This window comes from Indicator indicator, chromosome 30 (assembly GCF_027791375.1).
Source record: "Indicator indicator isolate 239-I01 chromosome 30, UM_Iind_1.1, whole genome shotgun sequence".
Taxonomy (NCBI): Eukaryota; Metazoa; Chordata; class Aves; order Piciformes; family Indicatoridae; genus Indicator; species Indicator indicator.
Window position 1 is genome coordinate 2,065,915 of NC_072039.1, and position 70,711 is coordinate 2,136,625.

The window sequence follows — 70,711 nt, forward strand, 5'->3', positions numbered from 1 at the left end:
AAGGAAAGTACCAAGGAAAAGATTGTTCTCCTGCAATTTATTCTAGAAAATCTCTTCCCTCAGCCCACTTCACATCTCTGAGAGTTTCTGGCAGATTTCACAAGCAACCACATGAACAGAGTGTCTCCTAAGAGGGGAACAGGGCAAAGAGTGGAAAGAAACAGCAAACAAATTTTGCCACTAACACAACAGAAACCTGATCCACCACTACCAAAAGGAGGCCACCACCCTGCAGGGTAGCTGGGGTGTCATCCCTGAGATGGCTTCCAAAGAGCCAAGACAGCTCCAGGTACTTGAAACATCTCATGGACAGTCCTAAGCCATGATGGACATCCTTCAGGACCTGCCTTGATGCTCACATCCAAAAGGGACAAAGCCATCTGAAATCAGCCTTATCTCTGGGCCCAGCAGTGGGCATCCCTGGCTCCAGCACCACACTGAGCTTGGTGCTCAGCTGGGGGCCTGTCTCAGAGCTGTGTCCCCTGCACTGTTAGCCATTCCTCCTGCAGCTGTGGTGTGTTTCTGGCTGACAGGACAGCAGTGGGGAAATAAAAAGTGACAGTGCACATCAAGGGTCGTTAAGACACTGCCTGCTCAATTTTTAGCAGATGGAGTTGGCACTAATTGAATGCAGCTCTTCAGGTGCACTTTAGCATGATTCAGATGGGTTTAGCATGATTGGTGGAGCTGACCTCTGAGCCCAAGATGTAGGCTGTTTAAAACACAGGAGAGGACCCAACGTATCCTACCAGAGCTGCTGCCAGTCTGGGCACTGCTGGGAAGGGCTGTGCCCCTGCACTCAGAAGCCTTCTCACATCACAGAATCACAGAATCACAGATTGTTAGGGGTTGGAAGGGACCTCCAGAGATCATTGAGTCCAACCCCCATGCCAAAGTAGGATCACCTGGAGCAGGTCACACAGGAACACATCTAGACAGGTCTTGAAAGTCTCTAGAGAAGCATAGCACTGACACTGGAACTGCTGCCACTTGTACAGGCTGGCAAGGTGCATGGTCCTGTACACAGGGCATGACCTTGGGCTCCACCAGCCTCTTCAGACCAGCAGTCAGCCAGTGCGGAACCTGCATGAAGAGCCTGCCCCATCCCCACCCCTGCGTGGGCTCAGTCCTGATGTTTGCAAGAGGGAGCAAGACAGAGCTGCCTGGGTGTCCCACACACTGCAAATGCATGGCTACACCTTCACACCAAGCACTGCAGCAGCCTGCAGGCCATCAGGATGCTCACAGCCTGCTTTGGCTCTCCTTGGGTCTGGCCAAGACAATGAGACACTTTGCTGCCAGCAGCACAGGCAGGTACCTCACTGCTGCCTCCTTCTGCTGGTAAGGTGGCTTCTCATCTGCTGCCCTGTGACATCCTGTTCCAAAGGCTGGGCTGAAATTCAAACCAGCAGCATTTGATGCTTTCAGAGGTAGGAAGAGAGCCATTTGGAGAGCCAAGGAACATTACAGCTTGTGGAACCATCATTAAACCCTGCAAAACCTGCCTTGCATGAGCACACCAAGCAGACCTCCTCACTGCTCTGATGTTGTAAGTTTCCATTTCATCACACCACTGAGCTCTGATTATTTTGCAGAGCCACTTCTCCAGCCCCAGTAATTTCATGGGTGTGAGAATTTGCACCCTTGTGGGTACAATTTTGAAGGTTCCTAATTGCTAATCAAGGGACCAGGATTGAGTGATCATCTTCTGCTATTTATTACCAGCGTTGTAAATGCAATTATGTGGAAGATGTTCTGATATTGATGGTGTATAAAAACTTAAGACTGGATGGCAATTAATTACTGACAACATTTCTGTTCTGTGTCTTTGGGAATAGCTGCAATGTGAGTGACATACGGTGGCTGCTCTGCTCCCACCAAGATCAAAGCACTTGCAGCCCCCATCAGTGAGGTGCTACACGGGCAGGAACAGGAGGATTAAAGCCAAGCCCACTGATCCTGCTCATGGAGGTTCACCTGTCAGCTGCCCACCTTGGGCAGCGAGGCAGTGGCTTGCACAGAGGTGCCCACTAACGACGAAGAGGAGCAGATGGCAGCAGTTCAGTTCGCGTCCCAGAGGAGCAACCAGCAAACCCCGGCGAGAGCTGAGAACAGACCCTGAACCCTCCCATGGCACCAGTCCCACCTCCCACCAACTCATCCTCCCTCAGGAGGGACGATGCATAACCCTTAGGAGAGGAAAACTCGCTGAGGAGCAGAGGCAGGACAAGCACAGAGGCTGTGGGAAGCTCTTTGCAGTTTCCTTCCGCTCGGGCTGGAATTCAGAAACGAGAGCGGCTGGAGCCTAAGGAGAGGAGGCTGAAAGAGCTTCGCTCCCCGGCACGGGACACTGCTCGGCTTTGTGGCACCAGATGCGAGGACAGAGAGCGACGAAGAAAAGCAAGGCTGGGGCTGAAAGAGCCTTTTTTTTTTTTTTCTTTCCCCCAAAAGAAAGAACAAAATGAAAACGATCCTGAAAGAACAACTGTGCCTTGTTAGTTTGGGAAGCTGGCTGCAAAAAGGGACATTTTTGAAACGTGGCTGCAGTTACCAAGCAATAGCTGAGCCCCTGCTCTGCTCCCAGCAGCACCTCCAGTTCGGGGAGGGGGCAAACCCCGCAGCCCTCCCCCAGCACTGGGAGGGCCCCGGGCAGAGCAGGCTCAGGCTGTGGGATGCGGAGCCGAGGATGCTGCGCGGGAAGCAGCCACTTCTCAGCCCCTGCTCCAGACACAACCCTGAGGGATGAGGATGGCAAAACGAAGGATGCACTTCACCGAGAGGGTCTGGTGAGGAACAGGGAGAGAGGAAAAGCTGCAATAAACCAAATGAGTGCAGTAGAAGAGCTCCACTTTTATGTGGGTGTAACCTTGAGCATTCTTTAATGTCTGTTACTAAAACTAAGGGAAGCCAAACTCTAAAGTGAACAGTTTGCACACACACTGAAGTGTTTTGTAGGATTTTGTACAGCTCAGGGATCTAACAATGGAAGAAGAAAATAAATCCTCCCAGGACCTAGCATTGCAAGGCTGGTTCTAAGAGCAGCTCAAAGCCCACAGTTCTGGCTGGGTTGAGAGCTCCTCAGCATTTTATCCTGGTAGCTCCAGACAAGGATATCATTGCACTTACCTAATCCACAAGCTGTTTTGTTACCTCCATTACTGTTCTAAATGAGAATTAGGCACAACATGTGCTTAATTTAGGCTACGAGTTGAGCTGGCAGGAATCTAAGCTCATATCCAAGCTGTACAAAGGAGCTGAGGGGTTTTATTTCCACTCATTTGGTGAAAGAGAACTGGCCCTAAACCTTCACAGCCTTGCACTGCTCCAGACACTCTCCCTTGTTGTGTCCCCCAAACACCCTGAGCTGTCTGGAGCTGAGCTCTGGGTTCAAACATCTCAGCTTGAAACATTAGCAAAAGAGAGAGATTAAATGTTGTACAAGACAGCTGAGGGTGCCAAGACCAAAAATGGTCACCTCCATCTGCTCATCACGTAGGAAATCAGGACTGGGGACATAAACCAGTTGTCCACACAGCTCAGCATCCTGTCACTGATGCCCACCACTCACACACAGCAAAGTGATTTGTGGGTAGGAGAACAGAAAGGTTTGGCTGTGCTCCTCCATCTCATGCTGTTGACTGTCACTAATGGGACTGTTATTATTTCTCACACAAATATATCTCAGCCTCTTTGCATGCCACCAGCAACTGTGCAAACAGCTTTTAGAGTCTTGAAACTCACTTCTGAGCATCGCTGAGCAGCTGCTTGTTCAGATGCTGCATGAGAAATGAACTGAGCACCTCCAGCTCTCTATTTCTCTCTCACTCATCCCCCTGCATTGCTCTGGGATCTTGCCCTTGTCCCTCATTCCTCATCCCTGGCCCTAGATTTACTTCTGAGGTTTGCCATGACTGTTGTTTGTGATGCACTTGGGAGGGGGCAGCTTTTGCCATGGAAAACTGTACTGGCCAACTTGCCAGGACTCAACTATTTCTCCTTTGAAAGCTGGGAAAGGTGGTGAGTGAGTGCTAACTGCCAGGCCAGTGAGCAAAGAGCTCTGCAAGGGATCCTGGCTTGTCTGAACTTCATCAGGTTGTGCTGCTTGTCCAGAGCTCACTGATTGTTGCCCTTAGCTCCTGGTAAGGGCTGGTTGAGCCAGCATGGAACACAACCCTCCCAAACTAATGCTCTGACAAAGTCACTTTCCTCCAAGGAATCTGCAAGGGAGGCTGCAGAGATCTGAGAGATGCTGCTGCTATTTTATGAAACAGGCAGACAGTGAAGACCTTCAATGTTTATGGCTTGGGTGAATTTCCATCCCCTCAGGTTTATTATGGTCCACTAAAACTAAAGGACTCATCAAAAGGCCAAGCCTTTGAGCAGCAAACAAAAGCAGATTTACCTCGTTGAAGACTTCAGCTGGTGTTGCTTTGGCATTAATGCACTGCAAGGTTTTGCCATCCACATTACTTTTTTTCACACAGTCTGCCTGAGCAGCTCCAATATAACACCCCTTGAAATCCAGCTCTGGGGCTGAATATGGGGGGAGGCAACATCTGAGGAGCTTGGTGTGGTACATGACCCACAGCAGATCAAACTAAGACAGCAGTGACTATGATAGCAAGATGCTGGTGACGCTGCAGGTGCATTGCTCGCTCTTCCACTCAGCAAACAGCTGCATTTAAAAGATAATACCAGTCAAGAACATCAAAAGGCAGCACTCAGAAAAATACCAGCACTCTAAGCTAAATGTGTTTGCTGAGGCTGAACACCACTCAAACAGGAAGGACAAAGCTATGAAGCTGATTTGGCCAGGGCCTGTCCATCTCCCTGGAGCTCAGCACAAAGGGATGCCACAGCCAGACACACAAAGGCAGGAAGGAACAGGCAGCTGAGGTGCATCTGAAGGCACCCGAGTGGCAGGAAGCGCTGGCGCCACACGGTGTGGCTCCAGCCACGCAGCTTCCCCCTGCTCCTGTGCCCTCACACACCTCTGGGTGTGCCCACTCATGGCCAGGATGCCCAAGGAGCCCAGCCCCACACTCTGCCATCGCTACCTGGCTCCATTCCCCCCAGGCCAGGGCAGGGACCACACTGAGCACAAGGACATGGCATGGCCAGCACCCAGGGGCAGTGGTGGGTCCTGCCAGGCTCAGGTATGGCTCTGATGGAGACACCCCACAGAGCAAAGGGGCAGTGCATCCCCCCCGACACATGCCCACCCCAGGAGCTTAAACTTCTACTAGGGCAAAGGAAGGTGGACACCATGGACCAACAGAAACATGGGCAGAGCAGAGAGATTTTGAGGCCCAGAAGAATGCAGCCCATTTATTGCAGCTCCCTGCAGAGCATAGACCACTGAACACCCAGTGACATGCAGCATAGCTGTGTCCTGTGGCTGTGCTGCTCCAGGCACCAGTTCCTCTGGCTGAGGCCATTGCTCCTCAAATCACAAACAAGTCACCTCAGAGACTGCAGGCACCCCACCTGCTTCTGCACACACACTGCACTAAGCTCAACACATCCCCACCCAGAACTGCTGCTCTTCATTTGGGGCTGAATTTCTGAGTGGGGCTTTCAGAAGATTTCCCTTTTGCAGCCATTTAGAAACAATTCCTTTGCATCACCATTGATTCATAACAGTCAGGCCAAATGCTAGCCTCAGTTTTGTGACTTTTGCATGAAGTTGCAAGCACAAAGAACAGCAGAGATCAGCAAAATATTTTTACTGCAAAACTAACAATAAATTCTCCCCCAGAACTTCTGCTCCTGTGCCTGTTCTGCTCAGTGCCTGCAGCCAGTTCCCTTCAATCCTCTCCTACCTGCCTTCTTCCTCATCAACAGCCCAGAAAAGCTATCTCTTCATCTGATTTTTGTCCCACCAGTTGCATTTCTTTTTCCCAGGGCTGCTAACCACACCGCCAGTACCTTCCCGTGGAGCAGAATGTGCAGTTGCCATCTGTGCAGTTGGCACTTCTTCAAAAAATATTGAGATATCTGTGGAACTCCTGAAAGTGTAAACGAAACATGACAAAAACCATACCACAACAGAATGTATGCCTGAAGTAAGGCAACATCAACCAGGTCACTGGGTTTGAAAGGGGTGAGGGGTGGGGAGAGGGGAAAGGCCCTGCACAAGTGCTGAAAGGATGCTTCTCACCCACTGCTTTGCCAGAATTCCCTTCATGCCCCCTTCAGAGCCAGCTCTGTGCACACAGGAGCTGCTTTCCACAACCCTTTTCCATGTGGAGTGGAATCCAACCAGCGCCACGTTTCTGTGCTAGTGCCAGGTGATGGTTAGTGAAGCAGCAAGGAACTGCAGAGCCCAATTACAGGCAGTGCAAAGAACAACCCCCACCCCACTTTGTATTACCTGGAAGCTTCCTCTCACCACTTTCCCTGATGCCATGTTAAAGAAAGAAACAAAATCTTAACAAAAGCTGACCTTTAGGCTAGCAAAACTCATCATATTTTCCTGCTCCTTTACCACAGCTTACTTCAGCCTTTAATAACTGGGAGTGGAGAGTAGGAGCAGCTGTGGTCACAGCAATCCTCACTGATGCACCTTTCAAATCCCTCCTGAATTTGGAAATTAACTTGGCTTTCCTTTATTACATCTCTTATACTGCTGAATGTGATTTCACCTCTGCTTGGACTCTAGGAATGTGTTCAAGCCTCTCATCTATGCTGCCCTTTTTGCTCACCCATCTTTTAAGTGGCTGCTTTTTCAAACCCTTATTACTGGCAACAGCACCTGGCCTTTCAGACCCCAAAAAGTGCCAAGGGGTATCAGCTGCTTCCAAAACTACAATCTACTTTAGCAGCAGTGATGGTGGGAAAAATTAGGAAAAATTTATTCACAGAAAGAGTGGTCAGGCACCGGAATGTGCTGCCCAGGGAGGTGGTTGAGTCACCTACCCTGGATGTGTTTAAAGGTCATTTGGATGTGGTGCTTGGGGGTATGGTTTAGGGGTGAGCCTTGTAGAGTAGGGTCAGTGGTTGGACTTGGTGTTTCTGAGGGTCTTTTCCAACTTGAATGTTTCTGTGATTCCGCGACTCTGTGAAAGGAGATGCAGGTTCCAGACCCAGATGGGCTGATTTGTGCTGCACCTTCATAGAATGGTTAGGGTCAGAAGGGACCTCCAAAGGTCATCCAGTCCAATCCCCCTGCAGGGAGCAGGGACATCCTTCATTAGACCAGGTTGCTCAGAGCCCTGTTGAGCCTGGCCTTGAGTATCTCCAGGGATGGGGCCTCGACCACCTCCCTGGGCAACCTCTGCTTACCACTGTGACCAACACTCCATCAGTGTCTGAATCAGATGGAGCAGCCTAACCCCCATGCTATGGCAGGCAGAGCACTGCAGATTAGCACCACTTTAGCATCTGTCTTCTATTTTCACAGCTAAAGCAAATTCTGAGAGCTGCCTTAGGAATCTGAGATTCCTCACTGACCTGCAGCCTTCCCCACAGGCTCTGTGCATGGTGTTTGACGTGTTGGGTGCTCTGAAATCATCTGGACTCTTGCCAATGGTTGTATTAGAGCTGAGAGTTCCCCACACGTTAGGGATGTAATCAAACCAGGCGTTGTGAGGGAAGAATGTTGTCAGGCACTGCACTCAACAGCTGCTTGGCTCTGTCATTTCAGGAAAGGACTGCAAAATGGGAGGTAACATTGCATGGGATGACTAATCCCTGAGGATTTAGGATAAATAAAAATGGGGAAGGAAACTATTTGCTGTATTGCAATCACTGATGAAGCCAGCCAGTCTGTCAGGTGTTTGCTAGCGTAAGCTGTCGCTTTCCTGAGCTGCCCTTCCTTTTCCAACTGAGCCTATTTTCTGAAGTGACTGAAAGTTTGAGTCATTTAGCACAAGAACTGCTCCCACAACAGGATTCTAAAAGTAATGGCACTCATTTCACCATCTCTGGGCAGCAACCAAGGAGAACCATCAAGCAGAGAAAGAAAGTGCTGAGGATTTTTCTTAGATGCAGAATGCCTCCAGCTGCCACTCACTCCATCAGGCACTGCTTTAGCACAACCACGATGCCTACCTGCTTTGTTTTCCTAGTTTCACCTCTGTTCTCTTAGTGCTATTAGATATCACTTTGCCATGTTTGCATCTTGCTCAGCTTTGTACCTATTTTCCCTGCTCATTCCTACACTACTTTTGCCAGCTCATCCTTTGAATCCACAATCTGAACCATCTCCCTCTTATTTCAACAGGCATTGACAGGAGGCTTGTCAAGGGACAACTCTGTAGGCAACAGGATGGCCCAGATGAGAAAATAGTGTGGGTAAAACAAGAGTAATGTCCTTTAGGTCTGTGTCTGAAAACATGAGAAATGCTCTCACGCATCATCCTTCACAATCCACACCACTCCTGTCTCTCCCCATGCAGCACATCGTATTTTCTCCTCCTCCCCCAGCAGCCCTGTCCAAGGGGGTGGCACAGGGACTAATGCAGATGGATGCTGAAGGCTCATTACTCACAACCACCTCCCAGCCTTCCAGAGCTCACCTCCCAGAGCGAGGGCTTGGCTTTGCCATACTTAAGCCTGTGCTAGCACTTCAAAGACTGAGCAGATATTTCTCTTATAGGACTTTAAACTGCAACTGGGAACAAAGTAGGAAGGCAAACATCCCCTCCAGTCAGGCTGGACTGAACAGAGGTCATCACCTCAGAGGCAGAGTGCATGCCACAAGCTCAGCCTCTGCTCCTTGTGAGGGACAGAAACATTCCCCAGGGAGTGGGAGAAAAATCAAATTATTAACCAGATGGGAAATTAGGGAGTGGAGAGATTGTGGCCACCACAGCCCATCACTCCCTGGGTCACATCACTCATGGCAGCAGGGGTCTTGCCTGTGGCTACAGTGAGCCCTGCAAGTTCCCATGTGGAACTTATCCACAACACTCCGGACACAGCTGGCACCGAAGGGAGCTCAGCACAGCAGGGTAAAACCTGGCAGCCTGGGCTCTGCCTGAGCACAGAAACCAAGGCAGAGCTCCTCTAAGCCCCTGCAGGGCAGTGGCTGCTTTCAGGTCAAACCCATGAAAGCAGATCATGCATCAAGGTGCCAGCACCTCCCTGGGTGCACTCTCTGTGCCATGCAGGTCTGCCAGTGCCTTCAGAAGCTGCCCAGCAGCTGCAGAGCTGAGCTTGTGGGCACCCTCCCAGCCCAGCTGCCCTATGGCACTGCCCCAGCTCCCAGTGGAGCTCAGCCACCCCCCAGGCCACTCTTGGAGCCATGGAAGGGTCCATTGCTGCCACAACACTGGGCAGGGAGCTTTGTCTTCACAGTTTCTTGCTGAGCCATCAGCATCCTGGGCACACACTGCAGAGCAAACCCCAAGTTTGGGGCTTTTTGGGGCTTTTTGGGGCATTTTGGTAGATTCTCAGCATTTCTTTCCCCCGATCATGCTGCTCATTTCTGCCACTGCTTCACCTGGGCCCATCACTGTAATTCTATCGACTTAGGCCCCAACCCAGCATCACATTTAAAGATGTCATTACATTAAACATTTGATTAATTTCATTTCAGTCAGATTAAATGAATTTCTGAGTTTTGCAGCCTTAAAGCTGTGTGCACTCGTAAGGGTTGGGTGGGCTGCAATCTAAAGGGGACACAACCTCTCAGGATGCAAACACAACCCTGAGATCAGTGTTTTACAGTTTGAATGTCACATTGCTAAGGCTGAAGGTTCTCTCGTCACCAAAATTCATGGAATTGCTGTGTAATTGCAGCCTTGCCAATACATTAAGTCCCAGGAAAAAAAATTTGTTAAGAGCAAAAAGATTTTAGCTGCTCATTTTCACCTCTTACTAAGGATCTTCAGGATTATGTCAGTGCTGCAACTCTTTAAGTTTCTTTCCTGGATCCTATTAGGAAAACTATTTGCAGCCACTGCAAAACTGTTGATAGAAGGATCTTCTGCCAGGAACTGCAATTTCCTTTCTGCTAGACAAAGACAGGCATATCTCGTGGATGAATGGATTTGCAGTTGTCATTATGGTGGCAAAAGCCATCCCTTAATGTTGGCACCAGGTAAAGTTTGAACATTTCCAGCACTGCTGTGCTATTGTTTTGCCAGGTGGTGACAAGTCAGATGGCTTTGGCATCTGTCCTGGTGGTCTCCAGCTCGTCTCCATCTCTAACACAGGTCTGCTTCGTGACTAGGGGACTGTGAAATTCACCAGCACGTCTGTAGAGGTCTGAAATGAACCAACAGGTCTTCTTTTACACGAGGTGGAGATGGGAAGGCCACGTGTAACTCAAGCCCTGGTTAGCACTGCCTGGTGGTTTCTCTGTATGGAGAGCCCCACTGTGCAGCAGAGGAGGGAAACACGGTCAGTCCCCACCTGGCATCCGAATTCCTTCTTTCCTCTCAGACCCAAGCGAAAACCTAGTGCTGCTTCCTGAGAGCCAGGCAGGGGCTGGCTCTGACGCTGCTGACCTCCCCCTCCTCAGCGCAGGAGGCAAACCAGGGTCCCCACAACTGCATGCGATTTTGTCTCCAAGAGACCAACTGCCTCAGGCATCAGAGAGGGAAAGGCAATGGGGTGCCTCAAAACCACGCGGAGCTCCCAGTGGGCAGCCTACTGCCATTTAAATGCAGATGGTAAAGCATAATAAAGAATCATTACAAACAGGTCAATCTCCGCATGAAGCAGCAGCAGAGAGGAGTCCGTGGCTGCAGCGAAGCAGCAAAGCAGAGCAGAGAGCAGAGTGGAGCAGCACAGAGAGAGCAGCGCAGCACAGGCTGAGGACACCGAGCAAACCGCCTTTCAGCTCTGGCATTTATAAATAATTTACTTCTCTCCACCTGTGCCCGGAATAACAATTTGCTGCCCGAAATCTCCGAGCTGGTGGCGGGAGGCTGCGGGAGCCTCTCTCTCCCGGGCCCCCCTGGCCCTTGGGAAGGGTTCGCGCATTCCGAGGCGCGGCTCCCGAGAGCTCTGCCCCCACTGGGAAGCGACTCGGCGATAGCGCCCCGGGAGCAGCCTCTCTGCTAATCGCACCGGGGCCTCCCGCCGCCGCTCCGCCCCCAGCCGGGGCCGCGCCGTGCGCCAGGGCGAGCGTAGCGCTCGGGAAGCGGCGGCGGAGCCCTCCCGCCCGGCAGTCGGTAACGGACCAGCTCCGCTGCACCAACCGGAGCCTCACGCAAGGCGAGTGTGCGCCCGGGCCGGGCACTCGGCAGCGCCGGGGCAGCTGGCGGCCATGGAGCGAGGCCCCCCCGGCAGCCCCCGCACGGCGCAGGACCCCCGCGCCCCGCCGCGCTGAGCCGCGGGCACCGGGGAGCCGGGAGCGTGTGCGGGGCCGGGCAGGTCTGTAGACATCGGCGGCAGGGACGATCCCGGCGGGACTGGGGCTGTGCGCTGGAGCCGGGAGGCAGCAGGAGGATCAGCGGGAAGGGCAGGGAGCGGATTTACCGGCGCCGGAGATGCGCTGCAGCCGCTGCCGCGCCGCGCTGGACTGTCTGGGGCTGTGCCTGGCTGCAGCGGGAGCTCCTCGGCCGTGACGGAACGGTGAGTTTGCTTCTCTTTCCTCCTCTTTCCTCGCACGATCCGCCGCTGCAGGCTGTTTGTCAGCCGGCTCTGACAGCATCGCCAGACAACTTTTAGTCAGCGGCTGGTACTGGGCATCGCCTCCCGCCGCAGCCCGAGCGGGGCCGGATCCATTGCGCGCACCCTCGGCAGCTCGGCCGCGCTGCTTCCCCCGGCTGGGGTCTGCTCGGGAGGTGCCCCCTCGGCGAGACCCCCAACCCCAAGCACCGCATTCGGAGAGTCGCAGCGACGAGGCGGGAGTGTGTGGCACAAGCTGGGCAGGCAGGGTGCCCGCTGCCCTGCGCTGCCCCCGAGGTGCATCCTGCTGGATAAACACAGCTGGGTGCTGCAGGAATAGGGGTGCTGAAGGGTTTGTGAGAGAGGTGTTTAAAATACCTGTGATTTAGGTGCAGATCTGTGTGGCATTTTAATCCCAGTGGGTTTCCTGGCACGCAGGAAGGGATCCCTGGCTACCATGGGCTGAGGCAGAAACCAATCCCTGGTACATTTTTTACAACAGTCTCTTGCAAAAGTTCAGCCTCTGGCCACAGAACCATGCTGGGCTTTTGAGGAATCTCAGATAAGGCATCATTTGCTGGGTGGTTCAGTTCTTAATATCAAAGGGATCTACATTATGCACAAATGGTTTATTATTGATCAAAACACTTTCTAAGATCAAGGATGCAGTTTGCTGATAGGGCTCAGCGTGTCAGGGGATGGTGACAGCAGATTGCAGGTTACCTTTAGAGCACCCATCCCTGTCTGTACAGAATGCGTCTACACATATAGAAAATGCAGGTATGTGCAGGTCTCCATCCAGAGTGGCTTAGTCAGTCCTCCTGATCATTACTTTGTCACTGAGCTAGGTATAAAGGGTGGAGTTAATGGGAGAGATGCCCTGTCACCATGGTGTGCTTCATTACACACCACTGAACACTTTCCAAGTCAGCACTCAGTCTCACAAAACCTTCCTGGGCCAGCTGCCTCCTGCAGACTCCTCTGCATCCCTCACCATAGGCTTCTGCATTCTCCAACTGAATTGTTGCCTAGTTCTACACCTACCTGTGCTGCAAAATTGGCCTCCAAGAAAAAAAAATATAATGCAAAGCACTGCTGTGACCAAATTGGCACAAGTTGGCACTGACTCTCCAGCCTCAGGCTGCAGCTCTGTTCTCTGCCAATCCCTTTCACTTCCAAAGCTGAGTTACCTGTCAGCTGTCAACCCCCTCAGACTCCACACAGTGGCTATCACCTATACTTCTAACTTGGGTATTTGCAACTTGATCTGACTAGTTCATGGACTACAGAGTTCTTCTCCATCTTTCTGCTATCCATGAAGACCTTTTTTTTCCTGCTATATTTATCACAGTTCACCATTATTTAACAGCTTTAACCCAGTATCAGCATCAAAGATAACCCTGCAGCCTGATTACATCTCATAGCAAGCACCTTTGTACCAAGCAATGGTAAACTTGCTGGAAAGATCTCAAGCTGCAGTATGTGGAGGAACTGTGGTGCTTCTGCCTCAGCTCTGGTGTGTTGGCAGAGCTTGTGTTGTGCTTGCAGTGACACTCAGAGCAACACTGTGTCAGGAAGGAATTGCTCGTGAGGGGGTCGGTGCAGAGAGTTGGCACAGACCTATCCTCTAGCAAGGAAAACTTTTCACGTTGGAAGAAGTGCTTCTGAAAGCCCAGACAGTAAAAATCACAGAATTGTCAGGGTTGGAAAGGACTTCAAGGATCATCCAGTCCCAATCCCCTGCCATGGGCACGGACACCTCACACTAGATCAGGTTGCTCAGAGCCACATCCAGCCTGGCCTTAAAAACCTCCAGGGATGAGGCTTCCACCACCTCCCTGGGCAACCTGTGCCAGTGTCTCACCACCCTCATGGGGAAGAATTTCTTCCTGACATCTAATCTAAATCTCCCCTCCTCTAGCTTGGATCCATCCCCCCCAGTCCTATCACTCCCTGACACCCTAAAAAGTCCCTGCCCAGCTTTCTTGTAAGTCCCCTTCAGATACTGGAAGGCCACAATAAGGTCTCCTCAGAGCCTTCTCTTCTCCAGACTGAACAACCCCAACTCTCTCAGTCTCAGTAAAGCCAGATCTTGCTCTTGGCCATCCCAGGACAGACCTTTGCAGATACTCTGGGTTACTCAGGATGCTTTTAGCCATCCCAGTGAGGGGAACTGCACATATTTGACAAGGTCCCAACACAAAATGTGCAGCTTCTCAAGAATTTTACTATGTTCATTCATGCAGCATGATGCTGGCTTGGACTTCCCAAACAGCCTGAAGAAAATGGCAGCTTGTATCCAAAAGGAAGGCTGCAAGCCAAGTCCTTCAGCTAGGTCCTAACTGATGTTTGTCCTCAAAGAGAGCTGACAAAAGAGAAGAGAAACATGGAAGAAGGATGAGTTTTTTCTAAAAATAGTGTTTGTGAGTCCAGTTCCCTTCAGTTTACAATAGAAAACAGTCCTGCTCCTGTGCCAAGAACTCTGAATTTGCAAAATCCTGCAGATAAGATTAGCTCTTGATGAGCTGCAGCCATCCCTGCGGTGCTGCCCTAAGGTTTTGCACTGAGCAGCCTATGAAAGGACAGCCCTCAACTGAACAACTCTCCACCTGCAAGTCAGGGGCTGATCTTTGCTGTCTTTAGCCTTTCCCAGCTTTCAGAGCATCACTGAAAGTATTCAGTCTTCCCTTGAAACTCTGTAGCTGCTCCTTAGCTAGAAGAGTTAATTGCCAAGAACTTTACAATTGTCCTTCTGTTTCTCTTTACACCTCTCTTGATGCAGCTGCCTGGTCTGACCTCTGTCCCACTTTGTGAGACCCTTTTGGGAGCAAGGTACTCGTTTGCTCTTCCTTATAACAACTTCTCAATGAATCCTGAATCCTGACAGACCAAGTGAACAAAAACTCCCTGCAGCAGTGCTCGGGAGGATGCCCCAGCACTGGGACACTGGTCTGGAAACTTGGCTACAGCCAGCAAAGCCCCTGGTGATCAAGGCATGCCAGAGTCAGAGGGATCTTTCTTCTAAGATGTTGGCTTTGCAGAGACAGTGAGAATCATAGAATCATAGAATGGTCCAGGCCAGAAGGGACCTCCAAAGGTCATCCAGTCCAACCTCCCCTGCACTCACCAGGGACATCCACAACTAGACCAGGTTGCACAGGGCCTCATCAAGTCTTACCTTGAATATCTCCAGGGAAGGGGCCTCAACCACCTCCCTGGGCAACCCACCACCTCCCTGGGCAACCTGAAGAAGTGAAGAAGTGAAGCTCCCCAGTGCCAATGATTCTCTTTTTCTTTGGTTGCAGTGCTAACCTTTTCCTTGTTCTCTTCACCTGGAGGCCTTCTGTGCTGTTGAACAGCCCTCATTGCCCACCTCAAACTCCTTTCAATGATCATTTTATCACTTCACTAACTCAACTCTTAATTAATACAGACCTAAAAAGCCTTTGGCTGTGAGAACTGATAAACAGGAACAGAAGACTGACTTCCCTTTCCTTTCCATTTCACTGCATTCATTTCAAGTGAAACGTGTGAAAAGGACCAATGCTACATTTTCCATCCCCAGATATTAGTTTGTATCCTCCTTACTCTTTTCTTTTGAACATCAGCACCAGAAGTGATGCACTTTGATTCTTTTAGGCATACTTTGATGATGCTGCAATAAGCAGTTTATGGGGGGGAAAAAAATTAATTTTTTTTTTAATGGCAGCAGCACTCTGCTATTTCTCCCCTACTAAAAAGCAACATTTAATTCTTGAGTTGCAGATTTGCAGCAGTTGCTGTGGGTGGAGAGGCTGCTTATTTATTTGGTTGGTTCTTACTACAATGTACTGTCATGGCAACTGCACTGAGGGTGAATGCATCTGGAGGTAATTTATATCTGTCATATTGACTGCAGTAAAACTGCCTTGCTCAAACTTTTCCAGCCACTGGCCGAAGGCAAAGTTACCCTTTAGAGACCCAGAGGCAGCTTCTCCCTGGTAAACAGCTAAGACAGACACTGGGCAGATCTCAAATGGTTCTTGGTGTTTGGATGCCAAGCCTGCTGCATACTTAAATGGGGTCAGGTATCTTGGGCAGTTCCCCTGTGCACAGCAGGGGTTTCATCCTGTCAACACAGGAGGCAGCACCTTGCACCCTGCACAGGCATTGTATGGGCAGGCAGTGGCTAGACCTGGCCCTCCTGGCACCAGGAGGTATCACCACACCCTGCCCAGGCAAGCAGCAGACCCCTTGATGGAGGAGATGCAGCTTGAAGCTGCTGCACTTCACATCGCTGCAATCACAGAGAAACCAACTGAGATCTGCTTGAGCACACAGTGGCACTGGGAGGGTCCCTGCTGTAGTTTCAGGCATAACACCCAAGCTCAGCTACACATGGATGGCCTTCTCCAGCCAAGCTGTGGCTCTGAACATTGCTGGGGAGCGACACTGGAAGGGTCCTGCTGCTGCAGCACTGTGGCTTTTCCCAGGCAAGTGATCTGGACACACTGGAGAGCTCTGGCTCAAAGTGCCTCTTAATGTTGTGACTTGATCACTTTGTGAGCACACCCAAAGAGCTGTGAAACCCTGAGTTACAGCTGGGCAAAGATGACTGCAAGTCTGATCAAGTTACCTAGCCTCATCTTGCTGGTAGGGGGGAAAAATGATAGGATCACAGGATGTTAGGGGTTGGAAGGGACCTCCGAAGATCATTGAGTCCAACCCCCCTGCCAGAGCAGAACCATGGAATCCAGCACAGGTCACACAGGAACACATCCAGATGGGGCTGGAAAGGCTCCAGAGAAGGAGACTCCACAACCTCTCTGGGCAGCCTGTTCCAGTGCTCTGTGACCCTCACAGTGCAGAAGTTCCTCCTCATGTTGAGCTGGAACCTCCTGTGCTGGAGTTTATATCCATTACCCCTTGTCCTGTCACAGGGTGCAGTGGAGAAAAGCCTTAAACTTTGAGCGTCTGTGTGACTGCAATCATCACCTCAGCAACCAGGCACTGCAGCAGCATTTTAGAGGGAGCATCCCTCTGCATCACAGGGGACAACTCCAGCAGCATCCTTGGGCATGAGCCACGGAGGCATGTGGCTGCCTCCTTGCTTGCCAAGCCTCACCTCGGTCACTGTCTGGTCAGCACCTGGAATGGCTGCACTCTCCCCCCCCATCTTTCTTCTAGGCTGGACTCCTTTGGGAGTAGCTCAGATTGCCAGCAGCCCATGGTGGGACCAGCTGGTGAGGCAGACAGTACCTGTGTGACAGACAGAACTTCTCCAGATAAATCAGCACAGTAACAACCTGCACTATCTAATTATGACTAATTCACTGTTCATCTGCCGAGCTACTTCTGACCCTTTTGCTGTAATTCCTGATCTCTCACAACATTGATCAGAGATTTTTCAATAATTTAACTTTTCAGGGTCAGCTCTCCAGCTGGTGTAAATCAATGCATTTCCTTTGGCTTTGGAGCTGAGCAGAAGGGAGCTGTGTTGTCTTCTGCAGCAGGGGAAGTCTCCTTCATTTCCTGCAGCGTGCCAAAGCCTCGTACCCTTGGCACCTGCTTGCTCCCCCAAGTTCTTGGAGAATGTAGAGATGGGCACACAGAATAGCTTTGGATATTCCTCAGTCCTGTACAATTGGAAGCAGCATACATGAGCTTTAGCAAAAGAATATTTTAAAAGCACCTAAATCAGGTCCTCAAGACCACCCAGCCTTGTGCCAGCCCCGTTGGGCAACCGAAGCTGTAAGGAATTTGAGCTCAGCTGACCAAGACCCGGCTGAACTTTAATACATTTTTAGCCTAGAAGTTTTTGAGCTTTGGTTTGGATTGTTGCTTAAGGTAGAAAGAAGCTGCACAACTACAGGACAAGGGGACTTAATTGGTAGCATCTATTTAAGAGGGAGGCATTGGTGAATATCCACAAAACTACATCAGATACTTCAGCCAGAGATGCAGGGCACAGATGTCTCTTTGCCAGGACTGGGGATTTCAAGAGTGTGCCCCAACTGCAAAGCTAAGCAAGAGCCATAATATTTTCTTTTCTGGAAAGCTCTGCATCTTTTCTCCACGCTTGTCTGGCTCCACAGAGAAGTGATTGACTGGGAAAACAGGAACTTATGGGGAGATGCCAGCTTTTATTTGCTGCAGGAGGTTAAAGGTTCCCTAGAGCACAAAGGAGCTTTTCTTGTCCGGACAATCCCATCATGGCATACATCAGCACAACTGAGCTCTGCAAAGCTCAGAAGCAGTCAAGAGATGGCTGAGGAAACTTGAAATTAACTTCTGTCACACATTTGCTGGCTTTTGTCCCTGCACATCCTCACCTCAATGTTTGGCAACAGAAATCTACTAAACCAAACAGCAAGGGTCTGTGGTTTCCTTTAAAGCAACAGGGACAGCACCTCTGTCAGTTCAGGATCCCCAGATACCCTCCCAGCACAAAGCCTGACTTGATTGTGCTGCAAAGCGATTAACAATTATTAGCTATTGTGAGCTGATGCAGTTCCTTTCTTCCCCACACACTCACTCTGCTGTTTCCTTCTGATCTGCATTGGTAGCTTAGCTACTGTTCAGCTGAAAGGAAGGAATTTGCTAATACTTTCCCCAAAAGATGCCTGCAGTGTGGCTGCCTGTTCCAGCCACTAGCAAAGGATGGAGATGTTGACTATTGACAGATGAAACAACTTTTTCTCCTGAGCATCCCAAGAGAAATAACCTCATCATCAAGGTATTTCTTGTGTGTTCCAAGTTAAAAGAAAGGAAAAACAGAAAAAAAAAAGGTGGGGGGAGGGGGAAGTAAGGCTGAAGATCTGAAACTGGCTTCTGCTTCATCAATCATTCCCATTGGATTAGAGTTTCTAAAGGGCATCACTGGAAACAACAGATGGAGAACTGCTCAGCTGCAGAAGCTGGGGGATGGGTGTGGGAAGGTCGTCCTGCTGAGGGCTATGTTCTCTTTGGGTGTGAGCCAACCTCCCCCCTTGGCATTGCAGGTGTCAGCATCGCTGCTGGGCAGAGCACGAGGATGGCATCGCCATGGGAGCGCCTGGAGCCCTGCGGCCAGCCGGGCGCCTGAGGCCAGCGCCAGCGCCACGCCAGCTCCTCTCTCTGCCACCACCAGCCGGGAAGAAGGCACCAAAGGGATGGGCTGAACTTATGGGAGGAGATCCAGGGGCCTGTCGGGAGGCGTGAAGGGCCTGGGTTCAGCAAGGGCATGGCCAAAGCTTTCTTCAGGCTCCAGAAGTTTCTCCGTCGGACCCAGTTCCTGCTCTTCTTCCTCACAGCAGCTTACCTGATGGCTGGCAGCCTGCTGCTGCTGCAGCGGACCCGCCTGGTGATCCAGCAAGGTTCACGTGGGACCTCTGCGAGTCAGGCCCTGCCGGTGCTGGACGGGACGGCCGGGGTTGGCATGCTAGAGCCCAGGACACTGCAGAACCCCCGGCACGGGGCCAGGCTGCTGGTGGGCATGGACACGCTGCAGGAGCCAGCCCTGGAGCAGTGGCACAGCCCGCGGTGGCTCGTGTCCCGCAACGTGGAGCTCAGGCAGCTGAGGAGGAGGTGGTTTCACAGGTTCATCAGCGACCAGGAGCCCATGCAGACAGTGGGCTTTAAAGCAATGAAGCACACTGCTGAGCACAAAGGTAAGGGACGGACCCCTGCCCCGTTTCAAACCTCTTCCTATGTGTCTGCACAGCCCAAAGCCCACTCCTGACTTCCCTGAGCTGTAACTTCCTCCACAGAAGTGTTGGTATTGATTTAGTGGAAGCCCAGACAGTGAAATACGTCTCCCTAATTTGAATTATTTTCTCTTCAAGCAGGCAGAGATGAACAGTGATTAATTGATTTTCTTTCTCAGAGCAGGGAACACTTTCAAAGTGGGGTTTATTAAATGAACCATCCAAAACCACAGCATATCTGAGATCCCAAAGTGCCTCTTTGCTGCTAAAGCTTTCCGTACTAAATTCTGCTATTGCAAACACATTTGCTGTCCCTGCCCTGCCCTCTGTGACCACTGTCCTTAGGGAGACAAGGTGTGGGCCATGCAATCCTCTTGGATCAAAGAGAAGCCCCCTTGAGGAGCCCAACACAGCATCAGGATTCAAGCTAGGTGACTGACTCTGCTCTCAGGGCTGCAGCATCAAACCATAGCTTGCAATCTTTGATCCCTTGCCTCTTAGAAGAATTGTTCTTTGAGAAGTTCCACTGAGAGTGAGAAAGGAATGGGATCTGGATGACTAGACACCACATGGCTAAGCTGCTCTTTAGTTTGTTGAATAAATTTACCCAAACAAAGGGGCACCTTCTGCAAAAATCCCACAAAATGGGTGCCAGCTCTTGCCTCCTACTGAGGGAATTATCAGAAATGGGAACAAGAGGGTGAGAGATGGTGTGTGGAAGATGAGTCATATAGCATGAATCAGGCAAACCCTAACTGCTGGAGCTACCCGAAGCACCAAGCTGGAACTTCTCAAGAGTGCTCCACTGGCACTTCATAACATCCCATCAATAGCAGGTTCTGGTGGCAGAGGAGACAGGCTGCAAAGTGCAGATGTCCCCCAGAGAACCCCACTGCATTTCATGGCATGCCTCTAGCACATAGCCTGGGTGCTCAGAGCTGAAGAACAGCCCCTGGACAAGCATGAAACATGTGACTCAGTCTGGTGTAGGGAAGCAGAAAGCCCTGGGGAAGGGTTCTGTCACTATTCCTATCCCTGGCCCCACTGGGAAGGGCTGGACACAGACACTGCCAGCTCTCACCAGGCGCTGCTGCTTCACTCAGCAGACACCCTGGTCTCAGCTGCCCACTGGGGGATGTTGACAAGGAGGGTCTGGGGAGATGCAAGGGGGTTATGAGGGAGAGCAATGTGATCATAGAATAGAATCACAGAATCATGCAGTGGGGTTGGAAGGGACCTCTGAGGATCATCCAGTCCAAGCCCTCCTGCTAAAGCAGGGCACCCACAGCAGCTTGCCCAGGATCACAATGGCCTGGGGGGGCTGGAATCTCTCCAGAGAAGGAGACTTGTGGGCAGCCTGCTCCAGGGCTCCAGCACCCTGACAGCAAAGAATTTTCTCTTCCTGCTCACAGAGAACCTCCCAGGTTCTTGTTTGTCCCTCTTGTCCCTTGTCCTGTCACTGGGCATCACTGAACAGAGTCTGGCCTCATCCTCATGACCTCCACCCTACAGATCATTGTATGCATTTATAAGATCCCCTCTCAGGCTGCTCTTCTCCAGGTGGTAAAGCAGGGCACACGATGGGATGTGCTGAGAGTCACATCTCCACCCTGCAGAGGCTCCAGCAGCACTGGCAGTTTGGGACAGTCCTCACAGGAGGACGCCTATGAGATGCTGCAGGGCTGGCAGCAGCGTGGGAGGGATGCTGGGAGCAGGGTGACGCTGGTGTGCCAGCTGGGCTGCCCCTGCCTCCCAGCTCAGACCCTCTGGCCCCACACATTGAGTTTGCTGCTGCTACTGGTTTGAATCAAAGCATCCACATGGGAAGCCTCCAGTAGGATCTGCAGGTGTGGGACTCCCATCTCCTTAGCAGTGTGCTGTGGGTGTGCATTCACAGCTTGGGAATCTTCTAATTGCATGTTTGCACATTACCAGTGAGCAGGTCTTGAGATCTGCTGTTGTGTTTGTACCACTTAAATGTTTGATTTATTAGCCTGCCTCCAAAAATCTCTCCCCAAATGGCTTGAAGTTTCTTTTTTTCCCTGTGGATTATTTTCCTGTTAATACAATGCTTTAGATTTTCATTTTTCATTATGCTCTCTTCCTGTCCACAGCTCGTTATTTCATTTCCTTGTGTTATCATCTCAGTACTGCTACTCTCTAAAATCAAATTTCCTTTCTTCCTTCATATTTTAATGATAAAATGTACTCATATACACTCAACTGCTGTATAGCAGTGGGGACTCCACATCATCCTTCCAAACATATTAAAAAAAATGGGCTGGGGTTTTTTCTTTAGAGTATTTTGTTCATGACAACAAAAACAAGACAAAACAAAAAAAAAAAAGGGAGGCCTAACACAGGATGCAGTCTAAGGGAAATATTTATCTTTCATATGCTAAGTAAAGCACAACATATTTTAAGAGAGTCATTTGCACTGGAGAGAGAGAGGGAGAGATCAATGTGATAGCTGCAGAGTGCTGCCTACTTAAGACTGAAGTTATCTTTCCATTATAGCTTTAATAGAACTCCTCATACCCACAGAAAATTGATTGTGTAAAATATTTCTCTTGCATCAGCTCATTATCAACCAGAGATTTTCAGGAAAACTTGGGAGAAATCCAAGCAGATTTCTCCAAGTTTATTCTGTGTGGAAGGCTCCCTCCTCCTTTACCTGTGGAAGGCTCTCTCCTCCTTCACCTCAGAAATCCTCCACCAAAAAGATGGAGCTGAAATGGGGGCTCCAGGGTAGCTGCAGGCTCTGCAAAGGCAGGAGTGCCTCCAATAACCCAGGCAAAGAGCTGAGTCTGATTTTCTTTCTGCTCACTTCCAGTGGATCTTTGAGCTTGCCCCTTCAACAGCACCTACAGAGGTGTGGTCCCACAGACAGGTCTGCAGGGCAGCAGGACCCTGGGATCCTGGCAGGTTCTGGCAGACCTAGTAGAGCTTTGCTTGAGACATAGGGCACTGGATGGCTGCTGGGTGGTTTCCCCTCTCCCCATCTCTGTTGCCTAACCCTGGTCTGGCATGCACACAGGCACCTATGTGGGATGCTTCAGCGATGACTCGAGGGAGAGGACGCTGAAGGGAGCTGTGTTCTACGACTTAAGGAAGATGACAGTGTCCCACTGCCAGGAAGCTTGTGCTGAGAGGTGAGTGGTATTTCTTCTACTGCATGTTTTCTCATCTCTGACAACAAGTGCAATGGAATTAGGACTGGCAAAAGCATGCACAGGTTAAACACAGAGCATCTGCAAAAGCAGTGATTATCTGATACCTTCAGGCATGGCATAGCTCTGCTGCCTGGCTCAAAGTCACTGTTTCACTGCTGCTCTGATACACAACAGGTTGCACTAAGCAAAAATGACTATTTTGTTAGATATTTGTCAGCTGTTGCCCTCTAGCCCAAGTCTTTGGTCGCAGGAGGCACTGGCAGCCTGTGGTGCCTGCTCCTGGAGCTGGCATGGAGGCAGGGAGGCAGCGGTGGGTGGGGGGAGAGTGCCCTGTGCCTGCTGTTCCAGCAGTGGCTCTGCCTTGGCTGGAGCATTTGGCAATGGCCTGTCTGGATCCAAAATGCCCAATTAACAGAACGTCTGGGAGGGGATTTTCTTCTCTGTTACTCTAAACCAGTCTAGCTAGTTTCCAGACCCAAAGGGGTGGCTCTGGCTGTCACCTCCATCGACAGTGGCTGTGGCACTGGGTGGGCGAAGACAGGAAGGGCACAAGCCTGCCCCGGAGGAGGCCACGCTGGTCCCCAGGGCTGGCCGTGTCTGGAGCCACACACCGGGACAGGCTCCTGCCTTTGCTGGGTGTAAACTGGGGGACAGAGAGGGCAGCCATGCCAACGGTGTCTGGCTTTGCTCCCGCAGGGCGTACGCCTTGGCGGGGCTGGCGTACGGAGCCGAATGCTACTGCGGGAACCAGCTGCCGGCCAGCGCGGCCAAGCCGGAGGAGTGCAACAGCGAATGCAAGGGCGAGAAGGGCTCCGTCTGCGGAGGGGTCAACCGGCTCTCGGTCTACAGGGTGGAGGAGCTGCGGGCAGCGGCCAGGAGACGTAAGTGGGCGGGCGGGCGGAGGGAGGCTGCCGGAGGGAGGCTGCCGCTGTCCCCCGGGGAGCAGTGCCGTGTCCCCGCGGGGAGGTGCCGTGGCGGTGCGGGCTAGCCCAGCGCCTCATCCCGCGCCCTTTGTCACCGGAGTTGGGAAGAGCAAAGGACGAAGGTGCCCGTGGGGCACAGTGTCCGTTTGCTGCTGGTCTGCTCCCTGGCTCCCTCCCTGAAATAGCAGCGCTGCCTTGGGGCTGCAACGTGTCACCGCGCAGGAAACAAAACACAGTGCAGTGCCTGCAACAGCAGCAGAATTTCAGCTGCAAGTCTGCCGCCTTTTGCTTCCACTGCAGAGGGACAAACCTGCCTGCGTTCAAGAAACAACCCTGAGAGTGGGTGCCTTGTGGTGGGAGGGCAGAGAGGACCTTGTATCGATGCCACCCTGGGCTTGGGGATGACCCTAGGCAAAGCCAGTTCTGTGTGACTGCAGCAGGAGAGCCGGGAGAGGCCAAAGGGAGAGGCCAAAGAGAGAGGCACACCAAACTCAGTCCTAAGTGAGAGAAGTTGCACTACAGAGTTCTGCTCTTCCAAGGACTCCTAGTGACAGCTGGGATTTTTCTTTCATCTGTAGATGACAACACTTCTTCTGCTTGTCCTTCAATTAGCTACCATGGGAGATAAAGCTTTGGGCCAACACAAAGCACATAAAATATCTAAGCAGCTGAGCAGCCTTTACTTTTGGCAGGCTCACCAGACTTTACAGATGTTATTTGCTGAGAAGCAGCACCAAGACCTTAGGCTGTGCCAGTATTGATGGTACTTCATTTCTTCTTAAAGACAAGTCAAGGTTTGTACAAAAATCCACCTACCTACATATAAATTATATATCAAAGGTACACAGACCTAAATTGCTAGTGTCAGGCTGACAGGCACGTTGGCAGGTTTCCCAGGACATGCATCACTGTTTAAGTCTTCAGCATAAAATCTATATCCATGTTGCACAGGAAAAGGCTGCACTTTTTTTTTTTCCTCAAGTATTAATGAATTAGTCATCAAATTAATCTAGCCTGGAGCTAGATTAGTATTTTGTTTGCTTTTTGTAACACCTGATTTTCGACTGTTTGAAGAATCCCACTGACACAAGCTGGCTGAGGGACCAACAGAAGCATTAATCATGATGAACAAGAGTGTTGGAAAGTAACTCTGGACCTGCAGCAGCATCTCTGACTTAACTCTGTGCAGTACAGAGAGCAGAGCTCACTAAGGCTTCTGCTTGTGCAGAGCAGATCCAGTGGCACCTCCACTTGAACCTTCCCAGAGCAGATCCTGTGGCACCTCCACTTGAACCTTCCCAGAGCAGATCCTGTGGTATCTCCACTTGAACTTTCCCAGAGCAGATCCAGTGGCATCTCCACCTGAACTTTCCCAGAGCAGATCCTGTGGCATCTCCATTTAAACCTTCCCAGCCATGGGTTTGCCAGTTCCTCTCTCCATCCTTCACCTCTCCCTTCCCAGCCTGGCTCCCTGGGCACCACAAGCTGTTCCTCCTTAGATTGGTGCTGGCTCCCAATGGAGAATCTGGGCCCTTCTGCCAAGAAATTTATGCAGAACCAAATTTTTCTTTCCAAGCTGCCCTGCTTCTCCCCTGTCATCTGTCAACTACTGTTTCCCACAGCAGTTCTGGTGAGTGGTTTAAGGTAGCCAGTGGCTGTGGACCAGGACTCAGAAGACCCAACTTCATCCCCCACTCCACCTTTCTCCCTGCTGGTCATGCTAAGCAAATCCTAGCAGCAGAGAGCTAGTACAGAGGCATGAAGTGAAGGCATTTTCCACTTTCCTAGAGCCCACAAAGTCCTCAGAAGTGTCCTGCAACACACAGGCTTTGTCCTTTCCTAATCAGCCACACCAGATTGTTCTCCTCATTACCATTATTAGTTCATCATACCTGATGCCAATGCACAGCCCCACCTGGGGCAGTGAGTTCCATGGTGGCTCTGGGGCTCGATTGGCTCTGGCAGGGGACATTTCTCCTTTAAGCAGGAAGGAAAATTGTGTTGCTGCTTGGAACGAGTATTTGGGCCAAATCCTGGCTTCAGTCACAGTGATGCACAAAACAGAGCAATTCTGGCAAGCTCAGTGGTGTTTATACAGGAGCAGGTGAGATCAGAGGCTGCTGCCAAGGACTTGAAGGAAGCTCTTCTCCCTGAGCAGCTTACAAAAGCCTGATTTAGATTTTGAAGGCAGCAGCAAAGTCCCTTGGCCTGAAAAGAAAGCGAGGGGAAGAGGAGAGGGGCAGCCTAGCAAGCCAGCAGCTGGGCAGGAGGACAAGTCCCTGGGGTGGCTTTTGGGACTCCTTTGAATTCCTTTTCTTTTCTGGCACAGATCATGGGAAGCTTTGTCGATTTTTATCAGGGCTTTGGAAGTCTTTCAGAGGGAAGCATGTCTTCAAAAGAAAGCTGGGACTTGCAGACAATAGCAATGCCCTCCACTGGTGGAATTTAATTGAAAGTCTTTTGCTGCAGCCCTGCTTTCAGTGGTCACACAAAGCTAAAGGCCTGTGCTCCTTTCAATACCACAGGCTTTCCACCACATCTTTCTAGTGGATCTCATGGCTTCTGTGATTCTGTTTCTCTTATTTCTACAGCATTTGGGATATAAAACTTATTTCATTCTTTTTTTTTTTCCCCTTTAGCTTCTGAACCTAATATTGTTCTTTGTGAAAGAGGCAGGATACTATGGGCATTGTTTTTTCTCAAGAGAAACCTATTTCCTATCCCTGCAGGGAGGAATGTTATCTATCGAGGATGTTTTAGAGCTCCAGAAAATTTAACAGACACCTTCCCAGCCTCTTTGATGCAGCCCAATTTGACGGTGGAGATGTGCTCTGAATTTTGCTCCAAGAAAGTAAGAACAGTTCTCCTTCCACATATTTTCTTCTTCTTCTTCTATTTTTTTTTCTCCTTCCTTATTTTAAATTTTAATCTGCTGAGGGAACAGCAGAGAGTAGTGCCTTACAGCTCTGAATTTGTAAATGAGTTTCTAAAGGACAAAACTCAGAGTAAATGCCCAGAGATGCATCAGTTCCAGCCAAGAGCACCAGAGCCACCAGCACCAGGCACAAGCAGGGGTTCCTTAGGGCTCCTCACAAAACTTCCAGGCTTCCAGAAAAGCCATGTGCCTGAAGGTGCCACTTGGCATGAGGCACCAGGTACATTTTTATTCTAGGCTATGTTTGAGGGCCAGGATGCTGATTAATTTCTCAAACAGAGAAAGGCTGCTTCATTGTAAAGGAAAAAAATTCTGTTTGCAGGCTGGAACAGAACTACTCTGCCCTTGGATCAAATCTGTAAATAGTTTCTGACAATGTCATCTCTCATTCACTAAGCAAATGTTGGCTGTTTGGGCACAGATGGCACATGTGTTGGATTTGACTCCTTATCAGAGGAGGAACACTGGGGAAGAGTGAGAGATAAGCTGCTCAGCAGTCCTGTCAGGTGCTCCCAGACTCCGAAAGACTTTTAAAAGGCAAAAAGTGTTGATATGGAATAGGTGGAAGTAGATGTTCTGTGCTGAAAGAGCCCCAAGTGTCCCTCAGCTGTTCTGTGGCCATGCTGGTCACAGAATCATAGAATGGGCTGGGCTGGAAGGGACCTACAAAGCTCATCCAGTCCAACCCCCTCTGCACTCAGCAGGGACATCCTCCACTAGATCAGGTTGAATATCTTGCACCACCTCCCTGGGCAACCTGTTGCAGTGTTCCACCACCCTCATGGTGCAGAACTTGTTCCTAACATCCAACCTAAATCTGCTCTTCTCTAGTTTGAAGCCATTGCCCCTTGTCCTATCACTGCAGGCCCTGCACACCAGTGCCACTGGGAGAGCCAGGGGACTGGGAACCCAAGGAACAGCCACCTTGTAGCCCAGCATTGGGTACTGCTGTCCTGTTGCCTCAGGGGCAGCTCTCTGGCTGCCCTCATCCCTCAGGATGGGTGTGCCAGAAGGACCTGGCATCGCATTTTCCTAAAGAGTTTTTCCAGAAGTGTGCAGAGCAGCTCTCAGGCCCTCTATCAGCCCCACTCCACATATTCATGCTTTGCAGACCTTGGAGAAGTCAGGCTAGCAGACACCCTTCTGCCATGGCTTGGCTTCTTTCTATTTTTAAACATGCTTGCAGCAGTTGCTGGGTCTGAATTTCCTTCTTGGCTTAAATTCTTCACGTTTAAGGGCAAGTTTCCCTCACACAACCTCTGTTAAAACCAACTGCATAAGGCAAACAGCTGCCCCCTCAGTCTGGGGGAAGAGAAGTGGAAGTTTAACAGATGCTCCAATTCAAAAGGCTCATTTTGGGGGGTAAATAAGGACAGGTTTTTCCAGGTGGAATTATGAGCTAAGCACTGCAGGACTATTATAAAATTATGAGTAATGAAAAAACCCAGAATGTTGGGAATTCTCCAGCTTTCCAAGGCCTGTGTCTGAAGCCCAGCTGTTAAGAGCCTGCTGTGTGCAGAGGCAGCAGCAGCAGAAGCAGGAGCTGAGGCTCAGCTTTGATCTTGCCAGTGGCTGGGCACAGATCGATTTCTGTCTGCACAGCAGCACCCCTGGGCTGCGGCTGCTGCTGCTGCTGCTGTGCCATCCATGCACTGATTTATTTTCTCTCCTCCATAGGAGTTTCCCTTGGCAGTCATCCCGGGGCAGGAGTGCTACTGTGGGTACCCCACCGGGCGCTTCCCGCTGCGCCACGGTGCCGACGGGCAGCTCTGCAGCGCCGGCCGGGCTGGGTACTGCCAAGTCTATCAGACACCAGTGCAAGGTATGGCCCCAGCCTCGCTCATGGGTGGGCACCTTCCCCTTCTCTCATTGAGCAGCACAACCCCCTTGCCTCAGAAATGCAGTGACTGTGCAGGTGGGACAGGGCAGAGCCTGGGCAGGCTCACCCTGAGCTATGGAGCACCCTGAGGACCCCACACTCTGGTTCCAGTTCTGCTCCTTGCACACACCTGGTCCCTGTGGCACACAGCCACCAAGGCAGCTCTGCAGACTCTCATTTTGCTCTGCCCATCTTCCTCTAAAACAGTCATCTATGTGCATCTTTCAAAGCCAGAAAATAAAGCAGAGAGTAAGGCTCCAATCCAGCAAACCACTTAGGTGGCACCAGCAACTTGATCCACGCAGTGATGTGCACTGAGTTGAGTGAAACTTCTCACAGGCTTAAAATTAAACTAATTTGGTGCTTTTCTGAATTGCTGCTTGAACTCAACACCCTTTTTTCCTCCCCCTCCATCTCCCAGTTCAGAGGTAGACTGCCCACAATAGCACATGAAAAGATCATGCAAGAAGAACACCTGCTTTCATGAACTTGCTACTACTTCCCACATCTGTGTAGATCAGTAGTAGCAGAAGACAACCTCCCTTGGACCATGCTGGAACTTTCTAGCCATGGTTTCATTCAGAGGCTGCTTTGAAGAATGAGGAGAGTAATTCCTAATTTATTTCCTGGCTTCTTGTTGAGTCATCACAGAGTATCAGCACTGGTTCTCATCCTATCCTTGTTTTTATTGGCACACTAAGAAAGAAGGGTAGGATTTAGGGATGGGAAGCAGATGTCTCACCCCTCTGGGAGAGGAATGCAGTGTGGGCTGCTGGCTGCCCAGCCCCTGGGAGAGGAGCAGCAGCACAGGGGTGTAGCTGAAGCCCAGCTCCTCTCAGAACTCACCATTTCCAGGTGTAATGGCATGGTCAGGGTTTCACTGAGGAGTCAACCTGCCAGGGACATAACTCTTAGCAAAGGGGCAGCCAGGGGCTTGCATCACAACTTGCTGGTGAGTGCAGGGGTTTGCCACACACAAAACCAGCAGAAAACTCTTCTGAGGGTAAGCTCTTTGGGCTCTTCTGGCTGCATTAATTTTGGGACATAGCTGACAAGAGAACTGGACTTGAATTGATATCCTGTATTTGTAAGAGAGAAAAAAGCAGCAATAAACCCTCCACAGAGCTGTCAGTGGAATTAGTAAATGTCACAGTGCTAACAGTGAGAGACCCAGAGGAGGACCACAAAGATGATCCAAGGGCTGGAGCACCTCTGCTCTGAGGACAGGCTGAGGGAGCTGGGCATGTTCAGCCTGGAGAAGACTGGGAGGACCTTAGAGCTGTCTTCCAATACCTGAAGGAATCCTACAGGAAGGCTGCAGGGGGACTTTTCATGAGAGTGTCTAGGGACAGGACAAGGGGGAATGGTTTGAAGCTGAGGGAGAGCAGGGTTAGACTGGAGCTGAGGAAGACGTTCTTCAGTACCAGAGTGGTGAGACTCTGGAACAGGCTGCCCAGGGAGGCTGTGGCTGCCTCCCTGAGGGCGTTCAAGGCCAGGCTGGATGAGGCCTTGAGCAGCTGAGTCTAGCTGAGAGGTGTCCCAGCCCATGGTGGGGAAGGTTGGAGGAGATGATCTCTGAGGTCCCTTCCAAGCTGAACCATTTTGTGATTCTATGATTCTGTACCCTCTGTGCTCACAGACACTCGCTGCACGGACAGGAGGTTCTTGGCCACCAAGTCCAAAGGCTTTGTAGCCCTGTCCAGCTTCCCTGGGGCTGGGAACACCTGGGCTCGGCACCTGATCGAGCACGCCACAGGCTACTACACCGGCAGCTACTACTTCGATGGAGCCCTCTACAACAAGGGTAGGCTCTCCAGAGGGCTGGGGTGCAGAGTCCACCTGAGGCTCAAAGCTTTGCTCACTCATTCACTCACTCTGGTGTCTGCTTGGAGCCAGCACAGCCTGGGTGTGTTTAGCAGCATCTGAACATGGTCACACCTGGCACAGATAGGGCAGGGCCAGCTCCAGCACCATGCTGTGCCTGGCAGCTGCTTTCACAGCCTATAGCCAGGCTTCCACCTGCACCTTGTGCTCATCACCTGCACTGGTGCTGCTGGGCATGTGCACAGCTCCCAGCCAAGAAGCTGGTCCTGGAGACCAGCTGATTAAAAGTAGTGAACTAAACTCTGAGGGTGAGATCCTTCAGTCACACCAGGGCTGTACTTTGGAGTGTTCCTGATCGCTCTGAGAGGTCAGTGCCCTGGGGAGCCACACTACTCACAACCCCCAAGCACTGGCCCTATGAGAAGCAGCCCTTTTGCAGTGAGGTGCTGAGCAAGCCATCCCCAGGGGAGGAAAGCCAGGCTCCCAGTGCGTGCCCCATGCCCTGGCACCACCACGGGGTCGAGTGAGACTTTCACAGCAGCCTTGCAGCCCTGTAGGGAATGATTCAGAGCGTGGCAGGCGAAATCCAACAGCCCTGCCTTGTAAACCAGGTTTTAAAGGGGAAAAAGACCACTGGAGAAGCAGGAGGACCATCTGTGTGAAGACGCACGAGAGCGGCAGGACGGAGATCGAGATGTTTGACTCTGCCATCCTGCTGATCAGGAACCCCTACAAGTCGCTGGTGGCCGAGTTCAACCGCAAGTACGCCGGGCACCTGGGCTACGCCGCCGAGCGCGCCTGGCACAGCAAAGGTGAGCCTGCCCCCAGGCTGCCCCTGCAGGCTTCACACCCTGCCCTCACAGCGTGCCAGCAACAGGCCTGAGCGTGGCCCTGCAGCCACAGGAGTCCCACTGCGGCAGAGGTCGGTGCCAAAAGCGCTCAGGGCTGCAGTGTAGGAGTGGATGTGGCCCTGCACTACATCCACCACCAGGGAAAGGAGGGTAGCACAGCAGGGGTGCTGCAGCCACAGGTGCTGGTGGCAGAGCAAACACCTCCAGGTACAACACCCATTCACCAGCCTGTGTGGGGTGCAGAAAATCTGCCCCTGCAGCAGGCACAAGAAATCCAGTGTAAGGTGTGGAGCACTCAGTGGAGCACAGCCTGCCCTGAAGGGAATTTTACAGCACTGCACAGGTGCTGCTGCACTGCAGATAAATAAAGGTAATGGCAGTAAGGGGACTTGAGATTCAGTGTTCCTTGAACTCATGCAGAGACTTCAGAAGGTGCCTGCCCCACACTGTGCTGTCCCTGGCCAGCAGGATGGGGCAGCTGTGACCTCCTCACTGCAGCTGAGCAGAGGCTCCTGCATTTCTCCTGCACATCGTAGGAGTTAGAGCTGTGCTTTGGCAAACCACACAGCATGGGGCTGGGGGGAAGCCTCCTCTGTCACAGCATATTTCTTTCCTAAGTGTTATCTTTCATCAGCACAACTGGACAGCTATTCATCAAAACCCAGACAAAATAGCCCTTAGAAAAGAGAGAAATTCTGGAGGGAATGGCTTTCCTCTGCTGCAGAGTACAAAATGTTACATTGAAGCCACAAATTCTCTTTATCCAGCCCAAAAGCTTCAGCTAGAACTGTCCTGATCCTCAGGAAATTAAATTATCACAGACAGCAAATAGGGATTGAGGTGTCATTGGTGCCCAAGGCAAAGGTGGGAAAATAATTCAGTCAGTTTTGTCCCCATGGTCCTGGCGGATGACCTCACATCCCTCCCATCTGCCAGGAACAGAACAATCTTCCCTGCTAATCCTATTTCCTTCTCCAGCCTCCTGGCAAGGGTCCTGAAGCCTGCCTGGTCCAGGTGACTGGGGGCAGCAGGGTTGAGCCTTTCCTGTCCCCATGCCTGGAGCTGCCAAGCCAGGCTGCTGCCCCCCCAGCAGCCAGCCATGCCACGCTTCAGCATGTACCCCTGCAGCTGCAGCAGCTCAGCAGGACCAGTCTTGGTGCACAAGATGATGTCTGGGAAGCTGCTGGAAGGCAGCCTGGCTCCCAGGTTGTCATTGTGGTGTTTTCTGTCCCCAGAGTGGCCTGATTTTGTCAACAGCTACGCCTCGTGGTGGGCCTCCCACGTCCTGGACTGGCTGAAGTATGGGAAGCGCCTGCTGGTCGTCCACTACGAGGACCTGAAGCAGAGCCTCATCCCCAAGCTGAAGGAGATGGTGGAGTTCCTGAACATGACAGTGACAGAGGACAGGCTGCTCTGCGTGGAGAACAACAGGGATGGGAATTTCAAACGGTCTGGTGCTAAGCAAAAGGATTTTGAGCCATTCACCCAGGAAATGAAAGATCTTATCAACAGATACATCCTGACAGTGGATGAAGCCCTGAGGGAAAGAAACTTCACAGGGCTGCCCAGAGAGTATGTGCCAAGATGATAGCCTGGCAGCACTCTGCTGTTTAAAAATAAAATCTTCTTTTTCTAAAGAAAAAAAAAAAGACAACCAAAAAACCACCAAAAAAAAAAAAAGAAAGGAAAAAAAGAGACCAGAGCTTTATAGCTATTAAAGCCAAGATGCTTGTGGAGGCTGCTGAGCAGTGCAAATTCCCTCCACTCCTGGGTGTTCTTCAGGGCACTAAGTGCTCCAGGAGGCAAGCAATGAAGGATGGAAATTGGGTTATAAACCAAGGCAAAAAGCTGTTGGGGTCTACTCGCCCGTGCCCTGCCCTGCTAGGAGTCTCACAGGGAGCAGCCCTGCCCCTGCAGCAGGCACCCATCCTGCCTTCTGCCCCTGCTGCCACCACAGGGCTGCTGGGGCTCTGTTGAAATGGATGTACCCCAAGGGAGGGGCAGAAGTCTTGGCACTGAAGTGTTTTCATCAGAGCAGTTAAGAAATTCAGTTGCTTGCTGCTCCATGCAGCCCACAGCTTCCTTCTGCTGGGTTTGCTGCTTGGGTCACCTGCCACAGCAGTGCCAGAGGGGCAGGGAAAGAAAAGCACTCGGGATGCTGGGCAGAAAAGTGCTCCAGGCCCAACCCCAGGCATCCCTGCAGGAGCAGCATGGCCAGGGCCACACGAGCTCTGCAGGGAGGTGGGGGCACAGCATCCCCCCACAGCGAGGTGCATGGCTGGGGACCAGCAGAGAGAAAACAAATCCCTGTGTGTCACCAGTCCCAGACTGACCCAAGATCTGGCCCCAGAGGGGTGGGAGAAGAGGGAATGCCATCCATGCTGTGCTGAGCATGGGTTTCTATGACTCCATCTCTGCACCAGGAGAGCCATGGTGGGGCACACTGGGGCCAAATGTCACCATGCTTGGTGCACTTGGTGCTAGAAGCAGCTGTGGCCAGGCAGCAGTGACATGAACCTGGACAGAGGGCAAAGGGGATGAGCCCCAGCCCTGCCAGCCCCAGCACAGGCAGGATGCCACCTACCACCCATGGAGGAAGACTGGCAGCCCAGCCTGAAAAACGTTAAGCTGCTTACAGTTGCTGTCCAGAGCCACCCCCAGCAGCAGTGTGGTTTGTTCCATCCCATGCTGGGCTCTGAGTGTGGTGGGAGCACAGTGTGGGATGGCCTTGTGGCTCTGCCTGTGGGCAGGAGCTGCCAGAGCAGGTCTGAGGTGGTTAAACCACAGAGCCAAAGGGGCTTCCCTGCTGCAAGATGCTTTTGTGGTGTGAAATAAAGGATTCCTCAAAGACTTGATTGAAACCCCTAGTTTGAATAAAACCAGAAGTTTCTGTAAAGGGAGCAGGACTCCCTCTGTTTGTGTATCATTGGTGCTTTACAAAATACAGGACACAGAGCACACTTTGGCCTGAGTCTCTCCCTCTTTGTGCTCCACGTGTGGCTTCTCCTTGTGCTCAGGACCCTGGGGCTGGCACAAGCCTCGATGGGAGCTCTCATTCCCCATCCCAATCCTCAGCAGCGCAGGGAAGTGGCACAGGATTGGGGCTGACTGAGCTGGCTTGCAGGGGAAGCTGAGATGCACAGCTCGAAGAGCAGCAACTGAGTCAGGATGCTGCAGGACCAGAGAAAGGCAGGTGGGGAGAAGATCACAGAAATGCTGGCTTTAAATAGCACAAGTGGCCACATCTCTAACCCTACACACACCCTTCCAACCACCAAGCTGTGGTGGGGAGTGTCCCACAGCAGCAGCTTACTGCTGAATGTTAGATTTTATCATTTCTGCCCTGTTTCAATGGAACATGGAGGGGGAGATGAAGAAACTAAAAAAAAAAAAAAAAAAAAAAAGAAAGAAAAACCCCCAAGCAATTTCCCTGCAAGGCAGGTTTTCCTGCACTCAATGAGCTCTGTGCTTAGCACATTGAGCTTTAATTAACCAGGATGTTTAGTAAAAAAAAAAGGGCCAAAAAAAAGCAGCTCTCATGCCATTAAAAGCCACGTTGATGTGCACTCCACGTACATCTCCCTTGGTTTGTATTCAATAGCAGCATATTAGGAGCAGAACCATGCCTGCAATTCCCTCAAGCTTCCCATTTGCTATAGGAAGTTAAGGCTGTGATGAGTCATAAGCAGGCAGCCAGAACAAAGCAGAGATGCTATGCTTGAGAAAGGAGGGGAGATGAACACTTGAGTTCTTCCAAGTGAACAACTGTCACAAGAAACAAGTTGGAATCAAGATTCTCTGTTAAATTGCAATCACAGTTTGTCCTGCTGCTCTCTGCAACCCAGGCAAGCTCCATCCTGTCACTGAGTAGTAGCTTGGTTACTTTAGGCTTCTTTGGAAGTTGAGGCTGCTTCCTTCCTGAGGGTGTTCAAGGCCAGGCTTGATGAGGCTGTGAGCAGCTGAGTCTAGCTGAGAGGTGTCCCAGCCCATGGCAGGGAGGTTGGAGTTGATGATCTCTGAGGCCCCTTCTATGATTTTTATGTCTGTGACTTATACACTGAGCAGCATTCCCCAGGCACCCCAATAGCAACAAGCCTGGTGGCTCCAGGTAACCCCACCACAGTGATGACAGTGGACATGCTCCCTGCAGACCAGGCCTGCTTTGAAGGTGCCATACACACATTTTACAGACACTCTGTAATGGCACAAACCCAAACCCAGGTTTGGCCAGGCCTGGCTTGAAGACAGAAATAGCAAGTCCCTCTCTCCTGTCAAAGGCAAGGTCCAGAACACAGACACAGGGTTGGTATCTCAGTTACAGATCCACCTGCTCCTCACATGCACTCTTCTAGAGAGGACAGGAGAAAAACAAAAAAGAAAGCTGAAAAGGTTAAGCTGCCTAGGAGCAGAGGCCAGTATAAGAGAGGAAATAGGTTTGCTTCCTGGAAGCCCAGTGCAGAGCAAAGCCTTCAAAGCTCTGCTGGAAAAGCATAAACATCATCACCAGCCTCTGTCTGCACCTCAGCCATTCTGCACCACTTTCTTCATTTTTCATTAAACTCATTTCTACTAAAACCTATTATTCACTGCTAAGACCAAGCTACTACTCTACTACAGCAACATTAACCTCCATAAAATAATTAAAGGATGGATTATCAGCATGGGACCTTAGGTGTCACCTCCCTGGAACCTAATGTGCCTTTCAAAGGCCTCAGCTATAATGAGCTGTTCAGATCTGGACAGTTGAGTTACCACTTTTCTCACTTGTGACATTTATTCAGCCAGAAGGATCCAACTTCTCCACTACATTACTAATCATTTACTTGTGACCCTGGGGAGCTGCAAGCAATCTTTAAGGGAAGCTATCCCTTTGAATCTCCCTTTTATATTAGCATTTAATTACTCCAAGAACTTTCCAGATGTACAAATTATAATGGAGTGTAAAGCAGCTCTTCCCCTTTGAACCACAATGTCTCCCAGGAAGGCATTTTTTAGCCTTCTTCATACTCAGAGCAGCAAACACATCTCTCTCTCAGCATTTGGTCTTGTTCCTTACAGCTTCCATTTGTCTTCAATTAATGGATCTTGGCTCAGGAGCCTTTCTTATTGCAGTACTCAGCCTACCAGCCAAACACCACAGTCCAGGTCCAATCTGCAGGCCTCTCAAGTGTCACCAGAACATTGTTTTCCATACAAACACCCAAGGAAACGCAGGACACACATCAGGAAGTCTATCATTCCTACGCTCAGGGCATGGCCATTGCTGTGGCTGTGGATTTTTGACCAAGCTGTGTGTAGAGAAGAATGGCTGCTCGTGGTCATGTGAAATGGCATCAAGCACTCCAATAATTGAGATCCAACTAAAGTGCAGTATTAAAACAAAATGTTTCATGCAATGGTTGAGATGGTGTGCCAGGCACAAAGGTTTTTAATTAAACCAGTTCTAATTAATGCTAGCTCATGTCATCAAGCAGTCTGCCCCCTGCCCTTTACCACAGAGCTGCCTCTCTCCCTGATTTTGGAGCCTGCTCACCCCCTCCCTGCCCAGGGGAGAATAATCTGCAGTCGCCAGCTTGGCTCCAGCCCACTCTGACAGCAGCAGGCAGGATCTTTTCTGATGTTCAAGGCCCACCAAAGCCTTGGTGAGAGCTGCTACAGGTCCTGTCCCAGCAGAGTGAATAACATCTGCCTGCCTACCGCTGTCTTCAGCAGTGCCTAATGGGAAGCACTGAGGTTTGCAGGCAGGAGGTGCTGGGCGACTGCAAGCTCTTGCAGTTGTGGAAAAGGAGAATGATTTTCTGGCGTGGACCATAGTGGAGAGATCTTTCAAGGTCAGTGCTGCCTCAGTGGGGTGGGTCAGCTGCGCTGCTGCATGGCTGGAGCAGCTCCTGCAGATCTGCAGCGGGTGGATCACAGCAATTACCGTAAAGCCGCTGCAGAGGCAGAACAAACGACCACAGCCTTCGGTGCTTTAAGATCTGTCAAAGGTCCGCATTAACCTGGAATGCCTCTGAAATAAAGCACTTAGCAGTGCCTCAGGAAAATTATCCAGCTCGTTTGGTAGGAGAAAATTCATGTCACAATGGATAAAAGATACAGATAGGGAGGGAAACACCTTGTTAATGACAAGAACATTGCTTTGACGAGTAGGGTTATAAAGGAGCCATCGAGAAGTGAAACTGCATCCTTCATGAAGCATCAAATATGCTGGAAAATAAACCAAATCTTCCATGCTGCCTTACCCTATTAAAATGATGTCCTGGAAAATTGTCCAATGTATGCAAGCACTGCACAGCTGACTGCAGGGGCAGCTGGCCCCATGGCCCTCACCAGGGGACCTTCAGTCCTCCACACCTACCGAGCAGCCCTGGGGGTGCACAGTGCCAAGACTCCCATCCATACTCCCAGCAGCACCACACTGAGCAGCCACCAGCAGGGAGGGTAAGTTCTGGCTGCGTTTCAGCCACCGGGCACCGACGGAGGATTTTTTTTCATTAAGACCATGCAGAACATTTGTTTCCTCCCAAACTGCATTGCTTTTGCAGTCACTCATTTAAATGAATTCCACTGTGCCTGGTTTTTGCCTCTCCTCATTCCAGCAGAGACTAAATTAAGCTTTGAAGTTTAGTGAGAAAGCCCCAACGGCATCAGACTTCAATGCTATTTCCTGAATGCTGGGGAATTAAAGAAAGGGGAAGGGCGAAGAGAAAAGAAATCTCTCTCCTCTTTTATTGTTTTCTACAGCTTGATCCTGAAATGACTGACTTTGAATAGAACCTCAGCGCCTAACTCCATGCATTATTCATGTGTGCTAAACCATGTAAATACAGCTTTCAAAGGTTAAAATAAAACTCCTTCCCCTATCCAGGTTACAATTATTTAATATTGTGACACAGCGACTCACATCATTAATATTAAACAGCAGATGGGGGCGGGGGAGGGAGGAAGAAAAGTGACCTAAAACGAACGGGTACTTTTCTCCTCAGTGTGGAACATCTACACGCTGCTCAGAGAGCTGGCAGGCTACAAATGTGCATGAGGTTCTCAAAAAAAAAAAAAGGAGGGAGGAATTGAAGCATTTTAACGTTGCATTAAAAGGTGGAGCTGCCAGTTTGCCACTGACTAAGTGTGCAGTCTGTCAAAATGTCCATCTGCTGGGGCTCTCCTGGCACAGTCAGAGTCTTAGGGGAGCAAGTGGTGCTATTATTGCTGCTTTCAGGAACAATAATGGCAGTTGAGTCCGAATTAGGAGATAAATTAAGAGTTTGGAGTGATTACCACAACATAAATTAGGATGCACCTGGAGTACACCTAGCACACATGAGCCTGGGCTGGTTTAAACCTGTGTTCTACACTGCACAACTTGTGCACAGGGAAACCTGGAGAGGCTCTGAAGTTTAGACAAATATCAGTCTCAAGGAGTAGAGAAGCTGATGGAGGTTTGGCTTTGTTTGGTTGGGTTTTTTCTTGCTTATTGGTGTTTTTTATTATTATTATTGAATGGAGAAAAAGTCGTCAAGATTTCATGGAAACTGAAATAAATTGCATGGAAACTAAAATAAATTGCACCTCAGATGTAACAAACCAAAAAATGAAAAATTTATCAGGGGAAATCAGTCCCTTCACATCTTGAGATACCAACACAAAGCTATTTCTAAAGCCAAAACACCTCTGCAAATTCCCTGCTCAGTCTCAAAGATGTCTTTTCACTCACCCCTGTCATGATCAAATTTCCTGACTGAAGGCTGCAGCAGGCCAGGGTTTGGTGTGTGCATTCATTGCTTCTAACATTCATTCAGAGTAGAGAGACAAGAGAATTTCTGCCTTTGACAACTCTCTTCCTGCTGTGATCAGGATTAATCCTAATTGCCAGGGACAGAAATCCTGTTAGGCTCCCCAGCCCAGCAATTTGAGAGCACAGGATATTCCCTGGGGCTCCAGCTTATTATCTAGTGCTCTGTTTAGTCTGGCTTCAGTTTTGTGTTGGTGCCCATAACTGGTACCTAAGCACCTCTCAGTTAATTACATGGCTAAGAAAGATCAATGAATTTCACTGACTCCCCAGTTCTCCCACTCAGGTGGCTCAAGCACACAGGGGAGTGGCAAGCTACCAGCTATAAGATGCTGACAGAAGCATCCTGCATCCTCTTCCTGCTCTCTCCAAAACCACTTATGGGAAAAGGCCACTTTCAAGTGTCCCCAGTTAAGAAAATAGACTTGGGGAGAGGGAATAGTTAAAAAAATGATGCAGCTGACACAGCAGCATTCACTGGAAAAGATTCCAGTTCAGACACATCAGCTTCACAGTTTGCAGTTTGTGCTCCAACAGCACACAGATAGATGCTAAGTGTAAATACAGCCAGGCTGGGAATTGCTGAACATTAGCAGATATGCAAAACAACTTTAAACAGACCCGTGCAGAGCAGAGCTTCCCAAACCACTTGTTTCCACAGCATTCATTGGAAGCCCACATCACTGCTTGCACTTAACCAGCTCCCAGAAAGAAAACAGGCCTGCATCAAGTGTTGAGAGACAGAAGATCACTAGCAGCAGTCAGCTCCTGCAGCCCAGAAGGCAAATTGTGTCCGGGGCTGCAGCCAGAGAAGTGTGGGCAGCAGGGCAAGAGAGGGGATTCTGCCCCTTGACTCTGCTCTGCTGCGACCCTACCTCCAATACTGTGTCCAGTTCTGGTGTCCCCAGCATAAGAAGGACACAGAGCTGATAGAGAGAGTCCAGAGGAGGTCACAAAGATGATCCAAGGGCTGGAGCAGCTCTGCTATGAGGACAGGCTGAAGGAGCTGGGGGTGTTCAGCCTGGAGAAGAGAAGACTCCAGGGGCACCTTAGAGCTGCCTTCCAGTACCTGAAGGGATCCTACAGGAAGGCTGCAGAGGGACTTTTGCTGAGGGTGTCTGAGACAGGACGAGGGGAATGGTTTGAAGCCGAGGGAGAGACTAGAGCTGAGGAAGAAGTTCTTCAGGACAAGGGTGATAAGACTCTGGCACAGGCTGCCCAGGGAGGCTGTGGCTGCCTCCTGCCTGGGGGTGTTCAAGGCCAGGCTGGATGAGACCTTGAACAGCTGAGTCTAGTTGAGAGGTGTCCCTGCCCATGGTGGGGAGGTTGGAGCAGATGACCTCTGAGGTCCTTTCCAACCTGAGCCATTCTAGGATTCTATGATTCTATAAAATCCAGGTCATTCCTTGCAATTTTGCCTGTACTAGAAGCACACCAAAACTTTTCAAAGAGAACAGGATGAAAGATGAGAATGGCTTTTATTTAATCTAAGAATTAATTAAAATAAAGATTTCCTGTCAGCCGTGAGCATCACACAACCAAACACAACATTATTCTAATAATGCCTTATTATATTTTTTTTTTCTGCTAGAATGCAATATTGATTGGGAATCCTTGGGATGGAACAAATTGAATATTTGAGGAAATTTATCAACTGTTTGCTTACAAATGCAGACACTTATTGTTTAATCTGAAGCCAGCCTGTAAGCAAGTTCTGGGTGCTGGCAAAGAGGGCCCAGGGCACTGCAGGTCTAAGTGGGCAGACCTGGGATTAGTTAACCCCAGGCATCTTTTCTCTGTCCAGAAGTGGGACCTGGTTCAGCCTTTCCCCAAACAGGCCACAGCATCACAGAACCATCCAGAAGCAGATGAATCCAGAGATTCATTACCCTCCATTTGTGAGTGTTGAATCCACCTTGGACATCATGTGTAGATTCCATGGCTACAACTTAATCAGTGCCCCAATCCCAGGGCTATAAACTTTTGGTTATTCCAATCCAATAATTTTCAACCAGCACTGAAAACAAACAATAAAAAAAAAATTAAAAAGAAAAGAACAAAAAAAAAACCCCAAACAAACCAAAAACCCAACAGCAACAAAACAACAACAAACCCCACAAAAAACAGCACACAGGAAGAGGAAAAAAATTAATGGTTGGACTGGATGATCTCAAAGGTCTTTTCCAACCATGGTGATGCTGCAGCTCAGTGAAAGGGCTCTGGGCAACCTGATCTGGTTGAGGATGTCCCTGCTGACTGCAGAGGGGGTTGAACTGGATGACTTTCAGAGATCCCTTCCAGCCCAGCCCATTCTATGATTCTGTGAAATTCCCCTTGCCTCTCAGTGTGTGACATGAAACATTTCAGTGCTGACCCTGGAGAGCTGTCCCTTGCCTCAGCAGCAGGGTTTGGGCTACATGTCTGCTTTGATCAGGATGACTAACAGGCAGCAGCTTCAGCAGGGCTGCCTCAGGCCTGGCAGCAGTCTCTGCACATATTTAAATTACAAACAGCAGCACAAGCACTCCAGAAATCATTTGCAACATGTCAGCAACGTGCAGAAAGCTCAGGAGGCAGCGAAAGCCTCTGACGGCGTTTGAGCCATTCCTGCTTTCTCAGGTGGTTCATTTCTCCATTTTTTATGCTGATTTAAACCCCACTAATATTACCAAGCCTGATTGCAGACTTTTAAATTAAACAACTACCTGCAAGCTAGAACGGGGATGGAAATTAACAGAACAATACCACAAAAGACCAAATTGGCTTATTCTACACAAGCTACATGTAAAATGCTTTTGTTTCAAGCACACCACAAAGACCTACAGATTGGCTTCTTTTTAACCCAAAGTGCACCAAAAAGACAGCTTTCTGGTGATCTCAATGTGTTAAATGTGGTCACTGGCTTCTTCTTGATCCACAGTCCACCAAACCCCCAAATTTCTCCTGATATAAACCTGTTAAATCTGGGTACTGGCTTCTTTTTGATCCAAAGTCCACCAAAAAACCAACTTTCTGCTGACCTCAACCTGGTAAAGCTGGACACTGGCTTCCTTTTGACCCAAAGTCCACCAAAAAAAGAACTTTCTGCTGATCTCAACCTGTTAAATGCGGACACTGCCCTCTTTTTGACCCAAAGTGCACAACCCCCCCCCAAACTTTCTCCTGATCTCAGCCTGTTAAATCTGGACACCCCAGCAGCACTGGAGCCCAGCTCTCAAGCAGAGGAACTCTGAGACAAGGCGTTGAGAAGAGGCAGTGGAAAGCTGCCGCGGCAGCCAGTTTGAAGTCAGGGAAGAAAACATTAAGGGGATCACAAGGCTTAAATTCCCTTTGTACCTGCCACAGCCGGGTTTGCAAGCAGCAGGTCAGGTGTGTTGCTGGGGATCTGGGCTTACAGGGAGCCAAGAAACAAGAGCAAGCAGGTTTTTAGTAGCAGTTTGCCGCAGCGCGGGCTTTAAGCCCTCAATTTATCTCTGTCGTTGCCAACATTTAGCTTAATCTGTTGCTCTGTCGTTCTTACTGCTAAGAATCCCAGAAGGATAAAGAACTGATATACGTAGAGAACTGAATTTCAATTAATGCAGGCTCTTGCTAATTTTTCCAGCACTTTAACTCACGATTTTCTCATTGCTGAGCCTCCAGAGAAAATCCTTCTACGTATTTATTTGTTCTGCAGGATGGTATTTATCACCCGCTGTGGCAATGCCAGGAAGGTTTGCAAGCAATGCCTCTATCTTCCACCTTCCCAGAAGTAAATATGTCAATTAAGAAGGGAAGCAACTTAAATATTAGCATGAGGTTTCCAAACCGATTTAAATAATGCCCCAGCTGCATGGTGCCTTCTTGTTTGGCTCATCCTGTTTTCAACACATCGTTACCAGGACTGACACCAAAACACACAGGAACAGCACAGATTTTTCTCTGCAAGCACTCTCTGTGGCCTGTTCAAGCAGAGCCATTGCTTGTGATCTTATATCAGCAGAGCACAGGCCCAAAAAACCAAAAGCAGCTCAAGGAAAGGGGCTGCAGAAGGGACCCAGCTCTGAGGGACCCAGCTCTGAGGGACTCTCTGCTTCCCCAAAGCCAGTGGCACCAAGCTTGCCAAGGACCAGTGTCCTACAATCCCATTGGCTCCAGTCAGCAGCTCAGAAATCAACTTCTAAGCACTGATACTTTTCTGGCCATGTCACTGCAAGCTTTGTTGCCCTGCCCCAGTGAACCTGAGCCCCCAGTGACCCTGAGCTGAGCACCAAAGAAATGCAGAGAGGTTGATGCTGGAAGCAAGCAGAGAGCCAGCAGAGCCATGAGTGCCAGCATTCCTGCAGGACTTCAGTGGGGACCCCACTCCTCTTCTTCTCACCCTCAAAAGCATCTGTGCTGCATGAAGAGGGGAGAAGCCTTTCCAAAGTGAGTCTGAAGGGGTTGATCCTGATGGGGAAGCCTGATGACTGAGGGAAGGCAGGAGTGGGAACTCTCTGCCATGGTGTTACTGATGACTCCTGACTTCCTTGAAGGATCTAACACCAAGCTGGGTGCTGCTCCTGAGGACTCCTGAACAAAGCACAGTGACCTAGCCCTTGAGCACTCCAGAAGTCCATCCCATTAACATCAGTGTGGGGCCATTCCACAGTCTCTCGTGGTGATCACAGCTCAAGCACTTTTTACCATTCCAGCCCCTCCAGGGCTGTGATTTATCCTGCCAGGGGACAAGGAGAGAAGCTCTGGGACATGTGCTGATACCCAAGGGAGAGGACACATGCAGGGTGCTGGCAGGGAAAGCGGCTGGAGCTGCAGGGCTCTGCCAGGGGCAGAGAGGGAGGAAGGCTCCCTGCTGGTGCAGAACCTCATGGGCAGTGAAAATCAGAACCGAGCTGACCTGCAGACTGGACCCAAACCACAATGCTCACTTTCAGCCTGTTTTCAACAGCAATGCAACCCAAATACAGCCCCAGCCTCAGGGAAGGGGGAAAAAAAAAAACAAACCCAAACAAACAAACCAACCCCACAAGATATTGACTCAGTTAATCAGGCCAAGCAGAGCTTCCTCATATTGCTTCATTTTCTCCCAAATTCAAAGCAGCCTTTTGAATTGTTTTTGTCACTGAGCAATGTTTCCTTTCTAAGAAGTCAGCCTAGAAATAACTGCTGCTATCTGACAAGCCTAAAGATAAGGGACAGTTCAGTCTCTTTGCAGCATGGGTACATGCCTCCCACTTCCCCTTTGTGCTGCTAACTCATTAATCCCCTCTCTATCTGCCTCCATTCAGATTTCTTCCCTGCTTCTCTCTGCACAAGCTCTGCTTTGTGTCTGCTGAGTGTCTGTTTATTGAGTGAAAGAAAGTAAACAAAACTCTACAGGAAAGGCCACACTTGTCCTCTTCAGCTTCAAAACCCATCATGTTTCATTCTAGCTTGAAGCCACAACTCACCACATAGTGGAGAAAGCTTCTTGAAAGAAATTCTGGCTTTCCTTTGTGAAATCTTTCTTTTTCTACCTCTTAACTTTCATGTCAGCATGGAAAGGGCTATGAATTAGTCCCTGCACCGGGTGGCAATTTTAGGACAATTTGATGTTTTCTTTTGGTAAGAATTGGGACCCAAAGCTGTGCAGCCACTGGCTGCAGGAGGACTGGCACCCCTCTCAAGCTGTGGCTGCCAGCAGCTCGTGCTGCACCTGGCAGAGGAAGGTTACTCCTGACAAAAATCAGGAGCTTTGTAGCTCCTTCACTTTCCCACTATCAACACAGAAAGCCATCATCTCCTCTGTGTGAGATCCATGCACCTGGAAAGCTTTGCAGGATACTTTTCATTACCCCAGTGCCTGTTATTCCCTCTCTGTACAGACCTCAGCCTTGGGTAATGCTGCCAGGAGCCATCCTGTCAATGCCTGCATTAAATAACTTTTAACAAAAGCCATAAATGGTTTTTAAAAGTCATGAGCATGTCTCCAGCAATCGATAAGACAAGCTGCCTGTAACCATGGAAAGGCTCCAGACTCAGGAGGTGATCAGGCTGGATGCCCTGCATGTGCACTTTGAGCATCCTCTGGTCTGCAAATAGGCTTTGGGATGAAGCCAGAAAGCCTGCAAAGGGAGGACTCCATCAGCCCAAAGGGGCCAAGTACTCCTGGGTCACCAGGGAAAGGGTGCAGCCAACAACTGCTAGAGGCTGAAAGGGGCATCTGAGGAACACTCCTTAGAGAAAAGTCTCTGGCTTGAGAGCTGCACCAAGACCTTAATGGAGCTCAACTAACCTAACAGCCATTAAGAGCCAGCATCAAAGAAGCAAGGACACAACCTGACCTTCCTGGGACTTAAAAGGATCTCTTTGGTTTCCTCTGAATTTGATTTCAAACTAAAAGCTCATTGTTAGCTGCCCCCTCAAGCTTCTCCAGGCTTTTTCTTCTTCAGATTCCACATCTGGCAACATTAGACCTTGCCTGGTTTTCCCCTTACCTCCCAGTGCAGCTTCCACAATGAATCCTAACAGCAGCTTCTGCAAAGGAACTGTTTGATTCTGGAGTTGAAAGGCTGCAAAGCCTGGGCTGGAGTCTTGCCCTGCAAGTCTGTGGGCAAAAGGGACAAAAACCTTCCTCAGGATGCCACACTTCTGAAGGATACCACACAGGTTGGGGTCACTGGGGTCACTGGCTGCAGCACCCCCCTGGCTTCTGAACATCTGCAGCAAGGTGCTGCAGGACAAGACCAGGAGCATCCAGGGGTGCTGGGGTTCTGCAGAGCAGGACAGAGGTGCCAGACAGCCTGGCACAGCACTGCTGGGGCTGGCCAGGTTGGCAGGGGGTCACAGCAGTGGCCCCTTAGCAGCGCAGTGAGGGACAGGCACTGCACCCACAAACATGGGGCTGCAAACAGCCTGGGCTCTCTACAGTCACTGGGTGCCCTCCACACAGTCCTTGGGACTGGGGGCTGCCACTGCTCCCTTCCTGACCACTTCTGCCCTCTTTAGAAGTGTCCATGGGAGCTCAGTTCCCACCAGGTGAGGACCCTTGAAGGGCACAGGTGAAAAGGGTAGACAGAGAGGGGCCTTTGAGGACATCAGTTCACAGGGGCTCTGGTCCCTGCACAGAGCCCTCAAAGACTTCTTTTCCCAGGAACTCCTCCTGTTGTCTATTGAATCCAAACCCCAAAAGGGACAGCAGAGCAACCTTTCACTTTGGGCCACGAGTAAAAAAATGGACACTTCAATTATCAGCAACTGGTGCTCAAAGAAACCAGTCTCAAACAAAAGAATGCCAAGAAGTTTGGAGAGCTTTTGTTGCTCTCAAGACCAGATAGAAAGCATCTCCCTCTCTGCTGCCACCTTCTCTGAACTCACCTGAGCCTTGCCAGAAAGTGCCAGAGCTCAGGAGTCAGTCACCTGCTGTGCCAGTGCTGTCAAGGACCATTGCTTGAGCTGGTAGTAAGTCAGCATCATTCCATTGACTGCAAACAGATTCCTTTTGGTTTATCAGCTGCTGAGGATCATCTCCTTCAGCCATTTCAGGGTAATAAAAAGGTTGTTTAAAAACCCCATTACAACTGATAAACAGCCCATGCAAGGAAACATTAGAAAAGATTTCCAGATGCAAGCTGGAAGCCTGGGAAGAGGCCTCAGTGAGGCTTTTGTTTTGCTATTTGTGCAATAAAACAGACAAGGGAGCCATGAAGTGGCCTGGGCTTGGGTGCACAAAGGGCAAAGAGAGGGGAAAGTGCTGCATGGAAGGAGCAGAGGTTTGAGGAGGTTTTCCTGGACAGATTAGCAAGAGAAATGCAGCATCACAGCCACTGGAGTCACCACCTCTTCCAGCAAAGCCAGGCAGAAGGGAGTGGAGGATCCACATGTCACACATCTCTGTGTGAGACAGAAAGGAGAATGGCAAAGGCTGTGATAACTCAAATGATTGTGTGCCAGATGTCCTACAATGGAGGAACAGACACCAAACAGAACCCCAGCACCCCTGGATGCTCCTGGTCTTGTCCTGCAGCACCTTGCTGCAGATTTTCAGTGACATGTCCTCGTGGACTTTGTCCAATATCCCACCCAAACCTACCAAAGCAGCTCGACCCAAACACCAGCCGCTGCTCAGAGTGTTTCCCAGAGAGGTGGGAGCTGCCCCATCCCTGGAACCATTCCAGGTCAGGTTATCTGAGGTTCTGAGCAACCTGCTCTAGTTGCAGATGTCCCTGCTGACTGCAGCAGGGATGCATCCCATCCAGCAGGGGTGAATTAGAGGAGCTTTAAAGGTTCCTTTCAACCCCAAACATTCTAGGAGGAATAAATATCGGAGGGAGAGTCTTTGGGCGAGTCCCAGAGCTGTGACATCTCTGGTGGGGCCAGCCCTGTGAGAGGTGTGCCATGATGGACAGGAGAGATGGGCAGGGCAGGCAAGGCTGGGGAGCCCTGGCAGAGGCTGGGCTGGATGGCACTTGCTGTTGGGGTGACAACAGGGTTGGGAGCCTCTGGGGGAAGATGAACTTGATCCTTGTGGGTCCCTTCCAACTTGAGCTACTCTCTGCTCCTATGACATATGTAGACACCTCTGCTGAAAACCCATGAAGCTTGTGGCACTGAATGAGAGCCCCAAACAGAGGCAGACTTGGTGTTTGGTGCCACTGAAGAGAGAGACTTCTACCTCAGGCTGTGCTGGCTCTGAAGCAGAAAGCTACCAACAAATAAGCTCCATAAATTGAGAGGCACAGAAAATTGTGCTGCAATTATTTACATTCAGAGGCTCTGCATTTTACTTTGTGGCCACATTCTCCCAGCAGCATGAGGTCTTCCCAGGGATAAGATCCATCTTTTCAAATGAAAACAAACCTTTTTTGTTGTTTTTTGGTTTTCCTCCCTTAAACTGTTTCCAGAAACCTTCCCTATGAAACCCAACTACATCAAGAGCTGCAGACTGGCAAAGCTAAAATAATAATTCCCAGAGAAACCAAGCAGTTCTATTAATCAGCAGAGAATGTTTACCTCCCAGGGCAATTATGACAATTGAAATGTTTGCATTAGCTGGTTTGCCTCTGCCTTTGCCATCAACAAACCAGACACATATATGTTGTTAAGACTCTAATAGAGTCAAGGCCAAAGAACATCCTGTTTGCCTTGGGAAAAATGAAAAAAAACAACCAACCAGCCAAAAAAAAAAAACCAAACTCACAGAAGGTTAGGGGTTGGAAGGGACCTCTAAAGAGCATCCAGTCCAACCCCCCTGCCAGAGCAGGAGCACCCAGGGCAGGGCACACAGGAACACATCCAGGTGGGTTTTGAATATCTCCCGAGAAGGAGACTCCACAACCTCTCTGGGCAGCCTGCTCCAGGGCTCTGTCACCCTCACAGTGACAGATTTTTCCTTTCTGTTCTCCTGGCACCTCCTCTGCTCCAGCTTGCCCCCAGTGCCCCTTGTGCTGTCCTTGGACAGCCCTGAGCAGAGCCTGGCTCCAGCCCTGCACAACTTTATCAGCAGCAATGAGGGCACCTCTCAGGCTCCTCTGCTCCAAGCCTCAACTCCCTCAGCCTGGCCTCACAGGGAGAAGTTCCACTATCTTCAGCAGCTTTGTGGCTCTGTGCTGGACTCTTTCAAGCAGTTCCCTGAGGTTCTTCTTGAACTGAAGGGCCCAAAACTGGACACAATATTCCAGATGTGGCCTCACCAGGGCAGAGTAGAGGGGCAGGAGAACCTTTCCCACCCTACTCACCACAGCCCTTCCAATACACCCCAGGGTACCCTTGGCCTTCTTGGCCACAAGAGCACATTCATTGCTGGCTCATGGCCATCCTGTTGTCCAGCAGGACTCCCAGAGCTGCTCTCCAGCAGATCAGCTCTAACCTAGACTGGTCCATAACTACAACCAAAAGCACTGAGATCTTGTAAAAACCACTTCACCATCACATGCTGTGACATCAGGAGTGACTTCTGTGCTTCCCTGGTCATGCTTCCACAGGTGGCATTCCTCTGCATGTTCTCCATCAACATTTCACAGCACTACAACTCCCAGCTTACCTCCCTCAACGGAAACAGATTTCTGCTTTGGCAGAAAAGGCTCAGAGCTGCTGTCCAGCAAACAATCCCAAATCTCCTCTGCTCTGTGCAGATGCAGATAGCAGAGGGCTGCTCAGTCAGGTAAAGTGGCAGTGACCCCTTCCAAAGGAGTCAGGAGTGCCACAGGCACTGGAAAAGCAATGCAACTGTCTGTCATGGCCCTCTTTACTGGAAATATTTTGCCTTCCCCTTCTTCTGTACAATTAACTGTGCTATGGTGAATTGGCAATGCAAAATTGCCCTCTTCACATACACTGGTGTTAAATTACTCTGCAATTAGTACTAGCATATTGTACTTACAGCATTTACTCTGCTTGATGGTTCCATCAACATAACCTTATTGTGATCTATAGCAGTAAGGCTAACAATTAAAATGGGATTACTCACGTTGAAAGAGCCACTGACAAGCTCTACCCACGTTCACAAGCACCATTTCAATCATGTTCAGCCACTTCCATAAACTCTCTTCATATTTTTCCCCCACTGTAAGTAAAGGAAATAATTCCCCTGTGGGAGTTCTGTTAAGGGACATGGACCTGTTCCCTGTGCATCATGTCAAAGCCTTGGCCAAGATTTAGCCCTTGAGTAGAAGGAATATTTATACATCTACTTCATGCAGGCTGAGTGCAGGACCCACCATAAATAGGTAGCTTAGCACTAAAATTACTTTTAGAGATTGTCTTCCATTTCTCACGTGGAAAAGGAACCCCATTTGCATACTAACAGCATTCATCTCTCTCTTCCAAGCAGCCTTTCCCATCTGGAGCCTGAGAGAGAGGAGCAGGGTGAGGAGGAGGGGCAGGAGTGACCTCAATTCTGACAGTCAGATAATTTTGCAGTTCAGAAGTTATTGGAACGTTTCGGAGCATAATGCCCAACAATTTGCATTCCAGATACCTTCTACATGAGCTGAAGGATTTCTAAAGGTTGCATATCTCAGCTTCAGTGCCTGTGCCCTTTTCTCAAATTAGTGATACTGTCAAGCTCTGATGAGATCATATCTTTGACACAGAGCAAAATTAGGGTACCATTCATGTGTGATCTTATCCAGTACAACTCCTGTTTCCATGGGATCAGAAAAGGAATTCCTGTTAAACCATATTAAAGAAGGTGATATTCAGCCTGCAGCTACAGGAATGGATCTGAGCCCAACAGACCACATCCTCTGAAAAAAGGAAGTAGGAAATGAAAATTCAAAAGCAGCCACAAGGATCTAAGGCAATCCTGTAATACAGTCCCAGCTACAATTTAGTGCTGATTATAATTCTAGGTTTCCAGACATGAGTGAAGGAAAGCAGATGAAGTTTGGGGGGACTCTTTCCATGTGTGCCATTGTGAAGGGTGCCTACAACAGCTGAGGATCAGGCCTCCTTTGTGAGAGGCAGGGTTTGAGCAGCATGCTTTGCCTCTAATTTGTCAACATCCAGAACACATTCAAACATCCTCCCACTTCCTTGAGGGGAAGGATGATGAAAGACAAAGAGAGGCATGCTGCACTGATGCTGGACCTCTCTCCAGGCAGGATGGAGCAGTACAGGGCTCCTGCACCTCTGTACACCAAGCAGCAGGTCAGGCAAGCCCCCAAGCAGCAGTCCCCCAGCTCTCCTGGAGGGCTCTTGTGTCCCCTTGCCATGTTTCTCATGGATGTTCCTCTGCAATGGGGACCAGCCTGCGTGAGCAGGGCAAGGTCAGCATTTCAGCATTCAGCAGGCACATGGTGTCACCAAAAGCAGGTGACACCAGCTGACACTGGGCTGCTGCAGAGGTGGATGAGCAACCCCTGTGGAGGGCTGAGGTTCAGCCACCTGATGGGAATGCTCCTCTGGAAACCCTCAGCCATGCTGAGTGATGGAGAGCAAAAACCTTTTATGGGAAGCATTTCTCAGCACCTCCCAGTGAAGCCCACTTGTCATTCAAAATTTCTGCAGTCCCAAAGCCTGTAATTTCCCACTTCATGTGCATAAACCCAGGAGGCAGGCTTCCCCTGCATCTTTGCTACAAGCCTGCTGGTCTCACACAATTCCCTCTACACACCAAACAACTCAGGCTGTGCATCCCCCATGCCCAGATCTTCACTGCCACGCAGTAATTGCAGGCTTGGAAATGAAAACATTACTCAGCTCACCATGACTGATGCCTCTTGAATGGAGAAAATGCAAGGCCAGCATCCTCAGCTCGGTTTTGATACACCCAAAGTGATCTTCTCTTGGAAGAGCCTCAGTGTTGGCTAGGGTTAGCTGGTGGGCAGTGGTGCTTCAAGAATTCTGGTGGCTGGAGCAGAGTCTGGGATCAGCTTGGCAGGAAATATGTCCTCTGACATCTGCATAAGGATAGCTAGGGAGGCAAAACATGAGCAAATGTGAAACTCCATTGGAACACACACCCAGGAAAGGGAAGCAAAACTCTGCTTGTTAAAACCTGCACAGAGTACCTGTCTGATCATGGTTTATGTTGTTCTATTCACCTCTCTTGGATGCATTTAATCATTACAGGAAAAAACCCCACACAAAATCTTAATGAAAATGCTACAAATTGAAGATTTGAGTTAGAAATCAACACAAAAAATAATATTCTGATAGACCTTATTCCAAATGCTCATTCATATGCTCAATATCCTGCATGCTGCTTTAATAGCAATTAAATACTGTCTCAGGCAGGGTGGCAAGAAGAGAACTGAGCTGGAGTTAGTTAAGAGAACAGATGTTGTTATTTGTCCAAGAGGAGCCCAGCAGGAGCTTGGCTTCCTGAGGAATTTGTCCTTCTCTATGCATGTGTTGTATTTCCTACCCCCTTCTGCTGCATGCTCAGCCCTGGAGCTGGTGTCAGCAGTGCTGCTCACACACCGAGCCCTGCACATATGCTTTAGGAATCCACAGAAGGGGGCAGGGGGGTGGGTCTCATTCACAGGCAGAAATATTTCTGCATGATTAAAGACCCTAAAACCAGGAAAAGTCCTGCATTCAGACACATAAGCACCATGAAGATCAGGTTTGATTTGGTGGCTGGCAAAACCTGGAGAGAACCCAAAACCCCACTGAGAACAACTATAAATCTGTGTTGTCTACCACTGCCCTTAGTCAGCCTGGAGAAGCCTCCTGCTGCTGCTGCCCATAACATGCCAGACCATCTTTGCTCTCACTAAATCAAGCTCTGAGGTGCCTGTGATGCCACAGGGCTCAGAGCCCAAGTGCCATGCCCCGGGAAGGTGCTAACAACACTCACAAGTACTGAGGCTGTGTCCTCCCTGTTCTTGCTGCTGAGAAGGGCCAGCGATGCCCTGGAACATACTGAAAGCATGGCTGCCCCCCTGGGGCTTCGGAAATAAAGGTTGGTGTTTGATTATTAATAAAGAGTGGCTTCCAGAACCTCACAGTGTGACCAGTGTCAGGTGGGCTCAGACAGGTGAGACTCCAGCTCTGGCAAGCGTGCAGGTGGTGGAAAAGAGAACAAACTCATAACTCAAACCTAAACACTAAATGACAGCTCCACTCAGTGCCACCTCAGGAAAAAGGATGGATTCAGGGAAGGAGTTTCCATAGCACAGACATCCCGTGGGCAGAGCTGGGCTGGGCTGGCCTAGCACCACAGAAGGGGGATGTGGGCTCCCCACTCCCAACCCCTGGGCTTGCAGGGCTCTGGTTTTTGCAGCACCATGGAGATGGCCTCACCTGCTCCTGTCCCACTGCAATGAGCAGGGAGCCACTGGGTGTCCCATCTCACAGGAGGCTGATGATGTGGCACCAACCCCCTCAGGACTCCGAGGGGCTGAGCTTTGGTGAGAGGTGCTGGGTGAAATCCTTCTACTCTGCTGCAGCACAGCCAAGCGCCCTGGGAGCAGCCAGGTCCCTCCATCTGCCTCTGCTGCTGCCCTCTCCCCTCTTCTGCCCCAGACGTTGGATTCTGTTAGATGAGGTCCTGATTCAGCAGACTCTTCAAGCCAGGCACACAAACCACCCTGATGGCCAGAGTTCAAGGCAGGCTCATCGTGCTGGGGACGGGGACAGATTTACACACTGGGCGCCGGTGAGGGGAACGCCAGGCCCCTTGTCTCCGTGTTAAATGGGCTCGATAAAAGCAGAGCCATTAGCTCACATATTTGCTGTGCTCCACATCAGCCCTCATTGATCCCTGGCTGCTCACAAGGTTGGAGTTTTACATATTCAATTATCAGGGGAGAACATTTAAACAAAAGCTGGAAGGAGAGTAATGACAAGGAAAGTGCTGATCCATCAAAGCGGGGCAGACCTGGAAGCCACTCACTGGATATGTTCCCAGATGTTTACTATGCATTTATGGAAATGGCACTTAAATATGAAAAGTGGCACCCCATGAGGAAAACAGCTGCCAAAAGTTTGCAAGTTTCATAACCTGAGAAGAGGACACACAGACCTTCAGTCTGGAAGAAGACAGAGCAGGTGAGGCTGGAGCTAGACACAGAGAGCAATCATTTTCCTTCGTTACTTTGCTGCTGCAAACGTGTGCCCTACCTCGGAAGGAGGCCAGGGTAAATTAAGCCTTTCACTGCTCACCTATATTAGCAGAAATTATCTTGCCCAATATTAAGGGCTGAAGAGTCCTTTCCAAACTTTACCCAGTGGGTAAAATGTTTAAAATGGAAAGAAAGGAGGACAGGAAAAAACCCCTTGGGTAGGTGCTGTGCTAAGAAGCAATTGTGAGGAGAATGCCAGACTCTGCTTTTCTCTGGACTGCCAGGCCTGGAACAATCAAGAGGAGAAACACCTCCAAGAATTTCTGCTTGGAGAGGTCAATAAGATGACACCAACTACATTAAATCCTTTTCTCTCCTGACCCACTGCAGGGCTGGGCAAAGCTCCTGTCACTGGGAGCAAAGCTGTGCTCCAGCCCCGTTGTGGGGTCACAGCACAGAAGCACTGTGCCAGTGGTGCCATGCAGCAGTAGTGCCATGCAGCAGTGCTGCCCTTCTCTGCCTCATTTACAGTGGCTTCACTTCTTTCTTAGCTCACCACTTCCCAGCTTTGCTCTTCCTGAGGCAGAGCAGGAATCTCACATAAATTAAGAGGCCATTAAAGTAAAGCCTAAGTAAGGAACAGTTCCACTGCCGTTCTGTCACCCTGCTGGCACAATGGGAGGCACAAGCAGGAGCAGTGCCTGTCCCAGTGCCTCCCAGCAGAAGCAAGCAGATATTCTGCTGGGCTAGAAAGAAATTGAAGGGTGAATTTCTCTAATGGAAGGCACTTTGGCCTGGTCATGCAAAAGACCTTTGGGTTTTTTTCATCAGAACAGAGGAAAAAAAAGAAACCCTTCCCCTCTTGAAATCTCCTACAAATCACAATTTTGCTCATTCCACACCGAAAATTCTCTTTGTGCTGAACGTGGCTCACACTCACTGGACATATTCAGCTCTACCCCACTTCAGCTGCTCATGGAAGCCCTCCACAGCTGAGACAGAGACACTTGCACATGTCCAGCCCTTTGTCTCGCTTCTAACACTAATTGAAAGCGATGTGGTGGAAGCTGCAGGAGGTGAATTCGTCACACTCTCTCTGAAGGCTGCTGCTCAAATGGAAACTGATCTGCTCTCCAAACGCCTTCCTTTCATCTGTCTGCCCATGTTTTGTTAAAGGAGGAGACATCCAGTATTTAATGCTCTTCATCCTTTCCAAAGTGAGCAAATACTTGTAATTAAATTAATTATGATAATCAGGCAGGTGTCTCATGTGTGCTGTAAGTTGGGTTGATTTCCAGGACGTTGTCTCCTGAAAGGAAATGGTTTATTCCTTTGTTCTCTGCTGCTTTTTGGTAGCGAGGACAGTGAATAATTAATTACAGCACTATTACAACCTCGCAAATTACCACGAGAAAAATGACAGCTTCTCCCTCTTCCCCCCTCCCCTGCAAAGGGGCTGGGAGAATGGAGCAGGCTCTGGTGAAGCCCCCCGAGGCAGGTGGGTCTCTGCTATTTTGAGAGATGAAAGCAGCAGGAAGGGTTTCATCAGGAAAGTGATCTTAAATCATGCGAGAAATGCCAAGCGGTTCTCTCTGCACCTTTACCTCAGGGTGGGAGCTGCAATTTCCATTTCAAAAGCATTTCCACAATTTTGAAGTAGATTCTTCCAATTAAGAACAAAACATTATTTCCCCCCCCCCCCCCCCCCCTTGAATTTCAATTAGACAAATTCAGGCCATTCTTAATAGCCAAGTCCCACTGAGCAGTGGAAACCACGAGTCCACCTTCTGCTGAAGTATCCCACGAACCTCTGTGGAAGGAGAGGAATAAAAACTCTCCAGGCACCACTCTCAGTGAAGGCTTTCTGTAATTGAAAGTCCATTTTATTGTTTCACCCACTTTCTTGAGCTATTGATGTGACTTTCAGCTGCACTGTTTGTAGGAGGAGGCAGAAGCTCTTTGGGAACTCTTCCAGCTTTACAAACTTGTTTTCCAGTGCTCTTCCTCTTCCTGGGCAGCTGGGAGATGCAGATTACTGAGAATTTTGGCTAAACCAGGAGGGTTGCTTGAGGTCTCAACCAGGCAGACTTGAGTTACACTGCAAGTGTGGGTAAAATCCAGAGGAACACAAAGGAAGCATTCGCAAAAATAGAAGCAGAAAAGCCACCACTGAGACTGCTTCCTTCTGGAACCTCCTTCCCTCAGGGTCAGCATCTCCCAGCTGCCCAGGAAGATGAGGAACAGCAGAAAATAGGTTTGCAAAGCTGGAAGAGTTCCCAAAGAGTTTCTGCCTCCTTCTCCTACAAGCAGTGCAGCTCAAAGTCACATCAATAGCTGCAGGAAGTGGGTGAAACTATAAAATGGACCTTTAATTAAAGCAGCCCAGATCTGACACAGCTCCTGAGCAGGGAGAGGAAGGAAATGGCCTTTAATTGATGCTGGAACTGCAGTGTCCTCACGGTGCTCCCTTCTAATTTCTGGATTGAGAAGTCTCTCTTCTTAATAGTCACTCACAGCAACTAACTGTTGCCTCCTTCTAGTCCCACAAGACCCCCAATAGCCAAATGATCACCTCTTCCTTCTTCAGTAAGAGCTGAAATCTCTCAGAGAAAGACCTGAGCTGAGGGGAAGCTGCTGAAGAAGTTTAAGGGCACAGTAAAATGCTGCTGAATTACAGAGGAATTTGCATGGATTTGCATTTTACGTTTATATTAATGCAGGATGAGTTCATTATGATTCATCTAACAATAATGAATGCTCCAGGAATCAGTAATGATCACGATATTACAACTCTGCCATAATCCTGTCTCTGCAATTTCAGCCTCTCCTGTTTTCTGCAGGAGCTGAGGATCGGTTACTGTCACTGGCAGTGTGACAACATTCTCCAGTTCCCAGCCCGACTCAGCTTTGACTTTTATGAGAGCTTCTTGGGTTTTCTGTGAACTCAGGGCCACGTTAGCATACACTTAGATGGCACTGACTTGATCCTTCCAGCAAGGAAAGCAGTCTTCCTCTCTGAACCTCACACAATGGGCTTAGACAGGAACAGTTTGAGAAAATATCTGGGGGAGGAGAAAAAAATTTAATAAAATCCCCCTCCTCATAACTGCTGTCACAGTCATCCTGTTTCACATCTTTTGCTATGTTATTTTGCTTTCTTAATGCTGCTTTAAACCCCTTTGGCAGGAACAGCTAATAACAGCATGGAAAGGAATTAATGTGACTGTTGGATGGAAACATTCTATTGTTTCCATGGATATTGGTGCAAAATCCCTTCTGTGATGTCTTCCTGCAAAATGTGTAATCAGCAGCAAGAAAAAAAAATTAAAATGAATAAAAGCCAAAGAGCTGTAAAGTGAAGAATGAGCTTAAAGGATCCTGTTAGACTGCTCAGGACCTTGCTCTGGCTCCTGCAGTGATGTGCACCTGGCACAGGACAGCCATGGGGGCAGCTCCCTTGTGCTTTGTTAGGGCTTTTGTTCCTTCCACAGCATCCCAGGCTGCCTTGTCTCAAATGAACTTGGGGGATTCGATTGTTTTGGTGGCTGATGGCCCCCTGGGGATGCTTATGGTTGAGTGGCTTTCCAAGCTGACATTGCCCTGAGTGCCATCAGGCTGTGTGGTGTGTCAGGGCTAGGGAAAGAGGAAGCCTCTGGGTGGTTTTCCCCTGGGTCAGTACCCAAGAGAGGCTGCAGTGGCTGGCGGCTTCTGCAAGGCCTCTAAGAGTCCAAGGCTCTGTCCCTGACACTGCTGCTCTGCCTTTTCCATGGAAGATTTTACAAATATTTCTAGTGGGTAAAAAGGAAATCGTAAATAATTTCCATCTTCTGCTGAGGAGCATTGGCCTCTTCCCCAGTGCTGCTGCTTGCTTCAGAAGTCTTGCACTGCTGTCAGTTCTCCGAGAGCCCAGCCTAAGCTTCAGTTACCAGTGATTTAATGAGGAGCCTTTTAATTATAGCAGCTGTTGTTTTAATTACCAAAGGATTTATAATTAGACCCTCTGCACAATCCTGCTGCTAAACCAGAGGCCCGGAACCCCTCCTGACAATGGTGCAGCTCACAGGGGCAGTCTGTCTGTCTGTCTGCTGACCCTTTGCTTTAGTCTTCTGGGAAAAGCAAGTGGAAGGAGGGAAAGCAGCTGGGATCACAGATGCAGCTGATCAGCACCTCCTGAACACAGGAACATCCCTCCTGCTAACAAATATCAGGTGCACTGCTTTGTTGGCAACCATAAACAACTGCACACTTGTCCTGTGCCCATTACATAGCTCCTGCTGCTGGCTTAAGGGAATTTATCTCACAGTCCTCTTTTAAGCAATCAGCTCAAGAAGTTGTTTTGAAAGCTCTGAGTGATATCAGGAAAGAATTCTCTCCTCACACCTTTTAATTAGAATGAGAAGGGAGGGGAAGAAAAAAAAAAAAAAAAAGAAAAGAAAGGACAGTTTTGGACAGCTCTGGGCTTTCACAGCAAGGCTTGCTGTGCACAGTCAGTACCAGACAGTCTCTGAGCCCCTCAGGGATTTCAGACATTTCAGCATCCACTGGCAGGAATGCAAATGGAATGTCTTGGAAATTCTGACAAGCTGGAGGTAGCAGGGACTGCCCTAAGGGCCCAGCACCTGCTGGCAGCAGCCACTCCCCTTCCACAAGCAGCAGACTGGGAAGTGCCACAGCACAGGACCCGGCTCAGAGCTCTCTCTGGGCACCCCATGGAGGCCTGTCCCCAGCAGAGCCCATGGGTTGGTTTGGCTGAGCAGCACTTGGCAGGTTATTGACTTGCAGTGATGCACTTGATTAAAAACCAGGGGGGGACCACAGCTCATAGCTCCTTGCTTGAGTGCAGGCTTGTTAGGGAAATTTAGTGATATGGAAACAACTACAGTACCCAGCAGAAAGAGTCCTTCTGAGGCATCCAGAATAGCAAAAGGTTAAATTAAAGCTTCCTTGCTGCAGCATAATCAGGAGCTGGCTGGGCACAGTCTCCACGTTACCATGCTGTGCACGCTGAAATTAGAACAGCCAAGCAAATTTTAGCTACCTAGCATGAAGCTGTTAGAGCACAGAGCCCTGCTTCCCCTCTCCAAATGGCCTCCTTCCCACCTCTGACTGAGGAGGGGATGTTAGAGCTTGGTTCAAAGCTCACTGAAGAAAACCTGCTCCTCCTATTGGAAAAATGGACCTTGGCTGGCCCTGCAGAGCTCATCCCTGAACATGGGCAAAGTGCTGGCTGTTGCTGGCTCATCAGAGGAGTTAAAGCCCTCACAGCCACATCCACTTAGTTACAGGCCACAAGAACCCTTCCTAGTGTGGACATGACACCACCAACTGATGCAATGAGCAAAGTCTTTGACAGCTGGACAAGGGTTAACCATGAACCATCTCTGCTGGATGCCTTCAATGCCTGATAACCACAAGCACAGCTTGGCAAGACAAACAGCACTACAGCAACCTACAGCACCAGATGCCAAAAGCCTGACCCAGGGTGACAACCAGGGCTGCACAGCTGGGGAGAGCAAAGCACAGACCCCAAGGAATCTCCTCTAGGGATAATTCTGCCTTTCCTCTGTTCACCACAGAGCCTCCAGCCTCCCCTGCCCACAGGCATGGATCAGGGTCAGTGTCTGCACTAAGGGTGCACCATGCTACACACAGACTCAAGCCCAGTCACACAGATTTCACACAGAGCCTTTTCTGCTTGCTGCTCTTCATCAGCACTGAGCCAGCTGGGCATGAACCCACCACCCCAGCTGAGCTCAGCTGAGCCTCAATGCTGGGTAGTGATGGGGACAACCTTCTCCTAGTCTGCAGAGCACAAACTCATCTGAGACTTCAGCCCATGGCACAGCTCAGTCTGAAGCTTTGTCAGCATGGGGCTGAACAATGTCAATAAACAATTAACATCTCCCAACCAAGCAATTAAATCAATGGCAAATGGGGAATTCCAGCAGGCAACACAATTACTGCAGCAAGCACAAAAACTGCTGCATGGAAGGCAGAGCTGGAGCTCTTCACCTCAGCACTTGCCTCTGAAGCAGAACAGGATCCTTCTAGGGGAGTGGGGAGCATGTTTGATTCAAGGGGAGGACGAGAGGGAAGAACATTTTCAACAGTGGTACCATCACCTATGTCTGCAGGAGCTCACACACCCTGTGGCTGCTTCAGGAAGGGACCTGCCTGTGCTAGAGGAAAGGCCCCAGCCTGGGTGCTTTGCTTACAGCACCTGAGCTCCTGAGCTGCTGGACAGCACCACAAGTAGAGGCCACATCTCAGGAGTGTTTCATTAAGGGTTTGTATGTTTTAATGGGAGGGGAATGGGGTTCAGCACCATGGAGTCTGGCTGGGCTGTCAAAGGAGGGGCTGAGAGGAAACTCTCCCTTTGTTTTTTGTTCTTGGTGGAGAGCAGGAGCTCACAGCCCTGTCTGTGGCTCAGCAGCCACTCTGCCCACAGGAGCTCAGCACTACAGAATGGCCAAAGCCCAGCAAAGGTCCTCCAGGAGCTGGATCAGTGCCCTGCCACTTCCTGTGAGCCTCTCATGCTTCATTACAAGTCACACTGCATGTCCTGCCTGGACTGGTGAGAAGAGCTGCTTAGCTTGGAAAATTCAGCATCCATCCACTCATTATGAGGGATGAAACAACTCTTGCTGCAACAGGAGCTGCCATGGAGCCTGCAGAAAGAGCAGATCTGTGAGACAGGCACTGTTTGATCCATGCTTTGCTCGCCGTTCTATCAGCTCCTCTCAGGAGATGAGAGGGAATATTAGCAGGAAATTACTTTCCAGTTAGTTCAAGCTGCGTTTTGCAATGCTGATTGAGGTGGAAGGTGACAGAAACAATTGCTAAATATCAATAATATTATGCACACAATTAAAATGCAGCCAAGAGTCTTTGAATACAAAACAAAATGAGGTTGTGAGGCCATGCAGGGATTCACCAGTGCTGCTGGGTTAAATCTTCAACTCACTGCAATATTTGAAGATGTAATTTTTTGCCTCCTCCTCCTCCAAATCCCTTTTAATATTCACAATTGGCTTCTCTGTGAGAGATTTCCAGCTCTGAAAAGTTGTTTGAGCTGAGTAGCTAAGGATTATCTCTAATAAAGCACTGTTATTCAGGACAAATCTCTATGGGCATGTTTACTGGAGAACTCTGATATTCTACAAAGTAAATGACATTAATTACAACCACAACAGCAACAGATATTGGGGCTGAAGTGTTTCAGTCATGGCCATCATGAAGGGAAAAAAAAAAAAAATTCCATGTGGAACTTCCTTTTGGAATAAACACTGCAAGGCCCAGGCAGGCTTCTGTCATCTCAGAGCTGGTGAAAGAGACAGAGCAGCAAATAAAGCAGGATAAGGAAGGAGGAAGGCAGGGAGTGCAGAGCTGAGGCTGTTGTGTATGCCTGGGACAGCTTCAGGCTTGACTGTGAGGAAGGAGCTGCTAGGCTCTCCAGATGTCTTCTGACATCGAGATGCTCAGTGTCTAGTGAGGATTTTGGAAGCCTGACTTTTCACTCTCTGAAAACTATGGCCTGAGCTTGCTCTTGCCATAGAATAAGAAGAAACTTTTGTTTTGGCAGGATCCTTCTGACATTTTCAGTGGCAAAAATAAATCTGATTTGCTCAAGCCATGAAGAAATGGGGAAGATGTTTCTAAAATGTGCCTGCTGCTATTGGGTATGGTGAAGGATTGCATGAGTCAGTAAATGGAGCAGTTTGGGAGCTTAAAAATAAATAAATAAATCAATAATCATGCAGCAAGATCCACATTATTGGAACAAAAAAAAAAAAAAAAATCAAGTGTAGCTGAAAGCCTGCCTGTCTGGGGAAGTTAACCACCTCCTCTACCAGTCCCTTGCCTGGGAAGGGTCTTCGGTGGATCACCTTCATCCCGGGGTGAGGCTAGAGCTGGCTGATCCCCATGGTGACAAATGAAGGCATTGAAGAGCACTCGGGGAACTGGGATCCTGGCTGCCACCACAGCACAGTCACCACCAGGTGACTCAGCACGTTCACCCACTAGGGAAAGAGGAGCCAGGGGCTGTGAGCAGCACGGGGATTATTTAAATCACCTGCTTCAAGATTTGCAAGTTTCAGCCGGTTGGAAGCCAGGCACACGCCGGCTCCCTCCGACTGGGGCCGCAGGGGCTGGGCTGGTGGAGCCTCAGCGGCTGGGCAGGCTGGGGACTGCAGCACAAGGACTCCTGCTCTGGCCACCACAGCCCTGTCACCCACCCCTGGCTCCGAGCACCGGCTTGGCTGGCCAGGCTGCGGGCTGGGAGCTTCTCCTGGTCTTGCAGGGAAGCAAAGAGCTTGAGCAGGGAAATGCAAAGGGCAGCACGGCAGCGAAGACAACACAAACGGCCGTGATGAGAAGCTACCACAGGATGCTCTGACTCAGCAGAGCCTGGCTCCACCCCTGCTGAAGTTATTTCCAAAGCAGATGTTTCCTGGGTTTGATTGTTGTGCTGGTAAGTGCGGAACAGAGCAGGGAAGGAAGGCAGATGTTCTCCTGACCTCTACTTTCATGAGCACGATGGCTGATTTTTATTTCTGGCACATAATCTGAACGTATTCATCAAGGAGAAGATGATGGGGGGGGAGGGGGGGCGGGAAAGGATAGCAGCAGTGACAGCAGCTGTACCAAAAAAAAAAAAAGTTTCTTTTTTTGCTTGTCTGAGTAATGACTACAAAAGAAAACAAGAAATAACCTTGAGCTCCTTCTACCTGCTCCTGCAGTTACTTGTTTTATTTTAGTAGTTCCTGTTTTCTCCTGACATTTCACTTCCCCTGCCTGCTCAGAAGCATCCCATGACATTCCAAGTTGGGGCTGCTCCTCCTGGTGTGGGCACTGAGCCACAGGAAGCGTTTGGAGACCCTGGGTTCTGAGCCACTGCCTTGAGACCTAGTCCTGATCCCACTACTGATCTCCTGGGGGGACAGTTTCAAAGACTAGAAAGTTGCTGGGGTGTCTCCAAGTCAGGATGAACAGATTCTGTGGCAGGGGATGCAGAGGAGCCCTGCCCCAGCCCAGTGGCCACCCTGCCCCACCTTGTCCTGTCTCCCATGCCACCACTGGGCTGAATGAGAAGCATGGTGGTGGCCCTGCTGCAAGACCATCACCTGTCCCTTCCCTGCCAGCACATCTTGGGCCACAGTGGGGAGAGGCATTGGCTTGTTCCCACTGTTAGAGAGCATTCCCATAAGGTACCCCAGGCACCTTCCTTTCTGCACGAAGATGGAGTACCACAAGCCACATCACTGCTCAGTCTTAATTAAGACATTGATTTACCAACATCTGTATTTCAGTCTCATGAGACACCCATCTGCACAGGTGACCACATCTCAGGACTGGCTGCTGCTGTCACCCATGCCCCTGCCACCCAAACCCTCTTGGGCTGCACTGCCTGCCCTTCACTGCACATCAGCATCCAGCCCCCTGCATGGAGACATTCTGCTGTGAGGGGTTTTTGACAGGACTGCCTGGGATTCAGGCTGCTCCTGGCAAGAGCTGTCCCAAAGTTTAATGAGATAGCAAAAAAAAAAAAAAAAAAAAAAAAAAAAAAAAAAGAGGATTTCAGTCAACACAAGGTCAACCAAGTCTGAGTTCTTGTCGAGGTAATGAAGATGGAGTGAGGCAGATTTCAATGCCAGAGAGAAAAGTAAAAGCAAACAGCTCAGGGCAAAGATGACTCCAAGATTTCTGCTCTCAGGATTCTGGTGAAGGGGCATGCTGCAGAAGTGAGAGGAGCCACTAAAGCTGGCAAGAGTGGCAGGTCTTTCCTTGTTAGCTGCAGAGACAAGAGTGATGCAGTCACAAGGACCTCAGAAGGATCTCACCTGCCAGGAGGTGGCCATGGTGCCACCCAACACCTGCCCAGTGCAGGGCTCACTGCCCACCCCAGGCCACTCCTGCAGAAAAGGAGGAAACCATCTGCAAACATCTGTAGCATTGACAGAAAAGCCATGTAGAGAAACTGAAAATGAGCTGAATTGGCCTGGATTCAGAGCTCACTCACCAGCTGAGGAAGCTCCTGAGGGCTCTGATCTGCCTCAGGTCTGACACATTTAGCAAGGAGCCACAATTGCTGTTGTAAGAACATCAGGCACTTAGCAACACCTCCAATTAAAAATTGCAATTGTCTCAACTAAGCAGCCTAATATGGATTTAATAAGATTGCCTGTGTTAATTATATATCCATTTATTGTTAAAAGAGCAGTAAAGATTTAATAAGAGATAAATCCAGATGTCTCCTAATTAGCTGAAAGCTGCATGAAGTATGAAGGGTGAAATCAGTGCCTGTGCTGCTCAGCCTTAGCCTGATGCAGAACCTGATTCACTCCAGCCCTGGAGGCACCAGCATGGCAGTGGCCTTGATCTAACCCATTGCACAGGAGAGACTTCCCTGCAAATGTGTAATGACCTTTTCATCAATACTAGATACTTGCAAAGAGATTTCTTTTTCAGATCAATTTAATGCTTCACCTGCAATTCAATACGGCTGTAATGAGATCAAGATTATGCACGTTCAACTATTCCTCACTTTGACTGCTGCTGCTCAGCCACAGAGGGAAGGAAAGCAAAACTTCCCTTCAAAGCATGAATACAGATGTCAGGTGCTAAGGGGGACTTGGAGAAGGAGCGTTTGTGAACATTTTACATCCATGTGTTCATTTGCAGTCTGGCTGATCAGACATTGCTTGGTTAGAGACAGACTTTGCCCAGAGTCCTGGAAACAAGAGCAGGACCTGGAGGGATCATGGATCTGTGATCCAGCTCCCTGCCCTTGGCTGGGCCAAGTGTTGTTAACTTGACTGTTCAAGGTCTGGACAATCTGCTGCAGAGCTCTCTGGGTAAGATCTTTGCCTAAGGGGAATAGGCATCCATCCATGGTTCAGATTAAAAGGTTGGGTTGGAATGTCTGTGGGAGGGCAGCTCCTGCCCTGTGGGGCTGGGGTGGTTCAGACATCACCTCGGTGGAAGGGACAGAGCATAGGGAGCAGGGCAAGGCAGCACAGCCTGGAGGAGTTTACCCCAAGCATTTGAACTTCTCATGCACAAAGCATCCCTCTGCAGAGTGGGAAGGGGGAAAACAACCAAACTAAATGGATGCCTTACTGCAGATGTTCTATAATTTTAATCCTTCTTTCCCTCCTCTTTTCACTGCTAATTAATTGCATCACTTTGGGCTGACACAAAGGCAACTGTGCTAATCACTGAGCATCCCTCATCAATACCACTAATTGCTAATATTACACAACAGAAGAGCTGCTGCTCCTTGCCTGGCATTTGCTTAATGATCGTTTGGTGATGCAATTTTTGGAAGTTACACATCTTATTCACTGCTGGAAATGAAACTGCTTGAAAACAGGGAAGGGAGAGGAGATAAAAGAATGCCCAGGGTACCCAGTTAGCAGGGCTTTTGGGTACTGGGCAGAGCTACTGAGAGCAGTGAGAGCCTGGCTGGCCTGGCCAGAAAGCAAAGCAGAGAAAGCAAGGGACTGGTGGTGTAATGACTGACAGAGAACTGTTTGTGCTAGAGCAGTGCCATGCACTGCTGCTGTGATGGAAGGTGCTTGCTCTAGTGATAATGACAGGGCACCAATTACCTTTTTAAGTTTCTTTACCTCTGAGGGGTTCTTTTTATTTGCTTCCTTGCCTTTGTTTCAAATTATTCAGCTGAATTTGGAGGTCCTGAGTAGGATTAAGAGCCCTGTGGAGATGAGGGATGCTGTTGTTGCCTTGCAAACCCACCCTCTCCACTACCTTCCTCCTCCCTACCACAGCAGGGCATCCCCAGGGTACAAAGAGGAGGATGCAGGTGGGCAGCTGCTCCCTGGGCACTGCAGGGTCAGTGGGGATGGCACAGGGCAGCCCTTGTCATAGGAGACCCCTGAGTCTCTGTGTGGCAGCTGACTAACCTGCCTCCCCTGGAGTCAAATTATTTGCTAATGTGGAGGGTCCAGACTGGCTCAGGAGGAGGTAGCTGCTCAATAACACTGAAGATTCCAGATGAGGTCCTCAGGAAGGACCAAGGTCTCCAACACAGCACACAGAGGTCGAGGGGCTCTCACCCTAATGCACAGCAACTTTGTTTACACTTCATGCAAGTGAGATGTAGTCACATTACTACTCCAAGCAAGCAGGTATTAGAGGAGAGACTTTTGACCTGAACATCAGAAACGCCCAAAGAAAACAACATTTGTTAAACAAAGACTCATTCAGAATAAGACTGCCTCACGTTAACAGAAAGAACAAAGTGCAGGGGAACGAAAGAGAGAAATCAAGCAAGCAAGAAAACTTGATATAAATCAAGTCTAAGCACTCCACCAATCATCAGCTCTCTAAATCAAGAAATCTGGCAGATTTTCCAAGTGAGAATCAATCTTCCTGTCCCTGCAGTAAATACTGTAATCCTTTTTCCAGCATGGGATGGAAAACTTAACTGCCACGCTCGAGATTTATCGACAAATATTCTGCCAGACTGCTTGAAAGCTGCAGCTCCACATGTTTGTAAACAAGAGGTCAGAAGAGTTGGCATGGCTCTGTCCTCCTCCTCCTCCCTTCAAAATACTTTGGGTGAGAGACAGGTCTCCAGCTGAGGTTCTCACACACACAGCCCTGAGCTGCAGCTCCTCTCTGCCTGCTGCTGTGCCCACAGCTCCTGGTGCAGCTGCAACCACACCACATACCTGAGGGGAAGCCTCTGCGCTCTGCCCCCTGCCAAGCACTGAGCTGGGGGCAGGGCTGTCCCTGCATTAGGGCTGGGGGATTCAAAGGCACAACGTCTTCTAACACCACACTGGGACACTGCATGGGGAGAAGCCACCACACCCAGTAAGGTCACACCTACACTGTGGTTGAGGCAGGTCCACAGCTGTCCCCCAGCACCCCTGGACCAGGGCTTACTGGAGCACCTCACACAGCCCAGTCTGACACCTGACCAAGAGTCCTGGGCATAAACTTGGCTCAATTTGCCTTTTCTCAGAGCAGATGTGCTTACCTCACTCCCATGTGTCCAACACCCAGCTGCCCAGCACCTCAAACATCAGAAGTGTTTTTCAGGCAGGCTGGAGAAGGTCTTATGACAAAAGAAGAGTCTGCTGCAACACAAAGAATTTCAATTCTAGGCACATTTTTCCCCTCCTCCCATCTTTGCCAAGGGAGCTTTAGTGGGGCAGTGAACTTTATGGAGAGCTCCAGGAGCTGAGAGCTCTGCAGCTCCTCCTCCAGCAGCAGGTGGTCCCAGTTCCCAGAACCTAAGGAGATACACCTGCCAGCCCAGCTGATAGCCCCTCACCTCCTGGGGTGGGCCAGAGATGCTGAATGCATGAAGAGGTCAGGGTGGGGAAAAGTATCCAAAAAAGCAACAAAAATGAGAGAAGCTGAAAGCAAAGCTCAAATCACCCCAGACTCTGCCTTTGCCCTCCACCAGCTCTTTCAGAGCTGCAAAGAGCTCACCCCTCAGAGGACCAAACTGAGATGGGAAAGGGGACTGACTAGAGTCAACATCACTGGCAAATGACCCCTTAATTCTCATCTCAGCATAGCAAATCAGCGCTGGTGGCACTGGAATCTGTTCATGGAACAAGAAATTCAAGTGATTTTTGCAGCAATAACCCTGAGGCAATGAGGAGAGGAAAAAGCCTGTCAGATTAAGAGACTACTTCAGTTACTGGAACAACAAAGAGAGCTGAGGTTTCACTAGAACTGTGGGGGTCATTTTTAAAGCATTCTGGTGAATCGAGGTCCCCTCCCCTTCCCCTGCTGCCTAGAGTCTGTGGGGCTGCAGGATGTGCTCACAGGGAGGCCAGCTCAGGAGTGCTGCCCTGGCTCAGGGCTCGCTCTGGTGCTGTGCTGGTGCCCCCGGGCTGCTGGTGTCATTTGTTAAACTGCAAAGCTGGCACAACGGCAGTGACTGGGAGCCCCTGGAACTCCAGAGGCTTTGACACTGCGCTAATGCTGCTGTCCTGGCTCAGTTCCAGTTTGTTTAATTACATCCTGGCACTCTCAAGTCCCCTACATTGCTGGCTGGGGAGCACAATCTCCCTCTGCCTCTTGGCAGCTGTGCCCTCGCCCTGCTCTGCACCAGGGAGCTGCATCATCCAGCACCAGGGTGGCTGCAGGTCACCACTGGGTGAAAGGACCACCACACATCACTCCTGTACCCACCAGAGATTCCAGATGAGAGCTCACAGCAGTGAAGGACTGCACTGTCTCTGTTACACACAGGGGGAGAGGGGAAGGCTCTGAGCAGCAGTGTGAAGAAGGGGCCATGGTGAAGAGCCCTGGAGCCAGCCTCAGATGCCCCTGAGGTTGAACAAGCAGATGGAGGTTTCTTGAGCTGGCCTGGCAGGTGGGAGGCAGTGAGACATGGCTGAGCTTCCACATTTGACCTTCAAGGGAGAAAACTGGTCTGAGTCAGGCATTAAGAAACAGGTGTTACCACCAGTCAGGAAAGAGGAGGAGAGGGAAGCTGTTTCCTTCCTGTTTATCTGCTGGAAACTTACACTGAGAGCTGAGAGAAAAGCTGAGGTTTGATTTTCCCTCAAAGTAGAGATGACAAAACAGCAAATGTGTCTGGGAAGCAGCAGAAGGGGACCTTGCAGGGGTTTTTTTTCCTCCATTGGTGAAGATGGTTACTCTTTTTCCAAAGGGATATCTATCTCTGTCTCAGCTTTCTGCAGGCGTTTTCACTTTCTCAGTGGCCAAAGCAACATCTTTAATGTGCAAATGCTGTGAGTCCCTGGAGCTGCAGTGCAGATGTCACCTTCCCCTTTCCCCTATGAGCTGGGCTGGCTCATCACCCCATCAGTCAGGATTATGCCCCTGCAGGGAGCAGTCTCATGTCCCTCCAGATGAATATGCAGTAAAGACAGGATCTGAGCTGCTGTTCAAAAAATGAGCAAAACCAATTTCCTTTAAAAATTAATTACTGCTGACATCTAACACAATTGTAGCATGCAGGCAGCCACCAGCAATTAATTAATCAGCAGTTTAAAAAAAAAGAGAGAGAGAATATTGATTTGTTGTTCCTCATAAACCTGGAATATTAGATTGAGGACAAGACAATTACATAAAGCAAGGGAAGGAAGTTGCCTTCCATGAATAAGACAAATGGGAAGGAGTCTGGGTGGCTCTGGTTTTCTTACAGGGTACCTGCATCCCCCCTCAGGGTCACTGCACCAGAAAGCCACCTTCAAAACAGCCAACTCATCCTTCTGTAAGATGAAGTGTGTCCAGCAGAGAAAAAAAAAACACCAATGGATTGAACAAGCCACACTGGTGCTGGAACCAATTAAAAGGAGCAACCTTCCTGGCTACCTGTCTGTCTCCAGACAAGGGGTTGATGCCTGGAAGCACTGCACAGACCCCAGAGCTGATGCACTGTGCCCGTCCCTGCTCCACTGCCCAGCACAGGGCTGTGCTGTCCCTTCTGCCATCACAGCTGCAATGGCCCTGCCAGCACTCACTGAGCAGGACTCAGCTGCTGGGCACAGCCCGGGGTGGAGATCTCCCAGCAGATCACTTCTCCATGGGGAACTGTCAGCCTCTCTGTAGCATTTCCTGAGAGCCCTTCTGTGCAATGCAGCCTTGTTTCCCTGCAAGCCTCCTTCCCTTTCCTGACAGCCCTGGCTCCTGGGATCCTGAGGCAGCAGGACCAGGGTACTGTGCCATCAATCACACTCTGATTTTTCCTGGAGCAGGATTGTCTCTTTTTAATCATCTGCCTCGTGTATGACCCCAGTTCATCATTCTCAGTCACACCTCTCTATCTCTCTCTGTCCCCCATATTTGTTCTTTTCACCTCATAAATACTCTTTCCATGGGATGGAAGCTCCCCTTCCTGCTGGGCCTGGTGCAGGGTGCCCACCCCTATTCCCCCTGTGCTGCTGCTTCTTTCCAGTCACATTCCCTGTGCCCACCAGCCCCAAGGAGCTGGTTCCCAAAGGAAAAGGACATAGTTAGTCCATGTTTTAAGCTTCCCACTGCCATGAGCATGGTCTGCTCCTCTTAGATTGCAGGGCTCTCACTGTGCTGAACCTCAGTCTGGAACAGACAGGACCACCTGGGTAGCTGTGGATTTTGGACTTCATTTTCCTGTCCCAGACTTTATCTGTTTCTCATCTGTGGCCATGTCCCCACTGATGTGCAATATGCAGGTAGTGAATGAGGCTGTTCCAACCTCTGACGGTGCCACCCAGACCTCTGAAAAGTGTCTCCAAGGAGCTCAGTGAAGCAGCATTATGCAGCCCTGCATTTTGAAATCAGCATTTAAGGTCTTCAGTGAGTGGGACACCCACAGCTGCAGAATCAGCCCATCCCCATGCACACACCCAACTGAACAGGGAGCAGATTTTCAAAGGAGTCTTTCAGTGTCACCTGCGCTCTACAACCTCCATCTGTTCTGCAAACTAACCTCCAGAGACTGAGATTTGTCCCCTCCCTGATGTATGCCACAGGCCAGGGAACAGGGAGGTGACCACCTCCCCTGCTCAGTACTCAGCTGCCTGACAAACACCACAACATCACAGCTTCAAGGAATCAAAACCTGACTCAGAAACCTGCAGCTTCATTAGCAGAAGCTGTTGACTTGCTGCCCAGATGAGGGTGGGTGTCCACCCCATCAGCTGCAGTGGGTTTGCTCAGGAGGGTGCTCAGGCTCAGGTGCTGTGCAGCATCAGGTCAGTGCAGATGAGAGGGAGCTGCACATTCTCACTTTTTAGCCTGTGGTCTTGAGGAAATGCTTCTTCTGTAACTGTCACCTTATAGCCTAACCTCTTCATCCTCCATCACGATTCCTTTTTCTTTCAAAGGAAAAGAGAGCACCAGCAGGGGCAGGCTGGACTTCAGCCCTGGCCTATGACCCATTCAGAGCAGGGGTCCCATTTGGTTGCCTGTGCATTTACCTTCCTTTGTATTTTCTTTCTTGTTTAAAGCAGCAAACAAAGCAAATGGAGCTGCTCTTCTGGCAGCTCAAAGACATCTTGGCTCTTGCCTTTTTAGGGGTTTAAGCCTGGCTAACACTGAACGGCATCTGAACCCTGTGGGGTGCTGTCACCCATCTCCTGCAGCACCAGGACCCTGGTCCCACCTTTCTCAGAGGTGTTCATTACTCCTTCCAGGAGCACAGCCCTTTGGTTTCTGCAGCATTTGGCTGGGGTACCACAGTCAGAGGACGTCTTGGGGCCTCCTTCTCCGAATCAGCATTTGAGTATCTTGTCTCTCCAGGTGATAAGACTATTCTTGACAAGCCTGAGGTTCAGTCCTGCCTCCATAACACCTCCTCCATTGCCTGCAACCTTAAATGCAAAATATTGTTTTCAGAAGTGATGGAGGCAGTGTGGGAAGGGTGGGAAGGAGGTGAGGGTGCCAAGTACATCATTTCCAATGAAAAGCCTCAAGTGTAGAACTGTTAAGGTTAGAAAAGACACAAATGCAATCCTAGGGAACACAACTGATATAATTCCATGTCCTAGGTGTTTAAATACCATATGGGATTGTTGCCTCAGTTTCTGTGATGTATTTTTCCATAATTAAGAAATGAAGGAAGAAAGGCAGCCAGCTAGGAAGCAGGACAAAACAGGAACATTGCAATTGCTAGCAGGGATAATGTGATGCTCTCACCAGATCCTC

At 49.8% G+C, this 70,711-nt stretch overlaps 1 protein-coding gene across 2 annotated transcripts; it reads left to right on the plus strand.

Moving 5' to 3' along the window:
- The first annotated feature begins 18,763 nt into the window (after positions 1-18,763).
- On the plus strand, positions 18,764-32,399 carry WSCD1 (WSC domain containing 1). Of its 2 annotated transcripts, XM_054394323.1 has the most exons (9): positions 18,764-18,997; positions 19,046-19,190; positions 22,264-22,378; positions 23,096-23,280; positions 26,052-26,173; positions 27,935-28,079; positions 29,776-29,940; positions 30,572-30,772; positions 32,047-32,399. In XM_054394323.1, the coding sequence occupies exons 1-9, from the start codon at positions 18,764-18,766 to the stop codon at positions 32,397-32,399; spliced, it is 1,665 nt and encodes a 554-aa protein (XP_054250298.1). The 2 variants fall into 2 exon arrangements, with proteins under 2 accessions (XP_054250298.1, XP_054250297.1); XM_054394322.1 differs by having other exon boundaries at positions 18,764-19,190.
- Positions 32,400-70,711: the final 38,312 nt, after the last annotated feature.

What these genes read in the sequence shown, in the direction of transcription:
- WSCD1 (XM_054394322.1), top strand. Translation starts at nt 18,764, where the DNA reads ATGGCCAAAGCTTTCTTCAGGCTCCAGAAGTTTCTCCGTCGGACCCAG. An exon ending in GCGGGCAGCGGCCAGGAGAC is followed by an intron (nt 23,281 to 26,051) that starts GTAAGTGGGCGG and finishes CTATCCCTGCAG; the next exon opens with GGAGGAATGTTATCTATCGA. An exon ending in GCGCGCCTGGCACAGCAAAG is followed by an intron (nt 30,773 to 32,046) that starts GTGAGCCTGCCC and finishes TTCTGTCCCCAG; the next exon opens with AGTGGCCTGATTTTGTCAAC.